The following is a 52613-nucleotide window of genomic DNA, read 5'->3' as shown; positions in this document are numbered from 1 at the left end:
CGTTGTTGATAAAACGTTTTTCTCACAAGATAATTTCTCTAAATTTGAAAAAAAAACTTCTGCTATTCAAATAGCTCTTGTCATAAAGGTGCATACGTACAAAACAGCTGTGGGGTCGCCAATTAATGAACAATTTGCTAAACATTCAATGACCATAATCTGGCAGCAATCAATTACCTCTGGAGAAATTGGGAGAAAATTGATGGGACACAAAAGGCAGCTTATAAGAATATTAATTCCACAATCTAGATTTCAAAACAGCAAAAGCCATACGCAATCACATTTCTCACGCTGCTCTCGCAGGAAACATAATTATATATTTATTTATTTATAAACGGATCGCTTTGGATGTTTTTGAGTTAAAGGGATTGAAGGGTGAGACTGTCGTCATCATCTTCGAAAAGGGGGATTCGTGCCTATATTTTAATGGCTTTTCAGTGCCACGAGGAATTCTGTAAAACAAAAGGTCAACTTATAATCAAAGATGAATCTTTTTACTGCATTTAACAATTCCCGCTGCATGTTAATTAGTATTTACTAGTGCTTCCTTGGTAACTACAAACTTGGGCAGGCCAAAGGTATGTAAAAATATTCAAAAGTGCATAATTCCTTGAATGTATAAACATTCAACCATTTTTTTAGAATGTTTGATTATGTGCATTTTGGTGTTTGTGCTTGTGTTTAAACATTTTGCCATAAACCTTAATTATTTGCATCAGTGTTTACTGTGGAGAACGACATGGGAGTTATAGAATGTGGGGAAATAGATGGTGACATCTTGAAAAATGTCCATATTACAGAGGAAGTGGTGGTGGATGTCTAAAAATATATAAAGATGTATAAATCCCCAGGGCCTGATCAGGTGTACCCTAGAACTCTGTGGAAAGCTCGAGAAGTGATTGCTGGGCCCCTTGATGAGATTTTTGTATCATCAATAGTCACAGATGAGGAACTATAGACCGGTGAGCCCGACATCGTTGTTGGCAAGTAGCTGGAGGAAATCCCGAGGTACAGGATTTACATGTATTTGGAAAGGCAAGAACTGATTAGGGATAGTCAGTGTAGCTTTGTGTGTGGGAAATCAAGTCTTACTGATGTGATTGAGTTTTTTGAAGATGTAACGAAGAGGACTGATGAGGGAAGAGTGGTGGACATGATTCAAATGGACTTCAGTAAAGTGTTCGACAAGGGTTCCTCATGGTAGACTGTTTAGCAAGGTGGGATCACATTGAATCCAGGAACAAACTAGTCATTTGCATACAGAACTGGCTCGAAGGTAGAAGACGGAGGGTAGTGGTGGAGGGTTGTTTTTCAGACTGGAGGCCTGTGACTAGTGGAGTGCTACAAGGATCGGAGCTGGGTCCACTGCTTTTCGTCATTTATAGAAATGATTTGGATGTAAACATAGGAGGTATAGTTAGTAAATTTGTAGATGACACCAAAGTTGGAGGTGTAGTGGACAGTGAAGAAGGTTACCTCAGATTACAACAGGATCTTGATCAGATGGGCCAATGGGCTGAGAAGTGGCAGGTGGAGTTTAATTTAGATGAATGTGAGATGCTGCATTTTGGAAAGGCAAATCAGAGCAACACTAATACACTTAATAGTAAGGTCCTGGGAAGTGTTGCTAAACAAAGAGACCCATGGAGTGGAGTGGAGGTTCACAGCTCCTTGAAAGTGGAGTCGCAGTTAGATAGGATCGTGAAGAAGGTTGTTGGTATGCTTGCCTTTAGTGGTCAGAACATTGAATATAGAAGTTGGGAGGTCAAGTTGCAGCTGTATAGGACATTGGTTAGGCCACTTTTGGAATATTTGTATACAATCCTGGTCTCCCTCCCATAGCAAGGATGTTGCCAAGATTGGAGGGTTTGAGCTGTAGAGAGAGGCTGAATAGGCCAGGGCTGTTTTCTCTGGAGCGTCAGAGGCTGAGGGGTGACCTTGTAGAGGTTTATAAAATCATGAGGGGCACGAATAGGATAAATAGACAAGGTCCAAGGTCTCCATTGTGGGGGAGTCCAGAACTAGAGGGCATTGGTTTAGGGTGAGAGGGGAAAAATTTTCAAGGGTTGTAAGGGACAACTTTTTCATGTCGAGGGTGGTGCGTGTATGGAATGAGCTGCCACAGGAAGTGGTGAAGGTTGGTACAATTACTACATATAAAAACCATCTGGATGGGTGTATGAATAAGAAGGGTTCAGAGGGATATGGGCCAAGTGCTGGCAAATGGGACTAGATTAATTTAGGATATCTGGTTGGCATGGACGAGTTGGACTGAAGGGTCTGTTTCCGTGCTGTATATCATTCAAGAAAGGGAAAAAGTCAAAAACCAATGCACGTTATTGCATCTTCTTTTTACATTCGTCTTCTCAGTGAGAGAGAAATCTTAAGACGGGCATGACTTAAATTGAGTTTAATGGTTTATTCAGACTGAAACACTGACAATGCCTTAGCACTATGTCTGGCCTTTGAGATCTCCAGAAAACCCTGTACAAATGGAATTTAGCTTTTCTAGCAGCAGATGGCGATGTTGATCTTTGGAAAATTCATTCGTGATGGAACACAGATTTTGTCAGTTCCTCAAGTGCTCCAGCATTTCCACATTATAAGGTGAACTTCAGTTGTGCTACATGTAACATTCACATGATAAGGTGCTGGTACTGGTTTGTTTTAATTGCAAAGATATATACCTTATTCCAGTCATGAGAAAGCAAACATTGAAACTTGACATTCCCTGCTGTTGCAAAAACAAAGGCATTTCCTACTCATGCAGGAACCTATTTATATAAATTTGACTCACTGAGAGATTTTGATAACTGAGGCCTCCATTATATGTCAGGGCAGAAAGACTTTAGACTGTGGTCTTTCCTCACTGTGACTTGGCAGAAAATGTCCCAAGCTTTAGTGTGCCCCTCAGCACATGCTCCTGAGTCAAAAGTGTGGTGCTGGATCCGAGGAGCAGGAGAATCGAAATCATGGAATGCGCCAGTCTGCAATACTCTGCCGAGGTCAACTCTTTCCACTGGAAGACTAAAGGGCATCTTTCACTGAGTTGATGGTCCTCCAGGCGCAGTCAATGATTGTCTTGGTATGTGCCCCATGGGATAGGCAGTAGAACACAGCGTCCTGCGTTATGGAGTTGCTCAGGATAAACCTCAATAAGAACCACTGCATCTCCCTCCAGAGCTTCTTTGTAAAAGTCTGTTCCAGAAGGAGATGTGTGACAGTCTCTTCATCAACACAGCCACTTCAAGGGCAGTTAGTGGTAGTGCACAGTGACAGGGTTTACATGAAGGATCTGACTAGCAATGTCCTTTTTACCAGCGGTGTGTTGGAAAGCTCTGGCAATGAGGACTTCTGCCAAATAGTTCTGACAGTCTGCTCAGGGAATGACTAAACAGGACCCACCCTCTCCTTTGTATGCCGGATCTCGAGGACATTATGTGCTGACCACTGCCTCGTGGACTTGTGGTCACAGGTGTTTACTTTTTTGAATTTTTCCATGAGGGACAGGTGATATGGAGCAATCCGAGTGCCTAGAACATTCCGCAGCAGAGAGGCCATTTCAATGCTCTGTCACACTTGGGACAGGGAGAACCTCAGTACGCAGTAACACTTGGTGTTTGCGTACCAAGGGTCTACGCACAGCTTGATGCAGCCACACATAAAGGTCATGATTTGGAGACGCTGGTGTAGGAATGGGGTGGACAAAGTTAAAAACCACACAACACCAGGCTATAGTCCAACAGCTTTATTTGGAAGCACATGCGTTTGGAGCGCAGCCAAATAAACCTGTTGGACTATAACCTGGTGTCGTGTGGCTTTTAACTTTGTACACATAATGGATGAGAGCACCATTGGGTATATCCTCCCCCTTCTTTATCTGGAGCTTTGTACATGGTGTTCCTGTGGACATGGTCCATCCTCAACCCCAGCTGAAGTGGAAGATTGAAGTGGGTGACAGCAGCGATGCAGGTTTGAGGAAATGGGCCAGATCTGCATCACATACAACACCAAGAGTTTCTCCCACCTGAGGATCAGGGTTTTACTCACCATCTGCCCAGTTTCTGCCTCACCTTGGCAATATGTTCCTCCCAGGTTTTAGTGCAGGCCCTGGCCCCTCTGAACATATTCCCAGCAGCTTCAGATAATCTGGCCCGACGGTAAAGGAGATAAAGGATCAGTCGGCCCAGTTCCCAAAGAACATGGCCTTGGTCTTGCCTCGATTTGACATTGTTATTTCAAAAGTAACAATTGTTTTCAAGTCAGTCAGAAGCTTTTCAATAGCAGCTTGAGCCAGTGACAATGGTCCCCAGCTGCCAACCATCTTTCAAGTAAGTTGATCAATCCTCACTATGTACCTTCAGCAATGTGAGCACATTGTAATGTAAAGGCAGCCGATGTCATCAAGTGTGTTGCTCTCCTGGTACTGCATCCTTTGCTTCTATGTCAATCACAAACTCAATTATTAAAGTTGATGACTTACCCACATACACGTTCTGCAGGTGGATGAAATAACCTTGAAATGTTGGACTTGTTAGTTTCTTTGACATTCCATTGTCTTTTACCTGTATAACCAGGTATATTTGGGCAACTGAAGAAAGGAAAATAATAAAATTAATAAATAGTATTGCTGCTGAATGAATTGGTGGAAATAAAATCAAATTAAACTGATTAACACTGTAACCCCCCCTCCAGTTTGGAAATGTATTGCTTGCAAACACTATTTGTCAAAAAGCTTTTGAGCAAACCCAAACATTCCCTTGATGCCACAGCACTATGTTAATACAATGCTTTGGGAGTGGGCACTTACAGAAGTTAAAGAATTTCCATCACTGCTTTCTGATGTTTTATTTGTTTTATGTCTTAGGTAAATATATATTTCCATGGTTCTTTTCAGTTCAAACCCTTGTGATTAGACGTAGTGTAATACAAAAAATTCCAAAATTCAGAAATGATCTTACTCCCACTGGAGAAGTTACACTGCAGTTTAGAATGATTAGAATTCCTAGAGCCATTTAGCCCAACAAGTCCACACCAACTTTCCAAGGAAAAACTAAGCTAGATTCATTCCCTTACATATATCCCTGACTAATGCACCTAACACTATGGACAATTTAGGCTGGCCAATTCATCTGACCTGCTGGAGAAAGCCCACACAGACCCAGGGAGAATGTGCAAACTCCACACAGACAGTAGCCCAAGGCAGGGATTGAACCCAGATTTCTGATGCCATGAAGCAGCAGTGCTAATTGTGGGTGGCATGGTGGCACAGCGCCAGTGACCCGGGTTCAATTCCTGCCTCAGGCGACTCTCTGTGTGGAGTTTGCACATTTTCCCCATGTCTGTGTGGGTTTCCTCCAGATGATCTGGTTTCCTCCCGCAATCTAAAAGTGTGCAGGTTAGGTGAATTGGCCATGCTAAATTGCCCGTAGTGTTAGGTGTAGGGGAATGGGTCTAGGTGGGGTGGACTTGTTGGGACTGTTTCCACACTGTAAGTAATCTAATCATGCCACAGAGCTGTAAACTGAATAATTTATCATTCATTAGATTTCTAAAAAGTTTTAGCATGATTAGAACCACATTCGTCAAGGAAACAATGTCAATAATAATTAGACTCCTAGTTAATACTTCATTAAATAAAGTTATAATTTCTACATTCCACTCTTAGCTTTTTCCTATTCTTTCAGTCCCTTAGACTATAGCCATGACATGTCCCAGGCAAACAGAATTATTGTTTGACTAACTGCTTGATCCTTTTCAACTATAATTATTTCAGTGCTTAAAGATTTAACAGTACAATGGTGTAACACAATAGTATTATCAAGTAAAGGAAACTTCTCTTGCCCTGAACCAGGGTATTTCTACACATACGTACTAGGATGTATCTGTATGTCGTGGCTTTTCAGTTCGTGGTACAGTGAAGGGGGTAAATTCAGCATAAGGATTATCTTTATTCTCTAGATTATTACCACCAACAGAACCACTGCCAATTAAAAAAGTGAAAGAAAAGTTAGTTCCAGCACACTATCAGGAGAATACTCTGCAATCTGTGTGCAATGAAGTTTCTCACCTGTACAGTGGGATTTGATGAATTTTGGGGAAAAGGCTTGTACTGTAAAACATTGCATTAGGGTTATTTCTGTAGAATCATATTAACAGCAGTCTCTTAAACAGCTTTGCCCCCATAACTTATCACGATGTAAGGGTTAAGTGTTTTTATTTAATCAACCTGCTCAGAGGTGGGACTTGAAACCAGACCTCTGGCCCAGGGGTATGGACACTACCACTGCACCAGCTGTCAGCCTACAATATTAGGATTTCTTATTATTTAACCTTTTTTTTCTAATCAACCCGCTCAGAAATATTATTACACACCTTTGGACCAGGTAGAGCTTGAACCCAGGCCTCACAGTTCAGGGTAGCACCACAAGAGGGCCTACAATGTGAGGGTTCATTGATTGTTTTAAATTTAAGCACATACCTCCTATGTGCACAAATAACAACCAATTTCCATAATATGAATGCCATTTTCTTGCAAATACTTGCTGCTCGAATCATGCGCAAGAGATTGGTTTAACAATTGAGGTAAAAAGGCTCATTTTAATAGAAGGCCAAAAGAGAATTACTCACAAGTTGATTGGTTTAGCTGCAGCACTGAAGGGTCGAGACTGACTTTTGTCCCAGTGTCCGTGTCCACCTACAGCCTAGAAGAAGGGTAAATAACAAAATAAACTCTCATGGCATACAGATAAGCTTTTAGCAATGTATATATTACAGAACGGAAATACACAATGCATCTTCTTCAGCAGCACATTTGTCACACTAATCATAAAGTCATACAGTCATAGATTTGATTTAAGTTATTTATTGACACATGTACCTAAGTACAGTGAAAAGCAGTACAGGCAAATCACCGTAAGCAAGGATATACAAATCATAGTGTGAAAACAAAATTTGGGATAGAGTAAGGCATACAGGTTACACTGCACAGGACGTGTGCTAGACAAGATCGCCATTATTTCAAATTAGAGAGTCCATTCATCAGTCTAATAATGGCCAGGTAGAAGCTGTTCTTGAACTTGCTGGTGCCTGTGTTCAAGTTTCTGTATCTTCTGCCTGATGGAAGAGATTGTAGGAGATTTTTACCGAGGTGAGATGGGTCCTTGATGTTGTTGGGGTAAAAAACGAGGTCTGCAGATGCTGGAGATCACAGTTGAAAATGTGTTGCTGGTTAAAGCACAGCAGGTCAGGCAGCATCCAAGGAATAGGAAATTCGACGTTTCGGGCATAAGCCCTTCATCAGGAATGAGGAGAGAGTGCCAGGCAGGCTAGGCTTTCTGCGGCAATGAAATGTGTTAATGGAGTCCATTGGTGGGAGGTTGGATTGCGTGATGGTCTGGGCTGCGCACACAATCTTCTATAGTGTCTTATGATCCTAGGCAGAGCAGTTACTGTACCAGGTCATCATGTACCTGGAAAGTATGCTTTCAGTGGTGCATTTGTAGAAGTTGGTGAGGGTCCTTATGGACATGCCAAACTTCCTGAGCTGCCTGAGAAAGAAGAGTGTTGTTGTGCCTTCCTGACCATCATATCTGTATGGGAAGTCCAGGACAGCTTGTCCGCTATCATCACATGACGCTCTCCATCCTTTGAACTTCAGATCCATTGCTGTAGATGGGAGCGTGTTCTCTTCCTTTCTTTCTGAAGTCAATGATCAGTTCATTAGTTTGGCCAACGTTGAGAGAGACATTGCACCTCTATCTCCCCTATGTATTTTGACTATGTAGATATCCTTCCTGCTATGATGTTGTCATCATGGAACTTGTGGATGGTACTCATTTGGAATTTGGCAACACAGTCTTAGGTGTACTTGGAGTACAGTAGTGGGGCTGAGGACGGAACCTTGGGGGTTCCATTGTTGAATGTTATTGTGGAGGAGATGCAGTTACCGAACTACACTGATTGCGTTCTGTGGGTCACAAAGCTGAGGGTCTGGTTGCAGAGAGCAGAGCCAGACCAAGGTCACAGAGTTTTAAGGTCAGTTTGGAGGGAGTAATGGTGTTGAAGGCAGAGCTGTAGTCAACAAACAGGAGTCAGATGTATGTGTCCTTGTTGTTCAGATGTTCCAGGAGCGAGTGCAGGGTTCGGGATATGATATCCATTGTGGACCTGTTACATCAGCGGGCAAATTGCAGGGGACAGAGGCAGACTGAGAGACTGGAGTCAATGTGGGCTATGACCAACCTTTCGAAGCACTTCTTGTTTTTGGAGGTTGGAGCCATAGCACAGAAACAGACCCTTCGGTCCAACTTGTCCATGCTGACCTGATATCCTAAATTAATCTTGTCCTATTTGCCAGCATTTAGTGCATATCCCTCAAAACCCTTTTTATTCATGCATCTATCCAGATGCCTTTTAAATGTTGTAATTTACCAGCCTCCACCACTTCCTCTGGCAACTCATTCCATACATGCACCACCCTCTGCATGAAAACATTGCTCCTTAGGTCCCTTTTAAACCTTTCCCCTCTCACTTTAAACCATTGCCCTCTAGTTTTAGACTCCCCCACCCTAAGAAAAAGACCTTGACTATTCACCCTGTCCATGCCCCTCATGATTTTATAAACCTCTCTAAGGTCATCCCTCAGCTTCTGACGCTCCTGAGAAAATAGCCCCAGCTTATTCAGCCACTCCTCATAGCTCAAATCCTCCAACCCCAGAAAAGTCCTTGTAAATCCTTTCTGAACCCTGTCAAGTTCAACAATGTTTTTCTTATAGCAGGGGGACCAGAACGAATACAGTATTCTGAAGTGACGTAGCCAATGACTTTACAGCCACAACATGACCTCCTAACTCCAATACTCAATGCATTGACCAATAAGGGCAAGCATACCAAACTCTTTATTCACTACCCTGCTGCCTGCAACTCCACCTCCAAGGTCTCTTTGTTCAGCAACACTCCCTAGGACCTTAACATTAAATGTATAAGTCCTGCTCTGATTTACTTTCCCAAAATGCAACAGCCCGCATGTGTCTAAATTAAACTCCATCTGCCACTCCTCAGCCCATCGGCCCATCTAGTCAATGTCTTGTTGTACTCTGAGGTAACCTTTTTCATTGTTCACTATACGACCGATTTTGGTGTCATCTGCAAACTTAATAAATGTACTTTCTATATGTACATTCAAATCATTTATATAAAATTCAAAAATCAGTGGACCCAGCACCGATTCTTGCTGGTCACAGACCTCGAGTCTGAAAAACAAGCCTCTGCCAAACACCCTCTGTCTCCTACCTTCAAGCCAATTTTGTATCAGTTGCAACTACTTTGAATTTGGCAGCCCAATTAAATTGTTAAGTAAAAACAAAATAGATTTATATTTAATTTGATGCTTGTACAACTAATCAATCCTAAATGTGCCATAGATATTGAGAAGTGGCTGACGTCTGTGACTCCAAACGCAATCACACTCCAACACATGTTTATTTCTTTTAAAAGATGCTATACTTTGAGAATGAAAAAAAAACATATATAAGATTGATCAACTGTTTTTCAACTTCATCCTAACATCCTTCACAATGTGTTTAACAATACTATAAGTATCACATCAGCTGAAGGGAAGACCTAGCTATAGAACTTTAATCCCTAGTAATAAGGTCGTTCATCCAGGAACCTTGCCTCCTGCAGTGATTGAATTAAACAGAAATGTCGATAAACATGCTCAGAGAATGTCATAACTTTCTTACAAATACCATCAAGAGGAACGAGACAGAGGAATTCAACTTGTTTAAACTAAACTGAACTTCTGGGATTCTGGATTAGTGGTGCTGGAAGAGCACAGCAGTTCAGGCAGCATCCAAGGTGGAGCGAAATCGACGTTTCGGGCAAAAGCCCTTCATCAGGAATAAAGGCAGATAGACTGAAGCGTGGAGAGATAAGCTAGAGGAGGGTGGGGGTGGGGAGAAAGTAGCATAGAGTACAATGGGTGAGTGGGGGAGGGGATGAAGGTGATAGGTCAGGGAGGAGAGGGTGGAGTGGATAGGTGGAAAAGGAGATAGGCAGGTAGGACAAGTGCAGACAAGTCATAGGGACAGTCCTGAGATGGAAGTTTGGAACTAGGGTGAGGTGGGGAAGGGGAAATGAGGAAACTGTTGAAGTCCACATTGATGCCCTGGGGTTGAAGTGTTTTGAGGCGGAAGATGAGGCGTTCTTCCTCCAGGCGTCTGGTGATGAGGGAGCGGTGGTGAAGGAGGCCCAGGACCTCCATGTCCTTGGCAGAGTGGGAGGGGGAGTTGAAAGGTTGGGCCACGGGGCGGTGTGGTTGATTGGTGCGGGTGTGCTGGAGATGTTCCCTAAAGTGCTCTGCTAGGAGGTGCCCAGTCTCCCCAATGTAGAGGAGACCGCTTCGGGAGCAATGGATATAATAAATGGTATTAGTGGATTAGACGACTTACAGTGCGGAAACAGGCCTTTCGGCCCAACAAGTCCACACCGACCCGCCGAAGTGCAACCCACCTATCCCCCTACATTTACCCCTTCACCTAACACTACGGGCAATTTAGCATGGCCAATTCCCCTGACCTGCACATCTTTGGACTGTGGGAGGAAAACGGAGCACCTGGAGGAAACCCACGCAGACACGGGGAGAATGTGCAAACTCCGCACAGTCAGTCGCCTGAGTCGGGGATTGAACCTGGGTCTCTGGTGCTGTGAGGTAGCAGTGCTAACCACTGTGCCACCGTGCTGCCCACTGCCACCATGCCACCCACAGTGCAGGTAAAACTTTGATGGATGTGGAAGGCTTCTTTAGGGCCTTGGATAGAGGTGAGGGAGGAGGTGTGGGTGCAGGTTTTACAGTTCCTGCAGTGGCAGGGGAAAGTGCCAGGATGGGAGGGTGAGTTGTAGGGATATCTATCATTCAGACAGAAGTAGAGAAATACACACTGCATTTCACTGTTTTCCGCTCTGTGGCATAAACCTCTCTTAATCGACTTGCCAAATAATTGCTATAAATTCTTGAACTCCTAAATTCTGTGAACAAAACTCCCAGCCTACTCTGCTTATTGACTTTTGCATTTTCAAAGAACATTTCCGACTCAATTTTCTACCAAAATTTCACGCTGCTCAGTGCACCAGACCAACATTCTGCTAGACACCCCACCACAACCCTGCACAGCCCTGCCCTAACACCACCCCTTTCAATAGTGCCTAGTTAAGGACTCAGCAACATGTAAGTCAGCTGCTCAGATAGCCAGCTCTCAAACCATCCATTGAAGATAGCCACAAGGCCATTTCTCGCTGTCTCCATGTGCCTCTAGCTATTCAGCTCTGATAGGAGCATCAATCAAATACAGTTTAACACAATCACTGGCATGCTTCCCATACACAAGTTTGCCCACAAACAGAGAGGGGTGGGACAGAGTTGGCAGGGACATAGTGTCCCTTCAACCCCTTTACCTAACAGAGCAGATGGTGCTGCCTGTGATGAGAATTGAAGATCTGGAATTGTTGAGAACATTCAGACTAATGGCATGCTTGTGTTGCAGGTCCTTCTCGTTACAGGTGCGTGATTACAGACCTCCTGTGTTTGACATGCTCTCCTCTCCTTCGCCTTTGCTTTTTCCATCAGTTTCCCCATCAACACGTGGGACCAGTTGAGTCACATGTGAGCTGTCAATGGCACCCTGCATTGAAGAGATGGCCTCCTGGATGCAATGGTGGATGGTATACTAGAAGGTGCTGAATACTCTACTGCTTGAGATTAGATATATCCAGTTATCTAATGTTTAATGGCACTGACTTTACTGGCCACTGGAACGCCATCCTGTTTTGAGGCAACAAGTGATGTTGACCAAAGTTGTTAAGCTCTATAACCGCCTGCTTGGTGAATGTGAAACATCTCTGGCATTGTTCCGTGCTCAGGCAGAAATGTACTAAGTTGTTCCAGAAAAGACATAGTAATGGAAGGATGGAAGAGCTTCACTCCTCCATTGTTACTGATTCTGCAGCTCCAGACTCAGTGTGACCACAATCTCCGTCTTTCTTGCATTCTTGAACAATGAAATCTTTTGACCTACCTGAATGGGACAGCTCAGGAGTGTAATGAAATTTGGTGATATTGGTATGGCTTCAATGACACTCAAGGAGATCAACCCTATTCAGGACAAGCAGCCTGTCTGATTGGTATCCCATCCAACACCGTAAACATTCCCACCTCTCTCCCCTCAATAGGGGAGGTGATGACCTAATGATATTATCATTGGGCTGTTAATCCAAAGACACAGGAATGTCCTGGGGATGAATCCTGCCAATAATGCAGATGGTGGAATCTGAAGTCAACCAAATAACACTGGCATTAAGAGTCTAAGGATGAACACAAATCCATTGCTAATTGTCAGACTAACCCATCCTGTTCACTAATGTCTCTTAGGAAACTGCCATCTTTATCTGGTATAGCCCACGTGTGACTCCCCAGACCCGCAGCAATTGGTTGACTCGTGACTACCCACTGGGCAAGTAGGGATGGGCAATAAATGCTGGCCAAATGGTGATGCCCTCATCCTATGAATGAATAAGAAAAATCAGTGTGCAGTGATAAGTGTGCCTCATATCAAAATTGCATTGTGTCAACTTGTTGAAGGTGACTCATGACCAAGTTCCCAAGGGCAGTCAGGGATGGGCAACATGTTCTTGGCATCTTTCCATTCAAGAGAGATGATAGACATGCAGCAAACAATTGTGGGTGGTGTGGGTGAGGCATATCTGGATTGGGTTCATCTTAACTGATGGCCATGAATTCCAATCCTTGACAAGCAGGTCCTGCCGCAAGTGATACACATGAAGCAGCCAACATTGCAGGTTGTTGTTTTGGGAGCTCTGCTTTTGAACTCATTGACAGGCTTCTGAAAACATTTGACTATGCAGCAACAACATTTGCAATAGCAGAAATAACTCAAAAGCATAGCATATGCAAGTTGAACATTTGGTCCTTTAAATAACAATCTTGGTTGGCTGTGTCTTATGCAGCTGACAGCTGCTTAGTTCATCCGCACTGTCAAGGTTTCAGAGATGTGTATCGCATCAGCAACAACAGCTGATTTCTGTCACGATCCAACCTCGTTCTTCAAGAAGCTTACAACCTTTTTGTACACTATACCATCCAGATAAGATAAGGAATTTATTACGATATGAAATCACTTTGGGTACTAAACCTGCTAGTAGTTTGACAGCCGATCAGTGAATTTTCATTTGATATTTTGGAATAAAACTGTCTTAGGAACAATCTTTCGTTACAGGATTAACACCTGGACATGCAATCAATTAACAAGCTTTTCAAAGACCACCATGGTGGTTGGTTAGTTTAAATTTACTTATTTAACTAATCTTCGAATCAAATGTTAGTATCCACAATGGTGACCTAAACTGCAATGTCGCCAATAAAAACCCAAATGCTTTATTAATGTCCTTCAGGAAAGGAACTGCAATGTTGTCTTTGTCTGGTCTGACTGATATGGAAATCCAACCCAAGCAATGTGCTGAATACTTAACTGCCCTTCATTGTATCGGGGTTTCACCATGACTTTGCTACATGAGATAGATTCAGATCAGAGTGAATAGCGAAAAACTGGACATCCATGAAGCGCTGTTTGTTATCAGCAACAGCATAATTGTAATTCATCAAGATTGGCAATCTCATGACTCAGTATATCCTTCACTTTACTGTTACCAGCAAGTTAGGGTGATCATATCTGATTCAATGAAGGGTGTATGACCAACATTCCAGGAGCAACACTGGGCATAGTTCAGAATGAAGTGTCAACCTGGTGAAGCTACAGGTGGATGCTAAACCTTGGAAGCAGCATATACTATGGTCAGAGCTAAAGGAATCCACAACCAATGGATCAAATCAAAGTATTGCTATTCTGCCACATGCAGTCATGAACATTGGTGAGCATTTGAATAACGAATGTATGGCGAAGGCTTCATGCACATCGCCATTCTTAATGAAGGGGAGGGGAGGAAAGCAACATGTGAATATAAAATCTGATTGAAGATTTGTAGCTCGGGTATCCGTTGTTGTGAATCTGCTCGCCGAGCTGGAAGTTTTTGCTGCAAACGTTTCGTTCCCTGGCTAGGGAACATCATCAGTGCTGTTGGAGCCTCGTGTGAAGCGCTTCACACGAGGCTCCAACAGCACTGATGATGTTCCCTAGCCAGGGAACGAAACGTTTGCAGCAAAAACTTCCAGCTCGGCGAGCAGAACCACAACAACATGTGAATATGACAAACAAGGATAAATGAGCCGAGTAGATGATGCACTCTTGATCTGACTTCTTCCTATGGGAAATCCATTACATATTCAAGATTATGCTACTCAGGTTTCAAGACCTGCATACTATCATGGGGTGCAACATTCATTTTGGTTTTCTACTTTTTACATTTATCATAGTCATGGCATTCTTCATTATAATATGGCTAAATGGGTAATGGCCTAAAATACTAGGCCCAACATAAAACTGGCTCAACAGTTTCTGTAAGAAAGGCCTGACAGAATGCAAAGAGGCCAAAGTGACCACAATCAAAAGCAAAAAAAATCTGTCTTCCATATTGAACAGAACTACTCATCAATAACAGAAGGGAGAGACATTATGTTTCCGTATTCTCCAGTTTTAGAGAAACCCCTTGCCACCATGGAGTAATCATATCTTGGAAAGGAGTTGGGTACATCTGAATGACCTTGCCAAATCTCGTTAGGTGCTGTGACCCCTGCCCTATGACCCCATTGGATGAAGTCAGAGAACATTCCAGAGGACTCAGAAAGGGAGATAAGAAGGGAGACCTGGCGGCCATTCCCTCAGTTTAGACTTGGTTGGCAAAGACTCCATGTGAGACCCACCTTTGAGTTAAAACTCTAGGAGACCCGTTGACACAGCTCAGAGAATCGGATCCTGAAACCCTAACAAGTTCACAAGAGTGTGTAGTATATGTGTTTTTCAGGCAGTCAGCCTAATTTGGAGAAGTTAGCATAATTTGTACAGAGCTGTTTTTGTTAACCTGCGAGTTTGAACTGTAGTCCTCTGTATCAAAGGAGTATATGAGCAAATGCATTTTATGAGTAATAAACTGGTCAACGTGTCTGCACAGAATATTTCACAGGCAACAAAATAAATGATAGCCCACATTTTCCAATCGAGGTCAGAACCCCATGTCCAGATGTTGCAGAGCAGGGGCTGGCTGGATTTCACATGGTGGGGGGTCAACTGGACAATGTATAGGCTGGTGTCAATGTTTGAGTCATGTTGAGTGTTAGTAGGATTCACCATGTGAGGAGTGGTCACTGTGAGTGGGGGAGTTTCAGTGTGAATGATGGAGATCAGAGTGAGTGATGGAGGACAGTGTGAGTGATGTGGAGTCAGTGTGAGTGATGGAGGTTAGTGTGAGTGATGGAGGTCAGAGAGAGTGATGTGGGGTCAGTGTGAGTGATGTGGGTCAGTGTGAGTAATGTGGGGTCAGTGTGAATGATGTGGGGTCAGTGCGAGTGATGGAGGTCAGTGAGAGTAATGCGGGGTGAGTGTGAATGATGTGGGGTCAGTGTGAGTTTTGGAGGTCAGTGAGAGTGATGCGGGGTGAGTGTGAGTGATGTGGGGTCAGTGTGAGTGATGTGGGGTCAGTGTGAATGATGGAGGCCAGTGTGAGTGATGTGGGGTCAGTCTGAGTGATGCGAGGTCAGTGAGAGTGATGTGGGTCAGTGTGAATGATAGAGTTCAGTGTGAGTGATGGAGGTCAGTGTGCGTGATGTGAGATCAGTGAGAGTGATGCGAGGTTTGTGAGAGTGATCGACGTCAGTGAGAGTGATGTGGGGACAGTGAGAGTGATGGAGGTCAGTGAGAGTGATGGACAGTTAGTGGGAGTGATAGATGTCAGTGTGAGTGATGGTGGTCTGTGTGTGTGATGTGGGGTCAGTGTGAGTGATGGAGGTCAGTGTGAGTGATGGAGGTCAGTGTGTGTGATAGAGGTCAGTGTGAGTGATAGATGTCAGTGTGAGTGATGGAGGTCAGTGTGTGTGATAGAGGTCAGTGTGAGTGATGCGGGGTCAGTGTGAGTGATGTGGGGCCAGTGTGAGTGATGGAGGACAGTGTGAGTGATGCGGGGTCAGTGTGTGATCGAGGTCATGTGAGTGATGTGGCGACAATTGAGTGATGTGGCGTCAGTGTGAGTGATGTGGGGTCAGTGTGAGTGATGTGGGGTCAATGTGAGTGATGTGGGGTCAGTGTGAGTGATGGAGGCCAGTGTGAGTGATGTGGGGTTAGTGTGAGTGATGTGGGGTCAGTGTGAGTGATGTGGGGTCAATGTGAGTGAGAGAGTTCAGTGTGAGTGATGGAGGTCAGTGAGAGTGATGTGGGATCAGTGTGAGTAACAGAGTTCAGTGTGAGAGATGGAGGGCAGTGTGTGTGATGCGAGGTCAGTGAGAGTGATGCAAGGTTTGTGAAAGTGATTGAGGTCAGCGAGAGTGATGCGGGGATAGTGTGAGTGATGGAGGTCAGTGAGAGTGATGGAGAGTTAGTGGGGGTGATAGTTGTCAGTGTGAGTGATGGTGGTCAGTGTGTGTGATGTGGGGTCAGTGTGAGTGATATGGGGTCAGTGTGAGTGATGTGGGGTCAATGTGAGTGATGGAGGTCAGTGAGAGTGATGTGGGGTCAGTGTGAGTGACGTGGGGTCAGCGTGAGTGATGGAGGTCAGTGAGAGTGATGTGGAGTCAGTGTGAGCGATGTGGGGTCAGTGAGAGTGATGTGGGGCCAGTGTGAGTGATGGAGGACAGTGTGTGTGATGCGGGGTCAGTGTGTGATCGAGGTCATGTGAGTGATGTGGCGACAATTGAGTGATGTGGCGTCAGTGTGAGTGATGTGGGGTCAGTGTGAGTGATGTGGGGTCAATGTGAGTGATGTGGGGTCAGTGTGAGTGATGGAGGCCAGTGTGAGTGATGTGGGGTTAGTGTGAGTGATGTGGAGTCAGTGAGAGTGATGTGGGGTCAGTGTGAATGATCGAGGTCAGTGAATGATAGAGGTCAGTGTGAGTGATGTGGGGTCAGTGTGAGTGATGTGGGGTCAATGTGAGTGAGAGAGTTCAGTGTGAGTGATGGAGGTCAGTGAGAGTGATGTGGGATCAGTGTGAGTAACAGAGTTCAGTGTGAGAGATGGAGGGCAGTGTGTGTGATGCGAGGTCAGTGAGAGTGATGCAAGGTTTGTGAGAGTGATTGAGGTCAGCGAGAGTGATGCGGGGTCAGTGTGAGTGACGTGGGGTCAGCGTGAGTGATGGAGGTCAGTGAGAGTGATGTGGAGTCAGTGTGAGCGATGTGGGGTCAGTGAGAGTGATGTGGAGTCAGTGTGAGTGATGTGGGGTCAGTGAGAGTGATGTGGGTCAGTGTGAGTGATGTGGGGTCAATGTGAGTGATGGAGGTCAGTGAGAGTGATGCGGGGTGAGTGTGAGTGATGTGGGGTCAGTGTGAGTGATGTGGGGTCAGTGTGAATGTTGGAGGCCAGTGTGAGTGATGTGGGGTCAGTCTGAGTGATGCGAGGTCAGTGAGAGTGATGTGGGTCAGTGTGAATGATAGAGTTCAGCGTGAGTGATGGAGGTCAGTGTGCGTGATGTGAGATCAGTGAGAGTGATGCGAGGTTTGTGAGAGTGATCGACGTCAGTGAGAGTGATGTGGGGACAGTGAGAGTGATGGAGGTCAGTGAGAGTGATGGACAGTTAGTGGGAGTGATAGATGTCAGTGTGAGTGATGGTGGTCTGTGTGTGTGATGTGGGGTCAGTGTGAGTGATGGAGGTCAGTGTGTGTGATAGAGGTCAGTGTGAGTGATAGATATCAGTGTGAGTGATGGAGGTCAGTGTGTGTGATAGAGGTCAGTGTGAGTGATGCGGGGTCAGTGTGAGTGATGTGGGGCCAGTGTGAGTGATGGAGGACAGTGTGAGTGATGCGGGGTCAGTGTGAGTGATCGAGGTCATGTGAGTGATGTGGCGACAATTGAGTGATGTGGCGTCAGTGTGAGTGATGTGGGGTCAATGTGAGTGATGTGGGGTCAGTGTGAGTGATGTGGGGTCAGTGTGAGTGATGGAGGCCAGTGTGAGTGATGTGGGGTTAGTGTGAGTGATGTGGAGTCAGTGAGAGTGACGTGGGGTCAGTGTGAATGATCGAGGTCAGTGAATGATAGAGGTCAGTGTGAGTGATGTGGGGTCAGTGTGAGTGATGTGGGGTCAATGTGAGTGATTGAGGTCAGTGTGAGTGATGGGGGGTCAGTGTGAGTGATGGAGGCCAGTGTGAATGATGTGGGGTCAGTGTGAGTGATGCAAGGTCAGTGAGAGTGATGTGGGTCAGTGTGAGTGAGAGAGTTCAGTGTGAGTGATGGAGGTCAGTGAGAGTGATGTGGGATCAGTGTGAGTAACAGAGTTCAGTGTGAGAGATGGAGGGCAGTGTGTGTGATGCGAGGTCAGTGAGAGTGATGCAAGGTTTGTGAGAGTGATTGAGGTCAGCGAGAGTGATGCGGGGATAGTGTGAGTGATGGAGGTCAGTGAGAGTGATGGAGAGTTAGTGGGGGTGATAGATGTCAGTGTGAGTGATGGTGGTCAGTGTGTGTGATGTGGGGTCAGTGTGAGTGATATGGGGTCAGTGTGAGTGATGTGGGGTCAATGTGAGTGATGGAGGTCAGTGAGAGTGATGTGGGGTCAGTGTGAGTGATGTGGGGTCAGCGTGAGTGATGGAGGTCAGTGAGAGTGATGTGGAGTCAGTGTGAGCGATGTGGGGTCAGTGAGAGTGATGTGGAGTCAGTGTGAGTGATGTGGGGTCAGTGAGAGTGATGTGGGTCAGTGTGAGTGATCGAGGTCAATGTGATTGGTGTGGGGTCAATGTTATTGATGTGGGGTCAATGTGAGTAATGTGGGGTCAGTTTGAGTGATTGAGGACAGTGTGAGTGATGCAAGGTCAGTGTGTGTGATGTGGGGTCAGTGTAAGTGATATGGGGTCAGTGTGAGTGATGTGGGGTCAATGTGAGTGATGGAGGTCAGTGAGAGTGATGTGGGGTCAGTGTGAGTGATGTGGGGTCAGCGTGAGTGATGGAGGTCAGTGAGAGTGATGTGGAGTCAGTGTGAGCGATGTGGGGTCAGTGAGAGTGATGTGGGGTCAGTGAGAGTGATGTGGAGTCAGTGTGAGTGATGTGGGGTCAGTGAGAGTGATGTGGGCCAGTGTGAGTGATCGAGGTCAATGTGATTGGTGTGGGGTCAATGTTATTGATGTGGGGTCAATGTGAGTAATGTGGGGTCAGTTTGAGTGATTGAGGACAGTGTGAGTGATGCAAGGTCAGTGTGAGTGATGTGAGGTCAGTGTGAGTGATGTGGGGTCAGTGAGAGTGATGGAAGTCAGTGTGTGTGATGCGATGTCAGTGAGAGTGATGCGAGGTCAGTGAGAGTGATGTGGGGTCAGTGTGAGTGATACAAGGTCAGTAGGAGTGATGGAGGTCAGTAAGAGGTATGGAGGTCAGTATGAAAGATGTGAGGTCAGTGTGAGTATTGGAGGTCAGTGTGAGTGTTGTGAGGTCAGTCTGAGTGATGGAGGTCAGTGAGAGTGATGTAAGGTCAGTGTGAGTGATGTGGGGTCAGTGTGAGTGATGTGGGGTCAGTGTGAGTGATGTGGGGTCAGTGTGAGTGATGCAAGGTCAGTAGGAGTGGTGGAGGTCTGTAAGAGGTTTGGAGGTCAGTGTGAATGATTTGAGGTCATTGTGAGTGTTGGAGGACAGTGTGAGTGATGTGGGGTTAGTGTGAGTAATGGAGGTCAGTGTGATAGGTGTGGGGTCAATGTAATTGATGTGGGGTCAATGTAATTGATGTGGGGTCAGTATGAGAGTTGGAAGACAGTTTGAGTGATGTGGGTTCAGTGTGAGAGGTATGAGGTCATTGTGAGTGATGTGGGGTCAGTGTGAGTGATGTGGGGTCAGTGTGAGTGATGGAGGTCAGTGAGAGTGATGTGGAGTCAATGTGAGTAATGTGGGGTCAGTGAGAGTGATGTGGGTCAGTGTGAGTGATCGAGGTCAATGTGATTGGTGTAGGGTCAACGTTATTGAGGTGGGGTCACTGTGAGTGATGTGGGGTCAGTTTGAGTGATTGAGGACAGTGTGAGTAATGCAAGGTCAGTGAGAGTGATTTGAGGTCAGTGTGAGGGATGTGGGGTCATGAGAGGGATGTGGGGTCAATGTGATTGATGGCGGACAGAGTGGGTGATGTGGGGTCAGTGTGAGTGATGGAGGTCAGTGTGTGTGATGGAGGTCAGTGTGTGTGATGCGAGGTCAGTGAGAGTGATGCGAGGTCAGTGAGGGTGAAGCGAGGTCAGTGAGAGTGATGTGGGTCAGTGTGAGTGATGGAGGCCAGCGTGAGTGATGTGGGGTCAGTGTGAGTGATGTGGGGTCAATGTGAGTGATTGAGGTCAGTGCGAGTGATGTGGGGTCAGTGTGAGTGATGTGGGGTCAATGTGAGTGATTGAGGTCAGTGTGAGTGATGTGGGGTCAGTGTGAGTGATGGAGGCCAGTGTGAGTGATGTGGGGTCAGTGTGAGTGATGGAGGTCAGTGTGTGTGATGCGAGGTCAGTGAGAGTGATGGAGGGTTAGTGGGAGTGATAGATGTCAGTGTGAGTGATAGTGGTCAGTGTGTGTGATGTTGGGTCAGTATGAGTGATGTGGGGTCAGTGTGAGTGATGTGGGGTCAATGTGAGTGATTGAGGTCAGTGTGAGTGATGTGGGGTCAGTGTGAGTGATGGAGGTCAGTGTGAGTGATGTGTGGTCAGTGTGAGTGAGATGGAATCAGTGTGAGTGATGGAGGTCAGTGTGAGTGTTGTGTGGTCAGTGTGAGTGATCAAGGTCAGTGTGAGTGATGGACGTCAGTGGGACTTATGTGGGGTTAGTGTGAGTGATGAGGGGTCAGTGAGAGTGATGTGGGGTCAATATGAGTGATGGAGGTCAGTGTGAGTGATGTGTGGTCAGTGTGAGTGAACGAGGTCAGTGTGAATGATGTGAGGTCAGTGTGAGTGTTGGAGGTCAGTGTGAGTGATGTGGGTCAGTGTGAGTGATCGAGGTCAATATGATTGGTGTGGGGTCAATGTGAGTAATGTGGGATCAGTTTGAGTGATTGAGGACAGTGTGACTGATGCAAGGTCAGTGAGAGTGATTTGAGGTCAGTGTGAGGGATGTGGGGTCATGAGAGTGATGTGGGGTCAATGTGATTGCTGGAGGACAGTGTGAGTGATGTGGGGTCAGTGTGAGAGATGGAGGTCAGTGTGTGTGATGGAGGTCAGTTTCTGTGATGCGAGGTCAGTGAGAGTGATGTGCGGTCAGTGAGAGTGATGCGAGGTTAGTGCGAGGGATGTGGGGTCAGTGTGAGTGATGTGGGGTCAGTGTGAGTGATGAGGGGTCAGTGAGAGTGATGAAGGTTCAGTGGGAGTGATGGAGGTCAGTGGGAGTGATGGAGTTCAGTGTGTGTGATACGAGGTCAGTGAGAGTGATGCGAGGTCAGTGAGAGGGATGTGGGGTCAGTGTGAGTGATGTGGGGTCAGTGTGAGTGATGGAGGTCAGTGTGAGTAATGTGGGGTCAGTGTAAGTAATGTGGGGACAGTGTGAGTGATGGAGTTCAGTGAGAGTGATGTGAGGTCAGTGTGAGTGATGTGTGGTCAGTGTGAGTGAGGTGGGGTCAGTGTGAGTGATGGAGGTCAGTGAGAGTGATGTGGGATCAGTGTGAATGATGGAGGTCAGTGGGACTTACGCGGGGTCAGTGTGAGTGATGAGGGGTCAGTGAGAATGATGTGGGGTCAATATTAGTGATGGAGTTCAGTGAGAGTGATGTGAGGTCAGTGTGAGTGATGTGTGGTCAGTGTGAGTGAGGTGGGGTCAGTGTGAGTGATGGAGGTCAGTGAGAGTGATGTGGGATCAGTGTGAATGATGGAGGTCAGTGGGACTTACGCGGGGTCAGTGTGAGTGATGAGGGGTCAGTGAGAATGATGTGGGGTCAATATTAGTGATGGAGGTCAGTGAGAGTGATGTGAGGTCAGTGAGAGTGATGTGGGTCAGTGTGAGTGATGGAGGCCAGCGTGAGTGATGTGGGGTCAGTGTGAGTGATGTGGGGTCAATGTGAGTGATTGAGGTCAATGTGATTGATGTGGGGTCTATGTGAGTAATGTGGGGTCAGTGTGAGTATTGGAGGACAGTGTGAGTGATGCAAGGTCAGTGAGAGTGATGTGAGGTCAGTGTGAGTGATGTGGGATCAGTGTGAGTGATGCAAGGTCAGTAGGAGTAATGGAGGTCAGTAAGAGGTATGGAGACCAGTGTGAATGATGTGAGGTCAGTGTGAGTGATGCGAGATCAGTGAGAGTAATGTGGGGTCAGTGTGAGTGATGAAGGTCAGTGTGAGTAATGTGGGGTCAGTGTGAGTGATGGAGGTCAGTGTGAGTAATGTGGGATCAGTGTGAGTGATGTGTGGTCAGTGTGAGTGATGAAGGTCAGTGTGAGTAATGCGAGGTCAGTGAGAGTGATGCGAGGTCAGTGAGAGTGATGCGAGGTCAATGAGAGGGATGTGAGGTCAATGTGAGTGATGTGAGGTCAGTGTGAATGATGAAGGTTCAGTGGGAGTGATGGAGTTCAGTGTGTGTGATACGAGGTCAGTGAGAGTGATGCGAGGTCAGTGAGAGTGATGTGGGTCAGTGTGAGTGATGGAGGCCAGCGTGAGTGATGTGGGGTCAGTGTGAGTGATGTGGGGTCAATGTGAGTGATTGAGGTCAGTGCGAGTGATGTGGGGTCAGTGTGAGTGATGTGGGGTCAATGTGAGTGATTGAGGTCAGTGTGAGTGATGTGGGGTCAGTGTGAGTGATGGAGGCCAGTGTGAGTGATGTGGGGTCAGTGTGAGTGATGGAGGTCAGTGAGAGTGATGGAGGTCAGTGTGTGTGATGCGAGGTCAGTGAGAGTGATGGAGGGTTAGTGGGAGTGATAGATGTCAGTGTGAGTGATAGTGGTCAGTGTGTGTGATGTTGGGTCAGTATGAGTGATGTGGGGTCAGTGTGAGTGATGTGGGGTCAATGTGAGTGATTGAGGTCAGTGTGAGTGATGTGTGGTCAGTGTGAGTGAACGAGGTCAGTGTGAATGATGTGAGGTCAGTGTGAGTGTTGGAGGTCAGTGTGAGTGATGTGGGTCAGTGTGAGTGATCGAGGTCAATATGATTGGTGTGGGGTCAATGTGAGTAATGTGGGATCAGTTTGAGTGATTGAGGACAGTGTGACTGATGCAAGGTCAGTGAGAGTGATTTGAGGTCAGTGTGAGGGATGTGGGGTCATGAGAGTGATGTGGGGTCAATGTGATTGCTGGAGGACAGTGTGAGTGATGTGGGGTCAGTGTGAGAGATGGAGGTCAGTGTGTGTGATGGAGGTCAGTTTCTGTGATGCGAGGTCAGTGAGAGTGATGTGCGGTCAGTGAGAGTGATGCGAGGTTAGTGCGAGGGATGTGGGGTCAGTGTGAGTGATGTGGGGTCAGTGTGAGTGATGAGGGGTCAGTGAGAGTGATGAAGGTTCAGTGGGAGTGATGGAGGTCAGTGGGAGTGATGGAGTTCAGTGTGTGTGATACGAGGTCAGTGAGAGTGATGCGAGGTCAGTGAGAGGGATGTGGGGTCAGTGTGAGTGATGTGGGGTCAGTGTGAGTGATGGAGGTCAGTGTGAGTAATGTGGGGTCAGTGTAAGTAATGTGGGGACAGTGTGAGTGATGGAGTTCAGTGAGAGTGATGTGAGGTCAGTGTGAGTGATGTGTGGTCAGTGTGAGTGAGGTGGGGTCAGTGTGAGTGATGGAGGTCAGTGAGAGTGATGTGGGATCAGTGTGAATGATGGAGGTCAGTGGGACTTACGCGGGGTCAGTGTGAGTGATGAGGGGTCAGTGAGAATGATGTGGGGTCAATATTAGTGATGGAGTTCAGTGAGAGTGATGTGAGGTCAGTGTGAGTGATGTGTGGTCAGTGTGAGTGAGGTGGGGTCAGTGTGAGTGATGGAGGTCAGTGAGAGTGATGTGGGATCAGTGTGAATGATGGAGGTCAGTGGGACTTACGCGGGGTCAGTGTGAGTGATGAGGGGTCAGTGAGAATGATGTGGGGTCAATATTAGTGATGGAGGTCAGTGAGAGTGATGTGGGTCAATGTGAGTGATTGAGGTCAATGTGATTGATGTGGGGTCTATGTGAGTAATGTGGGGTCAGTGTGAGTATTGGAGGACAGTGTGAGTGATGCAAGGTCAGTGAGAGTGATGTGAGGTCAGTGTGAGTGATGTGGGGTCAGTGTGAGTGATGCAAGGTCAGTAGGAGTAATGGAGGTCAGTAAGAGGTATGGAGACTAGTGTGAATGATGTGAGGTCAGTGTGAGTGATGCGAGATCAGTGAGAGTGATGTGGGGTCAGTGTGAGTGATGAAGGTCAGTGTGAGTGATGTGGGGTCAGTGTGAGGGATGTGGGGTCATGAGAGTGATGTGGGGTCAATGTGATTGCTGGAGGACAGTGTGAGTGATGTGGGGTCAGTGTGAGAGATGGAGGTCAGTGTGTGTGATGGAGGTCAGTTTGTGTGATGCGAGGTCAGTGAGAGTGATGTGCGGTCAGTGAGAGTGATGCGAGGTTAGTGCGAGGGATGTGGGGTCAGTGTGAGTGATGTGGGGTCAGTGTGAGTGATGAGGGGTCAGTGAGAGTGATGAAGGTTCAGTGGGAGTGATGGAGGTCAGTGGGAGTGATGGAGTTCAGTGTGCGTGATACGAGGTCAGTGAGAGTGATGCGAGGTCAATGAGAGGGATGTGAGGTCAATGTGAGTGATGTGAGGTCAGTGTGAATGATGAAGGTTCAGTGGGAGTGATGGAGTTCAGTGTGTGTGATACGAGGTCAGTGAGAGTGATGCGAGGTCAGTGAGAGGGATGTGGGGTCAGTGTGAGTAATGTGGGGTCAGTGTGAGTGATGGAGGTCAGTGTGAGTAATGTGGGGTCAGTGTAAGTAATGTGGGGACAGTGTGAGTGATGGAGTTCAGTGAGAGTGATGTGAGGTCAGTGTGAGTGATGTGTGGTTAGTGTGAGTGAGGTGGGGTCAGTGTGAGTGATGGAGGTCAGTGAGAGTGATGTGGGATCAGTGTGAATGATGGAGGTCAGTGGGACTTACGCGGGGTCAGTGTGAGTGATGAGGGGTCAGTGAGAATGATGTGGGGTCAATATTAGTGATGGAGTTCTGTGAGAGTGATGTGAGGTCAGTGAGAGTGATGTGAGGTCAGTGTGAGTGATGTGTGGTTAGTGTGAGTGAGGTGGGGTCAGTGTGAGTGATGGAGGTCAGTGAGAGTGATGTGGGATCAGTGTGAATGATGGAGGTCAGTGGGACTTACGCGGGGTCAGTGTGAGTGATGAGGGGTCAGTGAGAATGATGTGGGGTCAATATTAGTGATGGAGTTCTGTGAGAGTGATGTGAGGTCAGTGTGAGTGATGTGTGGTCAGTGTGAGTGAGGTGGGGTCAGTGTGAGTGATGGAGGTCAGTGAGAGTGATGTGGGATCAGTGTGAATGATGGAGGTCAGTGGGACTTACGCGGGGTCAGTGTGAGTGATGAGGGGTCAGTGAGAATGATGTGGGGTCAATATTAGTGATGGAGGTCAGTGAGAGTGATGTGGGTCAATGTGAGTGATTGAGGTCAATGTGATTGATGTGGGGTCTATGTGAGTAATGTGGGGTCAGTGTGAGTATTGGAGGACAGTGTGAGTGATGCAAGGTCAGTGAGAGTGATGTGAGGTCAGTGTGAGTGATGTGGGGTCAGTGTGAGTGATGCAAGGTCAGTAGGAGTAATGGAGGTCAGTAAGAGGTATGGAGACCAGTGTGAATGATGTGAGGTCAGTGTGAGTGATGTGAGATCAGTGAGAGTGATGTGGGGTCAGTGTGAGTGATGAAGGTCAGTGTGAGTAATGTGGGGACAGTGTGAGTGATGGAGTTCAGTGAGAGTGATGTGAGGTCAGTGTGAGTGATGTGTGGTCAGTGTGAGTGATGAAGGTCAGTGTGAGTGATGTGGAGTCAGTGTGAGTGATGGAGGTCAGTGTGAGTAATGTGGGGTCAGTGTAAGTAATGTGGGGACAGTGTGAGTGATGGCGTTCAGTGAGAGTGATGTGAGGTCATTGTGAGTGATGTGTGGTCAGTGTGAGTGATGTGGGGTCAGTGTGAGTGATGCGAGGTCAGTGCGAGTGATGTGGGGTCAGTGTGAGTGATGGAGGTCAGTGTGAGTGATGCGAGCTCAGTGAGAGTGATGTGAGGTCAGTGTGAGTGATGTGGGGTCAATGTGAGTGATGGATGTTGGTGAGAGTGATGTGAGGTCAGTGTGAGTGATGTGGGGTCAGTGAGAGTGATGTGGGTCAGTGTGAGTGATGTGAGGTCAATGGGATTGGTGTGGGGTCAATGTTATTGATGTGGGGTCAATGTGAGTAATGCGGGGTCAGTTTGAGTGATTGAGGACAGTGTGAATGATGCAAGGTCAGTGAGAGTGATGTGAGGTCAGTGTGAGTGATGTGAGGTCAATGGGATTGGTGTGGGGTCAATGTTATTGATGTGGGGTCAAGGTGAGTAATGTGGGGTCAGTTTGAGTGATTGAGGACAGTGTAAATGATGCAAGGTCAGTGAAAGTGATGTGAGGTCAGTGTGAGTGATGTGGGGTCAGTGTGAGAGATGTGTGGTCAGTGAGAGTGATGTGAGGTCAGTGTGAGTGATTTGGGGTCAGTGTGAGTGATGTGAGGTCAGTGAAAGTGATGTGGGGTCAGTGTGAGTGATGTTGGGTCACTGTGAGTGATGTGGGGTCAGTGTGAGTGATTTGGGGTCAGTGTGAGTGATGTGGGTCAGTGCGAGTGATGTGTGGTGTGTGTGAGTGATAGAGGTCAGTGTGAGTGATGTGGGGTCAGTGTGAATGATGCAAGGTCAGTGAGAGTGATGTGGGGTCAGTGTAACTGAAGGAGGTCGGTGAGAATTATGTGGGGTCAGTGAGAGTGATGTGGGATAGTTTGAGTGATCGAGGTTAATATGATTGGTGTGGGGTCAATGTTATTGATGTGGGGTCAATGTGAGTAATGTGGGGTCAGTTTGAGTGATGGAGGACAGTGTGAGTGATGCAAGGTCAGTGAGAGTGATATGAGGTCAGTGTGAGTGATGTGGGGTGAGTGAGAGTGATGTGGGGTCAGGGTGAGTGAGAGTGATGTGGGGTCAATGTGAGTAATGGAGGACAGTGTGAGTGATTCGGGGTCAGTGTGAGTGATGTGAGGTCAATGTGAGTGATGTGAGGTCAATGTGAGTGATGTGGGGTCAGTGAGAGTGATGTGGGGTCAATGTGAGTGATGGAGGACAGTGTGAGTGATGTGAGGTCAGTGTGAGTGATGTGAGGTCAGTGTGAGTGATGTGGGGTAGGTGTAAATGATGGAGGTCGGTGAGAGTGATCTGAGGTCAGTGTGAGTGATTTGGGGTCAGTGTGAGTGATGTGAGGTCAGTGAGAGTAATGTGGGGTCAGTTTGAGTGATGGAGGACAGTGTGAGTGATGCAAGGTCAGTGAGAGTGATGTGAGGTCAGTGTGAGTGATGTGCGGTGAGTGAGAGTGATGTGGGGTCAATGTGAGTAATGGAGGACAGTGTGAGTGATTTGGGGTCAGTGTGAGTGATGCAAGGTTAATGAGAGTGATGTGGGGTCAGTGTGAGTGATGCAAGGTCAGTGAGAGTGATGTGGGGTCAGTGTAAATAATGGAGATCGGTGAGAGTGATGTGTGTGGTCAGTGTGAGTGATGTGAGGTCAGTGTGAGTGATGTGGGGTCAGTGTGAGTGATGTGGGGTCAGTCTGAGTGATGTGGAGTTAGTGCGAGTGATGTGGAGTCAGTGCGAGTGATGTGGAGTCAGTGTGAGTGATGTGGGGTCAGTGAGAGTGATGTGGGGTCCGTGTGCGTGATGTGGGGTCCGTGTGCGTGATGTGGGGTCCGTGTGAGTGATGTGGGGTCAGTGACAGTGATGTGGGGTCAATGTGAGTGATGGAGGGCAATGTGAGTGATGTGTGTGGTCAGTGTGAGTGATGCAAGGTCAGTGAGAGTGATGTGGGGTCAGTGTTAGTGTTGGAGGTCGGTGAGAGTGATGTGATGTCAGTGCGAGTGATGTGGGATCAGTGAAAGTGATGTGGGGTCAGTGTGAGTGATGTGGGGTCAGTGAGAGTGATGTGGGGTCAGTGTGAGTGATGTGGGGTCAGTGTGTGTAATGGAGGACTGTGTGAGTGTTGCAAGGTCAGTGAGAGTGATGTTAGGTCAGTGTGAGTGATGCGGGGTCAGTGAGAGTGATGTGGGGTCAATGTGAATAATGGAGGACAGTGTGAGTGATGTGGGGTCAGTGAGAATGATGTGGGGTCAGTGTGAGTGATGTGGGGTCAGTGTGAGTGATGTGCAGTCAGGGTGAGTGAAGGAGGTCAGTGTGAGTGTTGTGTGGTCAGTGAGAGTGATGTGGGTCAGTGTGAGTGATTTGGAGGTCAGTGTGAGTGATGTGCGGTCAGTGAGAGTGATATTATGTCAATGTGAGTGATGGAGGTCAGTGTGAGTGATGGAGGTCAATGTGAGTGATGTGGGGTCAGTGAGAGTGATGTGTGGTCAGTGTGAGTGATTTGGGGTCAGTGTGAGTGATGTGGGGTCAGTGTGAGTGATGTGGAGTCAGTGTGAGTGATGTGGAGTCAGTGTGAGTGATGTGGAGTCAGTGTGAGTGATGTGGGGTCAGTGAAAGTGATGTGGGGTCAGTGAGAGTGATGTGGGGTCCGTGTGTGTGATGTGGGGTCCGTGTGCGTGATGTGGGGTCCGTGTGCGTGATGTGGGGTCAGTGACAGTGATGTGGGGTCAATGTGAGTGATGTGTGTGGTCAGTGTGAGTGATGTGGGGTCAGTGTTAGTGATGGAGGTCGGTGAGAGTGATGTGATGTCAGTGCGAGTGATGTGATGTCAGTGCGAGTGATGTGGGATCAGTGAGAGTGATGTGGGGTCAGTGTGAGTGATGTGGGGTCAGTGTGAGTGATGTGGGGTCAGTGTGAGTGATGTGGGGTCAATGTGAATAATGGAGGACAGTGTGAGTGTTGCAAGGTCAGTGAGAGTGATGTTAGGTCAGTGTGAGTGATGCGGGGTCAGTGAGAGTGATGTGGGGTCAATGTGAATAATGGAGGACAGTGTGAGTGATGTGGGGTCAGTGTGAGTGAAGGAGGTCAGTGTGAGTGTTGTGTGGTCAGTGAGAGTGATGTGGGTCAGTGTGAGTGATTTGGAGGTCAGTGTGAGTGATGTGCGGTCAGTGAGAGTGATATGTCAATGTGAGTGATGGAGGTCAGTGTGAGTGATGGAGGTCAGTGTGAGTGATGTGGGGTCAGTGAGAGTGATGTGAGGTCAGTGTGAGTGATGTGTGGTTAGTGTGAGTGAGGTGGGGTCAGTGTGAGTGATGTGTGGTCAGTGTGAGTGATGTGTTGTCAGTGTGAGTGATGTGGGGTCAGTGTGAGTGATGGATGTCAGTGTGAGTGATGTGTGGTCAGTAAGAGTGATATTATGTCAGTGTGAGTGATGGAGATCTGTGTGAGTGATGTGGGGTCAGTGTGAGTGATGTGGGGTCAGTGTGAGTGATGTGTTGTCAGTGTGAGTGATGTGGAGTCAGTGTGAGTGATGTGGGGTCAGTGAGAGTGATGTGGGGTCAGTGAGAGTGATGTGGGGTCCGTGTGTGTGATGTGGGGTCCGTGTGCGTGATGTGGGGTCCGTGTGCGTGATGTGGGGTCAGTGACAGTGATGTGGGGTCAATGTGAGTGATGTGTGTGGTCAGTGTGAGTGATGCAAGGTCAGTGAGAGTGATGTGGGGTCAGTGTTAGTGATGGAGGTCGGTGAGAGTGATGTGATGTCAGTGCGAGTGATGTGATGTCAGTGCGAGTGATGTGGGGTCAGTGAGAGTGATGTGGGGTCAGTGTGAGTGATGTGGGGTCAGTGTGAGTGATGTGGGGTCAATGTGAATAATGGAGGACAGTGTGAGTGTTGCAAGGTCAGTGAGAGTGATGTTAGGTCAGTGTGAGTGATGCGGGGTCAGTGAGAGTGATGTGGGGTCAATGTGAATAATGGAGGACAGTGTGAGTGATGTGGGGTCAGTGAGAATGATGTGGGGTCAGTGTGAGTGATGTGGGGTCTGTGTGAGTGATGTGCAGTCAGTGTGAGTGAAGGAGGTCAGTGTGAGTGTTGTGTGGTCAGTGAGAGTGATGTGGGTCAGTGTGAGTGATTTGGAGGTCAGTGTGAGTGATGTGCGGTCAGTGAGAGTGATATGTCAATGTGAGTGATGGAGGTCAGTGTGAGTGATAGAGGTCAGTGTGAGTGATGTGGGGTCAGTGAGAGTGATGTGTGGTCAGTGTGAGTGATGTGGGGTCAGTGAGAGTGATGTGGGGTCAGTGTGAGTGATGTGTGGTCAGTGTGAGTGATGTGTTGTCAGTGTGAGTGATGTGGGGTCAGTGTGAGTGATGGATGTCAGTGTGAGTGATGTGTGGTCAGTGAGAGTGATATTATGTCAGTGTGAGTGATGGAGATCTGTGTGAGTGATGTGGGGTCAGTGTGAGTGATGTGGGGTCAGTGTGAGTGATGTGTTGTCAGTGTGAGTGATGTGGAGTCAGTGTGAGTGATGTGGGGTCAGTGAGAGTGATGTGGGGTCAGTGAGAGTGATGTGGGGTCCGTGTGTGTGATGTGGGGTCCGTGTGCGTGATGTGGGATCCGTGTGAGTGATGTGGGGTCAGTGACAGTGATGTGGGGTCAATGTGAGTGATGTGTGTGGTCAGTGTGAGTGATGCAAGGTCAGTGAGAGTGATGTGGGGTCAGTGTTAGTGATGGAGGTCGGTGAGAGTGATGTGATGTCAGTGCGAGTGATGTGGGATCAGTGAGAGTGATGTGGGGTCAGTGTGAGTGATGTGGGGTCAGTGTGAGTGATGTGGGGTCAATGTGAATAATGGAGGACAGTGTGAGTGTTGCAAGGTCAGTGAGAGTGATGTTAGGTCAGTGTGAGTGATGCGGGGTCAGTGAGAGTGATGTGGGGTCAATGTGAATAATGGAGGACAGTGTGAGTGATGTGGGGTCAGTGAGAATGATGTGGGGTCAGTGTGAGTGATGTGGGGTCAGTGTGAGTGATGTGCAGTCAGTGTGAGTGAAGGAGGTCAGTGTGAGTGAAGGAGGTCAGTGTGAGTGTTGTGTGGTCAGTGAGAGTGATGTGGGTCAGTGTGAGTGATTTGGAGGTCAGTGTGAGTGATGTGCGGTCAGTGAGAGTGATATGTCAATGTGAGTGATGGAGGTCAGTGTGAGTGATGGAGGTCAGTGTGAGTGATGTGGGGTCAGTGAGAGTGATGTGTGGTCAGTGTGAGTGATGTGGGGTCAGTGAGAGTGATGTGGGGTCAGTGTGAGTGATGTGGGGTCAGTGTGAGTGATGTGTGGTCAGTGTGAGTGATGTGTTGTCAGTGTGAGTGATGTGGGGTCAGTGTGAGTGATGGATGTCAGTGTGAGTGATGTGTGGTCAGTGAGAGTGATATTATGTCAGTGTGAGTGATGGAGATCTGTGTGAGTGATGTGGGGTCAGTGAGAGTGATGTGTGGTCAGTGTGAGTGATGTGGGGTCAGTGAGAGTGATGTGGGGTCAGTGTGAGTGATGTGTGGTCAGTGTGAGTGATGTGGGGTCAGTATGAGTGATGGATGTCAGTGCGAGTGATGTGGGGTCAGTGTGAGTGATGGAGGTCAGTGTGGGTGCTTTATCGGGCGAAAGGGCTGTGCAGAAGAATTCAGAGTGTCATCAATACCTGTACATGATTGGGGCATGTGTCCCTTAACACCTCTAAAGAAGAGAAAGTACTAAATATTTACCTGCCACATATGAGGGCTTGAATCATATCGTTTTAAAGTAGCATGTCGTGATACAGGGTCAGCTATTTTGTCCTGTGTTGCATCTTCTGGTTTGAGTTTTGGACCCAACTTACAGTCCCAATTAACCTCCTCATAACTCCTGTGCATTGAGGAAAAGTATACAGTACAGTCTGCATTAAAATCTGACAGAAATGAACAGATAAAAATCATCAATTGGGTAACCAATAAATATTAACAAATGCTCTACTGACCTCAGTGAAGGTGACTAAAAATTAATTCGGTTTTTCAGGAAGTGAAATCTTGTACAGCTTAACCTCTTTCTAAAATGGGAAATGGGCATGCTGACAAGGCCAACATTTGTTGTACATGTCTAATTTCCCTTCCAACTGAGTGACTTGTTCTCTATGTCAATGGATCGAACAGATTGCTGGGAGTTTGACAGCCAGACTTGGTATCAACACCATACTTCCTTCCATTAATTGCATTGGATGGGTCTTTATAAGAATTGATGATAGTTTTACAGTTACTACTGCTGAGAATAATTTTATATTCCAGATTTAGTAAGTGGATTCAAATTCTACCAGCTGCAATAGTGGGAATTAATTCCATGTCCAATGGCAGTAGCCTAGGCCTCTGGATTATAAACCCAGGAGTATGCTCCTACAGCACCATATGAAAGAATACATTGAGCTTCAGAATGTTCTAATAGGTTGAAATAATTCAATATATACATAATCTGAATACACAATTAGAAATTACTTGGATACAAAGCCAATGAAACTGAAAACTTAAAACTCACAAAGTAAAACTATCACAATGTAAAAAAGTTTGGACGATCTAACTAGTTTAAAATTTATGTTTATAAATATCACTTTTTAAAATTTATACTACACATTCCATTTCTCAGATAAAGAAGCGATGAATTTTTAATACTTCCAGCTTTCTCAGGAACTCTCATGAATCATACAGTGGTTATAAAACACAAGGAAACCTTTCAGACCAATCAGGACAGCATGCCTGTACTAGTGCTCTGTCAGGGCAATTTACCTGAAGTCAATGATTCTTCAGATAATTATCCAATTCTCTTTTGAAACTCACAATCAAATTAGCCTCCACTGCATTCTCAGGCAATACATTCCAGATTCGAACAGTTCATTGTTTAAGACAGTTGCTCTCTCATATCGCGTGTGCTTCTTTTGTCAGTCATCTTTCATCAGTATCTTCTCATTTTCAATTCTTCTATTAATATGAACAGTTACTTTTTGACATGGATGGGTACAGGTTTAGCATAAAATTTCCTGCTTTCTTCAGCTGTGAAAATCAAACAGGATCTACCCAACTCCGTGCTGTGCGGTTTGATGTTGAATACTGGGGAAAGTAGTTGAGATGGAAAGGTTTGGTGAAGTTAACCTTGTCACAGCAAGCCCATAATGTTGTGAAGAGGGAAAGGTGCAGATGATAGGTATTATGATAGTGACAGAGACAGACTGTATATAGGGTCAAATAAGTTTATTGACAGGAAGAGAAGTGCAGCCATACATAATGACCCTTTTGGCATTGCACAACAGCATGTAGGATATGTTTATGGCAGTGAGAAGCTTGAATCAGGGCAATATAGAGCAAAGTAATGACATAACGTAAGAAGTTACCATATTTTCTCCCTATTTTCTGTTTCTCTCTTCAACAACAATTTATATTTATGTAGCATCTTTAAAGTAAAAAACAATCCCATGATGCTTCACAGGAGCATTGAAAAACAATGGGTCTGGGAATCAAAAGCTTGGTTGAAGGGATTGGTTGTAAGGAGTATCTTAAAAGAGGAAAGTGAAGTAAAGTAGCGGAGACATAATGAGAACATTCCAGAGATAGAACGGAGGCAATTGAAGGCCTGGCCGCCAGTTTCAATTAGTTTCGGCAACAGCATAAAAGTCTCAGAGGGTTGTTAGGTTGGAAGAGATAAGGTGAGGCAAGGCCTTGGGGACAAGAGTAAATTTGGAAACAAGAGTAAAAATTTTAAGATCAAGATATTTCTTAAGTGAGAGCTAATGCACACTGAGGGGTGGGAATACCCCAGAAGGGTAAAAAGTAAAAACAAATTTAACCTGAGACATACTGGTGTGACTGATGTCTTACTGGTTCTCCATTTTGAAGTAATACAAGGCCAGTCACAACTGAATGTCTCATTTACTAGTTTAACTGCTTTTATCTCCTGGGAGGGGGACAAGACAAACTACCTACCAAATTACAAAATACTAATCCCAAAATTAAATGGGAGACCTCTAATTTTAAACTGAATTCTCTGGTTTTGCATTCCCTCACAAGGAGAAAAATCTCAGCACTCACCTTGTCAAGTCTCTGAAGGATTTTTAATATTTACATAAGTTTACCTCTCATTCTTCGAGATTCCAATTAGTATAGGCCTAACCTGTTCAACCATTCCTTACAGGATAATCCCTTCATCCCAGGAATGAGTCATGTTGACCTTCTCAGAATTGTTTCTATTGTAATTAGGTCCTTTCTTAAGTAGGAAAGCTGCCCAGATACAACTGTAACCAGGTCCTACAGAGTTACACTTGGCCGCTTTTAATATTATATTCCCCTTTCAATAAACACCAATATTGAATTGGCTTCCTTAATCATGGACAAGTCCAGTTAGTCTGGAGTTGTGCTGCATGGTTTGCCCCATTTGCCCCACATGAGGCAGTTAAGAGAAAATTGGTGTCTTGACTGCAGATAGGCACCTGGAGGTCCTGGTGGATGTGGTGATGTAGACCAGGGACATCTTCCTTCCCCTAGGATTGGTAGACAATGCCATGACACCAGTGCCTGTCAGCCTGACCACCACCCTGGTCATTGAGGTTTCAGCCATCTGGAGGAATGCCTAGTAGTATCTCTCTTCCACCAGGGTAAGTACCAACATCTTCTCCCTCTTACCTCACACTCACTCTATCTCTGCTAAGACATCCACCTCCCAGCAAGGCTCATAATCTAATACTCTCATTATTGCCTGCAATATCTTTCTTCACTCTCACCCATCCCAATACCTCTTCCCATAATTCTGCATTGTCCTCTGCGCTGCCTACTCACTTGCTCCAGACATCTCACCTCTTTTCCCCCACCAGCACCAGCACTACCAGCTGCGCTAACCACTATCGTCTCTCTCAAATCCCCCCCACCTTTCTCTCATTCCAGGAGAAAACAGCCCTTCATATTGCAGAAAGAGCTAAAACAGTTGGGGAGCTGTCGAACAGTCAGCTCCTCACCGCCTGTGTGAAGAGGATTTTGACCATGACAAACTCAAATGGGCAACTGACTGTGTCCAAGCCTCAGGGCTGATATCAAAGACTGTCCTTGACTAACTACACAAAAATAATCAAAAGGACAACCCTGAAAGCTCTGTATCTAAAAGCACACATGAACTGATCAGGCAAATGTGATTGGATAGCCATTACAGTGTCATGGCTGCAGGATGACATAGATTGGGAGTTAAATTTTGAGGGATACAGGACATTTAGGAAGGGGATGGAAGGGTAATCTGTTAAATGGTGAATAGTGAAGGATATCCTAAGTTTTAAGAAAACCAGTATATGGATGCAGTTAGGCTAGAGATGAAAAATAATAAAGGCAATCATTTGAGGGATTGGTATACAGGTCTTCCAGCAGCAACCACAAGGTCGAATGGAATATCAAAAAACAAAGAATGGGAGCTTGTAACAGTGGTACAGGAAAAACCATGAGGATTTTAATCTACATTTAGACTGTGAACAACTGGTAACTTAGATGAGAAATTTGTCCAGTGTTTTCACGATTATTGTTTTGAATAGCACATTCTGAAACCAATCAGACAATAGTCCGTACCAGAAGTCGTATTGTGCAATGAGGTAAGATTAATTAAAGACCTTCTTGTGACATGCCTCTAAGTAGCAGTGATAATAATATGACTGCATTTTACATTCAATTTCAGTGAGTCCAAGACTCGAATTCAAAACAGAAATAAGGTAAATTATGAGGTCATGAAAGCAAAGACAGCTAAACTGAACTGACAAATTAGGTTAAGGGATAGGTCATGGAGAAGCAGTGACAGACATTTATGGGGATATCTGAGCTTACATAGAATAGATAGACTTAAACAAGAAAGAACAAATCCATGGGGAGGACCTATGATCCATAGCTAACTAAAATAGTTAAAAATAGTGAAGAGCAAATTACTGCAGATGCTGGAATCTGAACTAAAGACAAATATGCTGGAGATCACAGTGGGGTAGGCAGCCTCCATGGAGAGAGAGCAAGCTAACGTTTTGACTCTAGATGACTCTTCATCAGAGCTAAAAGGGGAAGAAGAGTCATCTAGACTTGAAACATTAGCTTGTTTTCTCACCATGGATGCTGCCTGACTCACTGTGATGTCCAGCAATTATTGTTTTCAGTTGAAGAAAAGGCATTCATTGGGCAAAGACGGACAACATGACAGAAGGATAGACAGCATATGAAAACAGGAAAGAATGACTGATCAATATGGGGAAAAAAAATTAGAGAATGGTGAAAGTGAGCTCAAAAAGTTAAACCAGATATTAAGAGATTTTATAGATACTTTTAAAGAGAAGAGAGTTCACTAAGTGCATATCGGTCATATATAAAGTGAATTGGGTTAATCAATAAGGGAAAATAAGGAGATAGCAAATGAATGAAATAAGCATTTTGCATCAATCCTCACTTGGATAACATTTAAGTAACATATAAAAAATAATTGTATATGAGGAAATGGGATGAAGAAAAGAACACAAGAAAATTATGATCACCTGGGAAATGGTGCTGAGCAAATTGTTGGAGTAGCAAGTTGACAAGTCCTAGGGTCTTGCTGGAGTTCATCCTTAGGTTTAAAAGGTATGGCTAGTGAGATAGTTGGTCCAATAATTTTACTTTTACAAACTTCCCAAGAAAGGCTCCATTAGATTTTAAGATAAAATGTAAAGAATGCAACTCCTTTATTCAAAAAGCAGGAAATTACAGGCTAGCTGGCTTTGACATTTGTCATAGAGAAATGTTGTAAGTTATTATTAAGATATTATAGGAGGGCACTTAGAAAAAAAAATCAATGTGATCACGCAGAATCAACATGGCTTTGAGAAAGGAAAATCACGTTTACCCAAATTATTGGAGTCCTTTGAAGAAACAGCCTGTCCAGTAGATATAGCAGACCACGGGATGCAGATTTCCAGAAGATATTTGAAAAGATGCAACATCAAAGTTATTGTAGAAAATAAACGTTTATGCTGTGGGGTAACATACTGGCATGGATAGAAGTCTGGCCAACTAATAGGAAATAAACAGTTGGCTAAATGGGTCATTTTCTTGTTGGCAATACAAAAAGTAATACGTCACAGGGATCAGTGCCGGAACCTTCCTAACCCCCGACTATTCCCACTCTGAAGGAAAAGGGCAGCAGATAAATGAAAATATCACCATCTGCAAATTTCCTTCCAAGCCACTCATCTTCCTGACTTGGATATATATTGCCATTCATACTGTCATAGAGATGTACAGCACGGAAACAGACCCTTTGGTCCAACTCGTCCATGCCGACCAGACATCCCAACCTAATCTAGTCCCATTTTGTCAGCACTTGCTCATATCCCTGTAAAACCTTCCTATTCATATGTCCATCCAATTGTACCAGTCTCCACCATTTCCTCTGGCAGCTCATTCCAAACATGCACCATCCTCTGCGTGAAAACGTTGCCCCTTAGATCCCTTTTAAACCTTTCCCGCCCCCCTCAATCTAAACCTATGCCCTCTAATTCTGGACTCCCCCAACCCAGGGATAAGATCTTGTCTATTTTATCCTATCCATGCCCCTCATGATTTTACAAACCTCTATAAGGTCTTCCTTCTGCCTCTGATGCGCCAAGGAAAACAGCCCCAGCCTATTAAGCCTCTCACTGTAGCTCAAATCCTCCAACCTTGGCAACATTCTTGTAAATCTTTTCTGAACCCTTTCAAGTTTCACAACATCCTTTCTATAGGAGGGAGATCAGGCTTGCACACAATATTCTAAAAGTGGCCTAACCAATGTCATGTACAGCCGCAACATAACCTCCCAACTGCTGTACTCAATTCTCTGTCCAATAAAGGAAAGCTTGCCAAACGCCTTCTTCACTATCCTATCTACCTGCAACTCTACTTTCAAGGAGATATGAACCTGCACTCCAAGGTCTCTTTGTTCAGCAACACTCCCTAGGACCTTACCATTAGGTGTATAAGTCCTGCTCTGATTCCTTCAGTATTGCTCGGTCAAAATCCGGGAATTCCCTCCCTCATGTCATTGTGAGTGTACCCGCAGCATGTGAACTGCAGTGGTTTAAGAAGACAGCTCATTACCAGCTTCTCAAGGGCGATAGGAACAGGCACTAAATGCTGGCCACATTTTTGCCATCTGTCCTAATGTCTCCCATTGCTGTAACAAAATGTGTTTGATAACAATGTAAATTGGCACCTTGGGAAGCTTTAGTATGTTAAAGGTACTATCATTATTGCAATGTCTTATCCAAAACAACTGCCTGTCCAGCAGTGCAACATTTACTTCAGTAGTGCTTTGAAGTGGCAGCTGAGACCAGGTTAGATTTCAAGGAATCTACTCAGAGCTTCAAACTGTAAAATGGTTTCACATTGCTTTCCTACTGTGCAGAAGTGATGTATCTGACTGACAGAACAACAGGAGAAAGTCGGTTGACCCATAATATCATATGTCTCTCTTTACCTGTGGACTGAATCTCTAATCAGAAACAGTACATGTCCTACCTGAACTAAAGGCTGAGATGTACCCAGGATCTGATTCCCTGCATCTTAAAAGAGGTCATGTCATAATGAAGTGGTTGTAGCTGTAGAGGTAATGGATGCATTGGTCATAATGAAGTGGTTGTAGCTGTAGAGGTAATGGATGCATTGGTCATAATGAAGTGGTTGTAGCTGTAGAGGTAATGGATGCATTGGTCATAATGAAGTGGTTGTAGCTGTAGAGGTAATGGATGCATTGGTCATAATGAAGTGGTTGTAGCTGTAGAGGTAATGGATGCATTGGTCATAATGAAGTGGTTGTAGCTGTAGAGGTAATGGATGCATTGGTCATAATGAAGTGGTTGTAGCTGTAGAGGTAATGGATGCATTGGTCATAATGAAGTGGTTGTAGCTGTAGAGGTAATGGATGCATTGGTCATAATGAAGTGGTTGTAGCTGTAGAGGTAATGGATGCATTGGTCATAACGATCCAGACTTCCCTAGATTCTGAAAAGATTCCAGCGAATTGAAAATTCACAAATGTTCCATGTCTATTCAAGAAACGAGAACAATTGAAAGCAAGGAACTATAAGCCAGTTAGCCTAAAACACGTCATTGGGAAAAACTCTAGAACTGTCATTAAAAATGTAACAGCAAGTCATTTAAAAAGCTTAACATGGTCAGGCAGAGTCAACATGACTCTGTGAAAGGAAATCATGTTTGACAAGTCTATTGGAGTTATTTAAGTAAGAAAGAAGCACATTGATTAATGGGTAACCTATACATGTGGCATACTTGGATATCCAAAACTTCTTTGACATTTCATGAACATATCAAACGTACAAATTAGAAACAGGAACGGGAATGGACCATTTAGCCCCTTAAGCATGCTCCATCTTTCTGATCTGATTACTCTACATTCTCATCTCTCCATTTTTATATCAATAACCTACTTGCCACTGCCTTAAAAACATTCAAGGACTATGTTTTCCCCACCTTTTGGTGAAGGCGATTCCCAAATCTTACAAACCTCTGAGAAAAAAAAACCTTCTCATCTCTGCCTGGGGTGGCATGGTGGGTCAGTGGTTAGCAGCAGGGTCCAGCCTCAGGTGACTGTCTGTGTGGAGTTTGCACATTCTCCCCGTGTCTGCGTGGGTCTCCTCCTGGTGTGCCGGTTTCCTCCCACAGTCCAAAGATGTGCAGGTCAGGTAAAATGGCCATGCTAATTTGCCCATAGTGTTAGGTGCATCAGTCAGAGGGAAATGGGTCTGGGTGGGTTACTCTTCGGAGGGGTGGTGTGGACTGGTTGAGCCGAAGGACCTGTTTCTACACTGTAGGATATAATCTAATCTAAATGACAATTTCTTATTTTTAAACAGGGACTTCTGATTTGAGATTCTCCTATAAAAGAAAACAACCTTTTTGCATGAACCCTGTCAAAGCATTCAGGATCTCATTTGATTCGATCAAGTCATCACCCACTCCAGTACATACAAGCCAAGCCTGTCTAGCCATTACTTGCAACACAACCCATCCATTCCAGGCATTGGCCTTGTAAACCTTCTCTGAGAGGTCTCCAAAGCATTTATATGCTCCACTTAATTAGGAGACCATACCAGATACAGTCTCACTAATCCCCTCTATAATTGAAGCATAACATCCCTAATTTGGTGTTCTCTTCCCTCATACTTACAAGTAACATTCTATTAGCTGTCATAATTACTTGCTAAACATGCATACTAACCTTTTGCCGTAGAACATCCAGTTCCCTATGCATCTGAGAACTCTGCAATGTCTCACTATTTAAATAAAATGTTAGGTTTTTATTTGTTCTGCCCAAATGAGCAAGTTCACATTTTCCCACATTACACTTGATTTGCCAGATCTTTGCTTACTCAGTTAACCTATCACTATCCCTTAGCTACCTCCTTACTTCCCCTCACAACTTACTTTGCTACCTATCTTTCGGTGTTATCAGTAAATTTGGGTGACAACTGTGGTCCCTTCATCCAAGATACTTATATAAATTATAAAACATTGAGGCTTTTGAGAATCCATTCAAGGGATGTGAGCATCACTGGTTAGCCCAGCATTTAGTTCGCCTCTCTAGCTGCCTTTGAGAAGGTGGTGGTGAACAGCCTTCTTGAACCATTGTCGTTCATGTGTGGAGGTACCCACAATGCCACAGGGGAGAGACTTCTAAGATTTTCAGGCAGCAACACTAAAGGCATGGTTCAATGAATCATTTACCTTCAATTTCATATGAAATGGATCTGAAGAAAAGTTATACAGGATGAGAAAAGTTACGTTTCTCTCTCCAGATGCTGACAGACCTGCTGAGTCTCTCTAGCACTCTCTGTGTTGGAATTATGAAGTGGGTTTCTTGATAAATGAGAACATTTTTTAAATTAAAAACTTGAAAACAAAACTGTCTGGTTTATAAAACTAAGGAAATCAACAGAAATTGAAGAGCCTTCCTTCAGCAGTGCTATCAGCAGAATCTGAGTTTTTACCTGGGACTTTGTGGACTTTATAAATTTAATCTTAATCCAACGTATAAGGTTGTGGAAAATATGAAGCTATGTATTTTGGGCTGCATTAGAATTTTAAAGCACTCCCATCCCTTACAGTAATTCGAGCACTTCTCTATTACATTGGTATTATTTATGTAATGATATGGAAACTCTACCGCCACCTTTTTATGTTAAAAATCACCCCCCCCCCCCCCAGGTTATAGTCCAACAGGTTTACTTGGAAGCACTAGCTTTTGCAGCGCTGCTCCTTATCCTTCATCAGGTGGTAAGGAGCAGTGCTCTGAAAGCTAGTGCTTCCAAATAAACCTGTTGGACTATAACCTGGTGTTGTGTGATTTTTAACTTTGTGCACCCTAGTCCAACACCAGCATCTCCAAATCATGACTTTTTATGATAGCCAGCCTATGAAGACTGTAATGATCAGTGTAAAAAGAAGATGTACTTTGAAATAATCATATCACTAATCTAAGTGAATATAATTTGGGCTGAAAATCTGCAGAAGAACTAAAAGCTTTTAAAACTATGTTTTTAAAATACAACTGTGCACAATGCCGCTAGATATTCCTGAATAAAAGCCTATACATAAATTAAAGAGTCAGGCAATCTTATAAAATGAACTGTCAAATTTGGTCTAGTAATTTGGCAGCATTTATTGTCATAGCTTGTCAGTTCCTCACCTCTGGATGCTGGTTGAGTACATATATTTTCTTGCTTTTGCATCTCTTGTAATTTCAGATGTTCCATCATATGAAGGCTGTGATATAATACAGATACTGCATATTTTACAATATAAAAGACAAGGATTAAAAACTACATGATTAATTATAGATTGAAATTCAAACAAAAAAGTAAACTTTGCATTTACTGGTCATACCTGACCTGGAGAATCCACATTGAAGTTAAAATTATGAGTTTTGAGAGAACTGGGAGCTGAGTGCGGTGCTGGGGTCACTCGAACTGGACTTGTCCAACCTTAAAAAAATATATTTTACTTCAATCAGTAGTTCTCCACTTTATATGTCATTATCGCACTCAGTTCAGTTCACTGACAATGAATGCTATTGAAAGCATTTTACAGATTAAATTAGTAGAAGTAGTGATTCACAGTCATTAACCAGTATGTTAACTTTCCTGTTAAGGAAGAATGGAATTAAAAAGGATCATCAAGCCATTAACCAAATGCTTTGTCAGGTCAAACGCAATTTACTATGGCTATGTAACCTAACTGATCAACTGAACTACCTGATTTAAAGTTTGTTATAATCAAGTTCCGATCCCAAATATAATGAAACTAAATTCCACAATATTCACAAATTCACTATTTACTGCTGCTGTAACAATATTCTCTTTTTATTTTTTCATCTCATCCTCTCTCTGCCCTCAGCAAAATTATTCTAGTCTTGTCAGCTGAATCACTACTGGATAAGTGAAACAGAGGTAAAGCCTGCTGGAAACACTGGGCAATGGGGTGGCACTGTGGCTCAGTGGTTAGCGTGGCTGCCTCACAGCACCAGGGTCCCAGGTTTGATTCCAACCTTGGGTGACTGTCTGTGTGCAGTTTGCACATTGTCTCTATGTTTGCATGGGTTTCCTCCCACAGTCCAAAGATGTGCAGGTCAGGTGAATTGGCTGTGCTAAATTGCCCATAGTGTTCGATGTGTTAGTCAGAAGGAAATGGATCTGGGTGGGTTAGTCTTTGGAGGGTTGATGTGGACTGTTGGGCTGAAGGGCCTGTTTCCACACTATAGGGAATCTAGTCAAATCATGTAGTTCCAAGTCTGGATGGCGTGTTGTGTGGCTTGGGAGAGGAACTTGGTCCCATGTATCTGCTGCCCCTGCCTTTTCAGGTTCTGGGCTCGGAAAGTGCTGCCTAAGAGACCTGGGTGAGCTACTACAGTGAATCTTGCAGATTGTAAACACTACTGTTGGTTTGTAATAACAGTGAATGAAGTGAATGCTGAAGCTAGTGGACCAAGTATCCCCCAAGCAACATGGGAACATGAGGGGAATTTTAACAAGGCAGTGCATGGGTTATGGTGGGAGGTTGAAATTGTGAAAAAGTGCAACTATTTCATGAAGCCTCCTGCAATCTGCTACCTTCAACATTCAAACACACTGCATTTAACTGCACACATATGAAAAGGTTCATTCAAAGTATTTCTGCTGGAACGTTATCTTACATAATTTAGTTCATTGTCATTAACACTGCCAAAGTTCAAAGGCATTGGTCCCACTGTGGCATTTGGTTTATTCCACCACATGCCTGGAGCTTGTGTAGTGTAACTTTGAGCTTCCAGTGAGGGCCAAGGTAACCAGTGGTCTCACTTTGACTTGCACCAGCAGCAGCCTGCAGCCAGAGGGAGCTGCAGACAATTGTGGCTCACTGGAGAGCACAGTCTGGACATATGTTCCATAGACAGAAGCCAAACTTTGTCAACATGTCAGAACACCAGTGTCCCAGGAGGCTCAGTGTCTTGTGTCAGCAGGTAGCAAACATTCATGGCCCCTAGTAACAAAATCTGTGCCATCTGAAACTGAGGGATACGTTTTACCCATGGCAGTCAGATTTATCATTTGCTCAACATTTTTGCCTCCAGATCGTCCAGAAAAATATGCAGCATTTTACAGTTGGCAGTACACAATAAAACACAAGACTGATTGTTGATTTGCCAGGGTACAAAATTACATCAAATTTGTCTGCAGATGGCAGGCTTAATCAATGGCACACCACTGCCAAGAAATCACCTCGAATGTTCATTAATTGGGAGGGTTTCCTCTGGTGTACAGCCACATTGCAAACTTTGTGCAAGTGTATGCAAGATACCTGGCAAACAACCTTCTTCATGTTGTTACTCTATAAACAGCTTTGCCAGCTGTTTGTTTGGAGATGATACTTACCTTTTTAAACCAATAGCATCTCTTAGAAATGCAGGGAATGCAGCACCACAGCAATACAATGAGTGCTGAATGACCACCATTTGCGTCATCGAACATACTGAAGATGTAGTTCCAAATGTCAGGACACATCTGAAGGCTCCTGCAGTATGAACACGTCTTCATCTCCAGACAGCACTGCACAATGGCAAGGTTTGGATTTTCACGGGCATCACAGAGCCTCTTCAGATGATTCCAATAAGGAGGAGGAAGATAAGAAGGTAAGGAAATGGAGGAATGTGATGCAGGTAATCTGCCTCCCTTTTTGTACATTATTGGCAGGATACACTCACCATTGTGAGGTTTACTTCCAAAAGTCCACCATCTAACAACCACTTTTATTGCCCTCCTTATTTTGCAACTGTCATGGAGCAGTCTGTAAACAACCAAGCCTCCTTTTCACAGCTTCTTGTTGCTCATTGTCAATCCCTGATTCTTTTCATTACTACAAAACACAAATGACTATTTACTATTCAGGAATGGGCAAGGCAGGAGAGATTAGTATTTACGTCGTTCGCATATAGAAAGCAAAGTAAACTGTCTAACAATACGCAACACATCCCTATGCAACAACAAATCTTTACACTTCCTTTTCTTCACACTTGTATGAAGTGGAACATTTGTGACTTTAACAGCGGCAAAAGTCAAGGTGTGAACATTTGCATTCATCTTTAGCCAGAAGTGCTGAGTAGATTCTCCATCTTGGCCTCCTCCAGAGATTGAGGGTGGTTTAGTGGTTTGGATAGAAATTGACTGGCTGAATGAAGACAGAGAGTGGTGGTTGATGGGAAATGTCCATCCTGGAGTTCCGCTACTAATGGTGTACTACAAGGATCTGTTTTGGGCCACTGCTATTTGTCATTTTAATAAATGACGTCGATGAAGGGGTAGAGGATGGGTTAGTAAATTTGTGAATGACACTAAGATCAGTAGAGTTGTGGATAATGCTGAAGGATGTTGCAGGTTACAGAGGGACACAGATAAGCCGCAGAGCTGGTCTGAGAAGTGGCAAATGGAGTTTAATATGGAAAAGTGTAAGGTGATTCACTTTGGAAGGAGCAATAGGAATAAAGAGTACTGGACTAATGGTAAGATTCTTGGTAGTGTAGATGAGCAGAGATCTCAGTATCCATGTACATCGATCCATGAAAGTTGCCAACTAGGTTGATAGGGTTGTTAAGAAGGCTTACGGTACATTCGCTTTTATTGGCAGAGGGATTGAGTTTCAGAGCCACGAGGTCATGCTGCAGCTATACAAAACTCTGGTGCGGCCGCACTTGGAATATTGCGTACAGGTCTGGTCACACATTCTTGGAAGGATGTGAAAGCACTGGAAAGGGTGCAGAGGAGATTTACTAGGATGTTGCATAGTATGGAGGGAAGTTCTTAGGAGGAAAGACTGAGGGACTTGCAGCTGTTTCGTCAGAGAGAAGATTGAAAGGTGACATAATTGAGAGATATAGGATAATCAGAGGGTTAGATAGGATGGACGATGAGAGCCTTTTTCCTTGGAAGGTGACGACCAGAACAAGGGGAATAGCTTTAAATTGAGGGGTGATAGATATAGGATAGACGTCAGAGGTAGTTTCTTTACTCAGAGAGCAGTAGGGGCGTGGAATGCACTGCCTGCAAAAGTAGTAGACTCACTAACCTTAAGGGCATTTAAATGGTCATTGGATAAATATATGGATGATAATGGAATAGTGTGGGTTAGACGGGCTTCAGATAGGTTTCACAGGTCAGTGCAACATTGAGGATCAAAGGGTCTGTACTGCGCTGCAATGTTCTATGTAACAAGCATACACACATGCACTCGTTCACACTGATTAGAAAAACAAAATGAATCTAAAAAGATAATTTAAGAACAATTTGAATCAGTCACTGAGTTGTTCATGAAGTGTAGATAGTTGAACTTTGTGGATGTTGCAGCAAGTATTACTGGGAACAGTGGTATTAATAGTTGAACAGTTAGTTTCATGATCTTTAATTTTGTATTTTGTTTGAGACTCTTTATTTTAACTGTGCACTGAATTATAATATTCAGGGCAAGCCAGAAAAAAAAAACCTTCTGTTATCCTGTTTTTCTTTTGATTGGCTGCTGGCTGACTTTTAGCACCCTGAGTGAGATATTTTCTTTACCTGCAACACAGGGGTATCCAGTGGTCGGTTCTTTGACTGCCATGCTTACAGCACACTAACACTTGAAGCCAGACTGGCGCACAAGAGAATAATCAGTTCCATTAGCACAGTCCAGTTGAAATGAAACTGACTGTTAACTTTTATCCTTCAGTAATCTGCAAATAGAAACGTTCAAAATGTGCTTGCAATTTAAAACATAATCTGCAGGGAGGTGTTGTGCAACGGTTGTCTGTCCTTCATTATTTTTGTAGTCACAAGCGATCATAGTTCAGTGTGTTTGAAGTTTCTTTTACACCTTCATGTGAGATATCCCATTGGTCCAAAAAACAATCTTTTTTTGCTAGGCCGCCACTGAGTTTATACCTACAGTCGTTTAATTTTTGCAGCAGTCCTCTTAAAAAAAATGCATGTTGGAATTAAGGGCGAAAAGCACCCATAATATTTCAGGGTTCTGAACTGTTGCCATCAGTGATCTATGAGTGAGAGTGATGGCATGTGTTGAATGGATGCATGGAAAGCATTTAGAGTCACAGAGTCACAGAGGTGTACAGCACGGAAACAGACCCTTCAGTCCAACACGTCCATGCTGACCAGATATCCCAAATTAATCTAGTCCCATTTGCCAGCACTTGGCCAATATCCCTTCAAACCCTTCCTATACATGCACTCATCCAGATACCTTTTAGATATTGTAATTGTACCAGCTTCCACCACTTCCTCTGGCAGCTCATTCCACAACACTCTCTGTATGAAGAAGTTGCCCTTTAGGTCCCTTTTATATCTTTTTCCTCTCACCCAAAACCTATGCCTTCTGATTCTGGACTCATCCACTCCAGGGAAAATACCTTATTTATCTTATTCATGCCCCTCATGATTTTATAAAACTCTATAAGCACACCCCTCAGCCTCCAATGCTCCAGGGAAAACACCCCGAGCCTATTTAGCCTTTCCTACAGCTCAAACCCTTCAACCCTGGCAACATCCTTGTAAATCTTGTCTGAACCCTTTCAAGTTTCATAACATCATTTCAATAGAAGGGAGACCAGAATTGCACACAATATTCCAAAAGTGGCCTAACCAATGTCCAGTACAGCTGCAACATGACCTCCCAACTCCTATACTCAATGATCTGACCAATAAAGGAAAGCATATTAAACACCATCTTCACTGTCCTATCTACCTATGACTTTACTTTCAAGGAACTATGAACCTGCACTGATGATGAGGGGCAGGTATCTTATGTGTTAGGAGGTGTGTGAATGCCAGCTGTGGACAGACCAATGAGAATGTGAGGAAGGGCATAGACAGAGAAGGAAAAGTGTAATTGCAATACAAATGAGTTTAAGGAATAGGTGTGAGATGGTGGAATGTGAGAGTTGGAGCGACACGCACAGAATGTAACTTAATGTTGTGATAAAGGTTCACGACTTATTGTTATTCTTGTTATTGTTGGGAATTCTGGGTTCTATAGTGGACAGAACCATATATAGATTAAATAAAAACCAAAAGAACTGTGGATGCTGTAAATCAGACATAAAAATAGAAATTGCTTTTTTGAGATTCTGAGGAAGGGTCACTCAACCCGAAACATTAACTCTGATGCTACCAGACCTGCTGAGCTTCTCCAGCAATTTATACTTTTGGTGATGTTGGTCATGTATAGATTAAGTTTGTTTTACATTTCTGTACTATAAGAGTTAAGAGGTGCAACTTTCGTTTTGAGTTCTGTGAGCAATGTCTAGTTCTCTGGAAATTAGTTTACTTGCATTCAAATTCGTCTGCTTATAAAAAGTGAATAGTTCAGTGCTTTATAAAATAACTGCAGAGAGAAAAAAATTATAATTGGTTGCCTAAACACCATGTTTTATGACACTAGGAAACATATACAGAAAGGAAGTTATTTTAGAAAGAGAAACAGAACCTTCCTTGAGGTGAGTAAGTGTAGAATGTTTTTCACAGAAAGAAGCAGTTCATTCAGAGACAAAAGGCTGATATGTGAGCAGCAGTGCAATGTAGATGTCTCCAGAACAGTTATGGCAGAAGAAACAAAGTCCTGAGTGACTTAGATGTTAGTCAGAGAAAAACTCCAGGAGCAGAACGTTTTATGGTAGCAAATAGGAAAGTATTTACAAGGCTGCTGAATGTATGAGTTTCAAGAACACATTAGCAAGTAAGTGAGCTGTGTTAACAGCTTGTTTAAGGATCTCATGAAAATACATTAACTGGAGAAGACATCAATGCAGACTTTTGCCAGAAATAAACTGAGTGCAGCTGTGCCAACCAACAGTGGAAACTGAGTGACTGAGGTTTGAGAATCTATAAGTTTATTGTTGAGACTAAAACAATTGAATCTTTATTTCTGGTATTTATAATAAGACCATGACAAGTAGTTCTTACATTGTGTAAATAGTTCATTATTTTTCCTTTTGTGTGCAGTAAACTTTAATGTTACTTCATTAAAAGTACACTGGCAGCCTCTTATAAATATGTTCAGTGACTGACCACTATGGTAAACAACTTGTTAAAATAAAAGCTCAAGATCTATCAAGCCATATTACACTCTCTGATCTGACTTATCTAGTATTACTATCAACTGTGGTGATAGCAATATACCATTGACCTTACATTGCGTGCCCTGTTTGAATCATTGAGTCTTTTCCGAGATTGTATCCAGGAATATGGCACTGCAGGGTCTGGTTGCTGTTCACCTCACTTCCCACCAAACATGCCACCTTGCTCCCATCACTATGGAACACTGGATCTCATGCTTTTTGCAGTGCTCACATCATATTGTGGTGGCATCACTGAACGAAGGTGCAGCCTTTTCAATCTTGACACCATCTCTTACTTTTTTTTCTCTTTAGCTCCTGAATCTTAACTCAAGATTTAAATATGCAAGTTTCAGTTGTGCCATGCAAGTTGTCACTCGACTCCCTGACACTAATTGGTGAGAAAAACTAAAAGTTACATCATAATAAAGTAACTGAATTAGGAAAAGCCACTGGTAAATGCACTGAACGGAGTAGCTCTCTGCAAATGACTGAAGGAGAACAGTTCTCTGCAGAGTACTGGAGTGGCTGTCTGCAAACTAGTGGAGCATACTGTTCCCACCAAGTTGAGATTTAACATCCAGCCAAATGTCTGCCACAAGCAGCTTTGAATTCTGTTTATGTAATACCAGCCTGTTTTTTGTTGCAATTAGAGTGAGGGTGTCTCTTTGCATATCAGCATCAGTTATTCCACTGCTTCACTTTTGCCAATTCTTGCAAACTGATGGGATGAGTGAAATATTTGGAAAGTAATAGCTAACCATTTCAACTATTTCATGACTATAGTTTCTGTGATCACAAAGATAAAGTATCAAAAAACGGTGCAGATAACATTAAAGCCTGTCCCTGACAAAGCATATGTATTTTGGTTGATGTTACTATATGAATCTACATCACTGCACAGACGAATAGTAATCAGGAATTAAAGCAGGAATGTGATATCCCTGTTGAGCATTGCATATGATGTCATCTTGAATTGTCTTTTCCCTATGATCTAACTCTGTGGAACTGACTTGAGGTGAACATCCTGCTGCTCCAGAATTCAACTTAGATTCAATCTTTGACTGTTCCCTTCCTCCACAACCCTTCCATCTTGTGCTGTGACCATGCACAAGGAACTTCCACCCAAGTCAGAATGGTGTGTGGTTTGGGAGGGAAAAGTTGAGGTAATCCATCTTGGGTGATGGAGATCACCCTTCAGAGATACTGCTAAAGAGAGCTTGGTGGCTTGTTGCAGTGATTCCAGGAGATAGTGCACATTGCAACCAGAGGGTGCCCATTGTGGAGAGAGTTAATATTTAAGTTGGTGAATAGAATACGAATTAGGTGTCAGAAAAGTCTCAAGTTTCTTAAGTTTTGTTACATTGAACCAATTCAGGCAAATAGAATGTATTCCATCATCCATGAGATGTGTATCTTGGTAGTGGTGAGAGAATTTGGGGACTCAGAAAGTGAACCATTCACCACAGAATACATATCCTCATAGCCACTATAATTGTGATTTATCTGGTGAGATTTTGCACAACGGCGACTCCAGAATGTTGGTAGGAAATGTCAGTCAATGTCAGTGGCAAGAATATGAGATGCTTAGTGTCTTAGAGTAAGATACACTGAGAGCACTTGCAAACCTGAAGACATTTATTTCTGTTATACTGGAGGAAGCAGCATCCTACATTTATCCTTGCTTTCTACAGATGGAACTGTAACACTAAAGGGCACAAACAGAGTTGGTACAACATCCCAACACACCCTAATGCTGCACTCTTACTGGATCCAGCAGGATTCACCTCACTTGTCTGAAATTAAAAGCACAGAAGCTAGGATTCTACGTGACAACTACATTTGCATAACACTATAATCATTTTCTTTAGCACAACTCCAGTTGATGGACCAGAATTCAGCATCCAGTTCCAGTCCACTTTTACCACTCAGCTGATTCCCCTCTGAAATGTTCAGTATCTTCTCCTTCTCAATACCTACCCGCTTCCCCTTCTTAGTTCCTCAGCCCCTCCACCACCCTAAATGCCCAATTTTCTATCAACCTCAATGCCCAATCGCTCCTCATCCTCAATCCCTCCTCCTCCCCAATGCCCAATCCCACCTCCTTCCCAATGCCCAATCCCTCTTTAGCCCCAATGCCCAATCCCTCTCCTTAACCCCAATGCCAAATCCCTCCTCCTCCCCAATGCCCAATCCCTCCTTAGTCCCAATGCCCAATCCCTCCTCCTCCCCAATGCCCAATCCCTCCTCCTCCCCAATGCCCAATCCCTCCTTAGCCCCAATGCCCAATCCCTCCTCCTCCCCAATGCCCAATCCCTCCTCCTCCCCAATGCCCAATCCCTCCTCCTCCCCAATGCCCAATTCCTCCTCCTAAACCCCAATACTCAACCCCTCCTCATCCTGCAAAATCCAAACCCTCTTTATCCCCAATGCCCAATCCCTCCTCCTCAATGCCCAGTCCCTCCTCCTCAATGGCAATCCCTCCTCCTCCCCAATGCCCAATCCCTCCTCAACCCCAATACTCAATCCCTCCTCATCCCGCAAAGTCCAAACCCTCTTCCTCCCCAATGCCCAGCCCTTCTCCCATGCCCATGATCCGCTCCTAGTTTGTACCTCCCACTCTGGCTCGGATAGCAGCGGCGGACACGGATCTGGAGTTCCAGAGGCGGCTCTCGCCTGTCTCCTGCACGGCCACCGGGATGGCGGTGTGTGCTCGGCACTCGCCGCCCGGCTCTCTGTGAAACGCCAGGTTGGGGATCCTGCTGGTGCCGCTGTCGGCGCTGGCTCCGGGGCTGATGAAGCCGGACGTGGAGTCCAGCAGCTGCACCTCATGCCGGTGCGGGGCGAGCGGGTACAACTCCTCGGGAGCCGCCGCGTCCGGGCTCCAGCGGGCGAACGCCGCGTTGTCCTGCTCCCGGAAACTGGTGAAGAAATGCCGGTCCTCGGGTCCCCTCACGAACGGTATCACCGTCTGAGCCATGGCAGCCCAGGGCCGGGCCAGGCTGACCGAGGGGGCCATCACTGAGAGGCAGCCCCAGGGTGGGGAGGCTCCCGGGGAAGGGGGGGCAGGGAGCCGCGTCTTGTCGCTGCTCGGCAACCGAGATCACAGAGGCCGGAGCCGAGATCATAAAGGAGCCGGCACCACAGAGAAAGCAGCCTCCAGCACCGGCAGTGTAAACCTAGCAGAGACTACAAAGGGCAGTGTCTCCAGGGAAACACTGTCGACAGCACCAGAGGAGCCTAAACCTGAACTTGAACCTAAACCTAAACCTGAACCTATACCTGAACCTTAACCTAAACCTAAACCTACACCTAAACCTAAACCTGAACCTTAACTTAAACCTGAACCTTAACTTAAACCTTAACCTTAACCTGAACCAGAACCTTAACCTGAACTTGAACCTGAACCTACACCTAAACCCGAACCTAAACCTTAACCTGAACCTTAACCTGAACCTACACCTAAACCAACACTTAAACCTGAACCTGAACCATCTGAGTCAGCACTTCCACCATGTAGACCTTCTCCACAGCTCCCCATCCTCAAGGCAGAAGTTAGCCCAGGGCTAGCAATAGATTTGGCAATTAGACCCTGCTAGTGAGCGCCAGATTTAAAACAGAAAGAAAGACAGAACTGACCACCACAAAATAACTGGGAAACCTCCGCTGCCTGTTTGTGTTGTGGCAACAATCGGCAATTTCTCTGCTTCCTATCCGAGCCAGACTCTGACTGGCTGCTTAATATTGCCTT

At 45.0% G+C, this 52613-nt stretch overlaps 1 protein-coding gene across 1 annotated transcript; it reads right to left on the bottom strand.

Annotated features, from left to right (window-relative positions):
• Positions 1–306: 306 nt before the first annotated feature.
• On the bottom strand, positions 307–51870 carry LOC132816062 (protein SPMIP7). Its single transcript, XM_060825485.1, has 9 exons — positions 51476–51870; positions 42115–42212; positions 41918–41994; positions 31933–32071; positions 6631–6704; positions 6071–6112; positions 5876–5983; positions 4484–4591; positions 307–452 (listed from the first exon to the last, which is right to left on the bottom strand). Exons 1-9 carry the CDS (start codon positions 51840–51842, stop codon positions 329–331), a joined length of 1137 nt encoding a protein of 378 aa, XP_060681468.1. The 5' UTR covers positions 51843–51870; the 3' UTR covers positions 307–328.
• Positions 51871–52613: the final 743 nt, after the last annotated feature.

Source organism: Hemiscyllium ocellatum, chromosome 5 (genome assembly GCF_020745735.1).
Source record: "Hemiscyllium ocellatum isolate sHemOce1 chromosome 5, sHemOce1.pat.X.cur, whole genome shotgun sequence".
Lineage (NCBI taxonomy): Eukaryota > Metazoa > Chordata > Chondrichthyes > Orectolobiformes > Hemiscylliidae > Hemiscyllium > Hemiscyllium ocellatum.
This window is presented reverse-complemented; position numbering and strand designations above follow the sequence as displayed.

What these genes read in the sequence shown, in the direction of transcription:
- LOC132816062 (XM_060825485.1), bottom strand. Translation starts at nt 51,842, where the DNA reads ATGGCTCAGACGGTGATACCGTTCGTGAGGGGACCCGAGGACCGGCAT. An exon ending in GCAGCTAAACCAATCAACTT is followed by an intron (nt 6,113 to 6,630) that starts GTGAGTAATTCT and finishes AATGTTTTACAG; the next exon opens with TACAAGCCTTTTCCCCAAAA. An exon ending in CATCAAATCCCACTGTACAG is followed by an intron (nt 5,984 to 6,070) that starts GTGAGAAACTTC and finishes TTTAATTGGCAG; the next exon opens with TGGTTCTGTTGGTGGTAATA.